The sequence below is a fragment of the Pagrus major genome, chromosome 22, assembly GCF_040436345.1.
Source record: "Pagrus major chromosome 22, Pma_NU_1.0".
Lineage (NCBI taxonomy): Eukaryota > Metazoa > Chordata > Actinopteri > Spariformes > Sparidae > Pagrus > Pagrus major.
Genome location: NC_133236.1, coordinates 2,483,568 through 2,544,515, shown reverse-complemented (window position 1 = coordinate 2,544,515; position 60,948 = coordinate 2,483,568). Strand labels below are relative to the sequence as shown.

Here is a 60,948-nt window from a genome sequence, read left to right as displayed (position 1 = left end):
CACGTAAGTTGTTGTCTTCTTCCTCTTTTAAGAGCGATTTTTTTTTTTTTTTTTTGTTGATTAATCTTTTCTAAGTTTAGTGTTCTATTTTGTTTTCTGTTGTTACAGTTTTTTGTCCTCCCGCTTGTGGAGTGATTTTTTTGTTAGAGAGTATTAGATAATAGTAGAGCCCCTGTTTAGGTGAGCCTTTTCTTTTGATCCCATTTGTTCAGATTTGGTTTTCCTCCTTCGGGAGCGTTTTATGTTTATTATCTAGTGTTTTATTTTCCTCCTTGTGAGAGTTTCATTTCTAGAATAGTCTTCTGTTTTCCTTGTTTGTATATAATCTTGTTCCCTCCCTTTAATGTGTTTTTCCCTCTTTTGGGAAGTGTTTATGCCCTGTCATTTTAGCCAGGTCTCTTAAGAATAGACAGTGTTACATAGCCCTTTCATTTCATCACTCTTCTAAGAAGAACTTGACTTCAATAAAGTGTGCTTAATCGTTATATCCTCTGCGTCTGAGTCCTCATTCCTGTCCAGGTCTGACATGATCTAAGATTGTGCATGACTGCAAAAGGGCAGCAGAATGGGTGGAAACAAACCAGCATTTGTTTTCAGGCAAGGTGGAGTTGCCCGATGCATTCCAGATGGGAGAGGAGGAACTGGCAGAGGCTGCACAGCAATATGCCAGACTTTGGGTTGAGGAGGAGAGTGTGGACATGGATGACCAGGAAAGGGAAGGCATCTTGGAGCCGTTCAAATTTCCAAAATTGAAGACGTGGACATTTTGTGAGTAGATGAGTGACAAACAAGGCTACTTGACATACTGCGAATGTCAAATTGATGATTGATGGCCTTGTAGGGCACTACTGTTACTGTGCTGAATAAAGGGCAACTGATTGTTTGATCATTTTGTCATTTTATGTGTTTTTTTAATCAAGCACCAAATAATATACCATGAAGAAAACAGGTAAGTTAATGCATTTTAAGATAATGAATAGTTTTAACTATTCTTGCCCTTCACGTATGCTGACATTGTTATATATTTAAGCATAGTAAAAAATTTGATTGGCCTATATGTCTTCTAAAGACCTTCAGGTGTATTGTGTATAAGAGTTAGGTGAAACCATATACAGAAATAGCACACAAAAAAATAATGTATTTAACATGATAAATATTGTACATAAAATATAAAAAGCAGAGGCTAATTATGTTAATATGTTGAGGTTTTAAGTAACTACTCCTGCCCTCCACATGTGCGCTGAGATTGCTTGCATAGTTTAAATATATAGCCTCATCTCTTCAAAAGATCTTCAGGTTTACAGTACAAGCAGACACATAAGCTTCTTGTGTCATGAAATACATTTTCCATATTAAATTCAGATGTCTGTACTAAACTACTGTTACACTCTTCAAAGGTCAATTATGTATGAAAAGTGTGTTTTTTGATAAAGACAGGAAAAGAGGCTTTAGGATCCAACCGTCCAATCAACAAGCTTAATGTTTTTCTATGAACTGACGTCGCTAAGCTACATGGACGGAGTTTATGCCCTATTGACAGAATTAATGTTAATGCAGTAATGTTGATGGCAGACATATTGAATCGATATGTTGCTACACTGATATAGATAGGCCTACCGATGTTACATGTTACGTAGACAGAATTTTCAAGATAAACATGTATGCCTGGTATGTATGGTTTTAACGTTACAATGTTAAAAAAAATAAAATTAATTAAATATAAATCAGCGACAATAGCGCTTCCACCATGTGTGTCTACATGATTTTATTTTGAAGTTTATTGTGTCTAAACGATTTTATTTTGAAGTTTCTTGCATGCACTTCCCGGCCTGAGACTGGAGCCGGCCTGAGACTGGAGGCTGCACCGGAAGCGACCCCACACTGGAGGTCTGCAGCCAGACTCTCTTGATATTTTTTACTATCACTGAGTGTGCAATGCATAGGTTACACCTTGTCATTTGCATTTTATATGGATTGAGTATGTTTCATTCTTAACATCATAACATTGTTTTATTCCAGACAAAAAATACAATGTTAATATAGTGAAAAAGAGTAAAAATACTCAAACTGTTGTTTTAGTGTTTAGAATCCAGGTTTATTGCAGAAACAAAGTCTAATCTTGACTTCCACTGGAAGAATACACATTTGCTTTTTATGAATAGTTCTGAAAAAAACTGACTGCCTCATGAGATGCGTCAGCTGACACTGGTGCTGTTGTTCTTCATCAGTCCATCCTGGTGCTGCCGATGGTGCCTGTTTCCCTCAGAGAAGTCTTGAAGATGACTGGCTTCACACTGCCATCCTCTTCACTGGCACACACAAAAAAAAGAGTTTGCATACAGTCTAGTATTCAATGAATATCAGGCTATCAGTGCATAACTGGTAAAACAGGTCTGGACCACTTATTCAATCTCATTTGTACCAAAGAGAGAAATACAAGATAATTGGAGAATGCCACTTAAGAATGAATCTGTTTGTACGAGTGGTTCTTGGATGAGGCCATAATCTCTTTTACTCTGCAGGTAGGTAACTAGATATGGGAACAGCAGTTCTTTTCAGTATACTGGACCACTTAAATCAGTACACTTGAAAGATAAGTACAAAAGATACATTCACTGAATCTCACAGCTTGAGTGGAGGTCCAACTGCGTAGTCCCACTCACTGAATTTAAACACAGCTTGCTAACTAGTCTCTGAAAAGCAGTTAGTTGGATGAGACGATCTGATAGGCCTAGATGCCTATCAGATGGTCTTATCAGGTCATATTACAGGTGCTCCAATATGATTCAGGGACAATATGTTTTTAATACAGGACAATAAGGTAAGATTCAGTGTGATTTGATGGCATACAATGCAATCTAATACAGCTAACAATTGTTTCACGGAGTCCTTTAGGTTCCATTATAAATTAACATAAGCTATTTCAATAAAAGAGGCAGTACTTGGGGTTCCCTGGTCTTTTATTAATAGACCTATTACTAATTCCCTGCTACTGTCAAATGAATGGGGGTGCAGTATTTTATCCCTTCTCAATGTTAAGTTCAACCAGTTTATGTTATTTATTTTATATACTTTTGTTTGTTTCTATGCAAATTTATTGTCCAAGTTGTTAAAATTGTAAAGACCTAAATAATTACTACTATGTATGTATTTATTAAGCCATACATCACCATTCCTCAGTTGCATTGTTGCATTCTTTTGTTACACAATAAGTGCTAAATAAAACTTTTAAATACAAAATCTGAGAACAGCTCATTCTATTGGTGTAACAAACACAAGTCTGTGTAAGCAGGCATTCTAAATAACCATTATTACCCTCATTTGTACAGTGCTCTGAGGGGCAAGTGATTTTTTTTTTTTCTGGTGATCCATTTTCTAAGTTCTAAAGAAAACCAGACAAACGGACATTTTTCTGTGTGGAGCCGAGTGAAAAAAAAAATTTCAAGGGGAAAGTATGGCTCATTTTTCTCAGTGTTTGTTTTTGTAATACTAATTATGAACACAAGAAGCTGAAGTGCACGTCTACTCATGTCCTAAATAAGATGAAAAGCATCCATGTTCTTCCAGGGGAGTTTTAATTTCTCTCTGCACTCTGCATCTATTATGTATTAGCAGGTTATGTAACATGACTGTCATATCTTTCTTTCGGCGAGGAATGCATCACACTTGGCGCTAATCTGCCGTTAGTGTCAAGGGTGGAATATTGTGTATTATCAGCCTTCTCAGGCCAGCCAACTTGCCTGATCTGAACCCCATAGAGAATCTGTGGGGTATAGTCAAGACGAAGATGAGAGACACCAGACCCAACAATACAGACGAGCTGAAAGCCACTATCAAAGGTATAGAAAGTATAGGTCCATTGTGTTTCATATGACTAAGCCTGCAATGAAAATATTTATTCCTATCTCATAATATATCAGACTGTGATCTTTGTCTGCCTGCTCATCCCTGTGTCCAAGGCCATTTGTTTATTTAAAATGATCTAGGCTATTTAATTGTTCTATACAGGTTATTTGGGCATTTTTTTGAAAGTAACTAAAAAGTAGTGTAATAAGTAATATATTACTCTACACAGACAGTAATATTGTAACGTAATATATAACTTTAAAATGAAGATAACTAGTAATATGTAATATATTGCATTTTAAAAGTAACTTGCCCAACGCTGATGATGACTGTGGACACTAACACCTGTCTCTCAGCAGCACCTAATTCATTGCAGACATGCTTTGCATCCTGACCAGTGTTCTCTCAGCATCAGGTGATAGTTTGCATTTTCTTCCTGATCCTGGCAGTGACATAACTAGGCCATGCACTTTATACTTAGAACCAATTGTTTGCACAGTTGATCTTGGGACCTGTAACTGCTTTGAAATAGCTCCAAGTGACTTTCCTGACTTGGTCAAATCAATAATGGACTCTTCTAGATCAATGCTGAGCTCCTTAGAATTTCCCATTGTAGTGGTTGTGGCTGAGTCTATCAGAATCGGAAATACTTTATTATCCCTGAGGGGAAATTGTCTGTGTTACAGCTGCTCTCATTCAAAGTTCAGAATATGCAGAAATAATAAAAATAATAACAATAATAACAATAATAATAATATCAATATCAACAAAAACAAAGCAAAAATACAAGAAATGTACATATATACAGAGCAATAATCCCACACTCAGAGCGAGGAATTAAACAGTTTGATAGCCAGAGGCAGGAATGATTACTATGGCGCTCTGTGGTGCATCTTGGTGGGATCAGTCTAGTGCTGAATGTACTCCTGTGGCTGACCACCACGTCATGGAGTGGATGAGAGTCATTGTCCAAGATGACATGTAACTTGGACAGCATCCTCCTCTCTGACACCACCGTCAGAGAGTCCAGCTCCACTCCCACAATGTCACTGGCCTTGCAGATCAGTCTGTTCAACCTTTTTGCGTTCGCTACCCTCAGCCTGCTGCCCCAGCACACAACAGCATAGAGTATAGCACTGGCCACCATAGACTCATAAAACATCCTGAGCATAGTCCGGCAGATGTTGAATGACCTCAATCAACATCATCCTGAGCATAGTCTGGCAGATGTTGAATGACCTCAATTGTCTCAGAAAATAGAGGCGACTCTGTCCCTTCCTGTAGAGGGCATTTGTGTTCTTAACCCAGTCCAGTTTGTTATCAATGTGGACTCCCAGATACTTATAATCCTCCACAATGTCCACACTGACCCCCTGGATGGAAACAGGGGTCAACGGCACCTTGGTCCTCCTCAGGTCCACAACCAGTTCCTTGGTCTTTGTCACATTGAGCTGTAGATGGTTCCGCTCACACCATGTGACAAAGTTGTCCACAGTAGTCCTGTACTCATCCTCAGCACTTTCACTGATACTTCCAACTATTGCTGAGTCATCTGAGAACTTCTGGAGATGACAGGTTTCTGTGCAGTAGTTGAAGTCCGTGGTGTAGAGGGTGGAGAGGAAGGGAGAGAGGACAGTCCCCTGTGGGGCCCTGGTGTTGCTGACCACTCTCAGGTAGTCAATAATCCAGGTCACAAGAGGGGAATCCACCTGCATTGCTGTCAGCTTCTCACCCAGTAGAGCTGGACAGATGGTGTTGAATGCACTGGAGAAGTCAAAAAACATGACTCTCACAGTGCTCGCCAGTTTGTCCAGGTGGGCGTAGACACGGTTAAGCAGGTATATGATGGCATCCTCAACTCCAAGTTTGGGCCTCCAGGGTCTTCATGATGTGGGAGGTCAGTGCCACAGGTCTGTAGTCCTTGAAGCCACTGGGACGCGTCGTCTTCGGCACAGGGACAAGGCAGGACGTCTTCCACATCACAGGGACCCTCTGTAGACTCAGGCTCATGCTGAAGACATGGTGAAGTACTCCACATAGCTGGGAGGCACAGGCTTTGAACAATGCGCGGTCTCAGCTGGAACAGTGGAGTCTACACAAAAATTGATATAGTCCGTGATGCACTCTGTGAGCCCATCAATGTCCTCTCCATTCGGCTCACAAAGTGACAGCCAGTCCGTGATCTCAAAACATCCCTGAAGTGAACTTCCGGTTTGGCTGAGATGGAGTAGACACGCATCGAGTCTCGCTCCTGCAACCATTGACAATCTCACGTTTTAAGACCCCGAAAGTCACAACAAAGCGGCAATATTCGAGTGATTTTGTCTCTTTTGACTGACACACCACCTAAATATGTTGACGTATGCAACCAGACAGACTGTGAAAGACCAGGGTGCTAAGGTCGGTCCCTCACACGAGGCAGGTGACGACTTTAGCATGGCGGCCATTGCTAACCTCTTGGAAGAACACCGCCAAGCCCTCTCCGCTGATTTTAAAGCTTCCATTTCAACACTCGAAGCTAAGTTGGACCATGTTCACTCCACAGTGTCAGACCACACTCAGAAAATAAGCTCTCTCAAGGCAAATGCTAACTTACAAGATGAATGCCTGTTGACATTGGAGGCATCCTGTGCTACACTAGCGGAGAGCTTAGCAACCTTGAGTCCCGGAGTCGGCGAAACAATATCAGAGCGGTCGGCATACCCAAGTCAGTGGAGGGGCCGCGGCCCACAACCTTCTTTGAAGAGCTGCTCATGGAAGTTTTTGGCAAAGGCTTCCTGGAATCACCGCGAGAATGTGACAGAGCTCACCCTACGCTATCCGAGAAACCGAAGCAGGGGCAGAGATCAGGGCCCGTCATTATCAGGCTGCACAGGTACCAGGTGAAGGAGAGGATCATACGTGAGGCCCGAACCAGGAGAGGCAAGCTACAGTACCGAGGCTCCCCCATCTCCATTTACGAGGACTACGCTCCGGAGGTGGTAGAACAACGCCACAAATACTGGGAGGTGATGTCGGAGCTTTACAACCTGGGCTTCAAACCTGCATTGCTATTCCCTGCCAGGCTTGTCATCGTGATGGAGGTAGGAAGAGACTCTCTTCGGTCTCCGAGGCTAAAGGCTTCATAACATCCATCCGCATGGAAGAGACCTGACGGCCGTGGGCGACTATTAATCCCACCGCGGATGAGCCATTGTTATGCTAACTGGATAACCGTGAGTTAATGTGACGCTAACTGTATAACTGTGTCTTTACCAGCCCTGGACGGGCTTGGAGTTAATTTGCAGACCACGTCATTAGTAGTTGCAGTCATTACTGATTAGTATGAGAGCTGGTATTTTGACGGTGCAGACTCTTGAACAAAAATCACTGGCCGGATATTTTAACACATTACCAGCACGTTGATTCGGCATCCGGTGTTTACTAATATTTTTGAATTCCCTCTCTTTCATCTCTCTTTGTTCCCGTTTACACTAATATGAGAATTCAGATTATCTTTAATCCACTCTCGTGCTCACTACAGGAAGCTTGTCTACATGCAGATTGCAGTTGGTTGTTATTGTATATTTTCTTTACCGCTTTTTTTAAAATTCTCTTTTTCCATCTCTCACTGCCGCTGGGTTATCTGAAGTATTTTTGCCTTCTGTTACTCATTTAGTCAAAGGGTAGGGTTTATCAGTGCATCAGTACAACCTAATCGTTCTAACTCATGATGGACATCATACATGCAGGCGTTTTGTAAATCTTAATTGATGTATAGCAATACTTTCATGGCCTGCCTACTTTAAGATGACTTGGTGCCCTGTGTTGGCTCATAATTACTTTCATTGTTACTTTCTACACGTGTTTACATCATTTAACTAGTTCTACCTCATAATGGATGTTATTGTTATACATGCAGGATGTTCTTCTGATTTCAAACATTTTATAGAGCCATAGATGTGTAAGTCCTAGACAGTCACCTGTTTGCCTTTGTTCACTTTTTTAAAATTATTTGCACACCTGGTCTGGAACACAGTACTTGATTTTCTGTTTACTTAAGTTTTTCTCTGTGACTTATGGGGTCAATTATTGTTACTGTAAGGGAAGAGACCCCGGAAGCTTAGTTTAGCTGTTAGCTATGAGCTGGAGAGCTCAGATGATGCTCCTTGTTTTGGGTGTAGCCCTCAGGGTGGTCACAAATGTTGTCATTGTTTTGTCTTTGTTTTTGTCCCCCCCCCCCCCCCCCACACCTTTTTTTAAAAAAAAAAATTTTCACCCTCCTTCCCCACTCTCTCGCTCCCTCCATCACAGTACAGAATACATGGGGCCATCCAATGCCAATCTAACCTGTTATTATTATTCCTATAGATGGCTAATGCTGTGAAGACAGGTAATGGAGTGCGTCTAATTTCCTGGAATACTAAGGGCATGAACAACGCGATTAAAATTGGTAAAGTCTTGACACAGTTAAAGCACCTTAAAGGGGACGTGACTCTTTGCAAAAATTCAGTCACCGCATTATCATAGGTGGGGACTTCAATCTGGTGCAGGATGTGACTCTCGACAGATCTTCCCCTACACAAATCACACTATTCAAATCAGCGAACATAGTAAAAACGTACGCATCACAGTTGGCCATTTCAGATCCCTGGAGGTTTAAAAACCCCCATGGTAGAGCTTTCTCTTTTTTTCCCATGCACACCATACATTCTCCCGAATTGATCACTTTTTACTTGATAACAATCTCCTAGACTGCGAGAATGCATGTGAGTATCACCCAATAACCACTTCTGACCATGCTCCTACCACAGTTGACATTAGTTTTCCATAAGATACAATTCCAAGTGCACTATGGAGGTTCAGTTCGCACTTGCTGTCGGATAATAAGTTTAAAGATTTTGTTGCGACTCAAATCCATTCCTACATAGAGTTTAACGACACCCCTGATGTCAGCAGTAGCATTCTGTGGGAAGCGCTTAAAGCTACTATTCGGGGACAAGTTATATCATATTTCCCAAATGAGAAGGGCTGAATGGGCTAGACTGGTGAAAATTGCAGATGAACTCCTGAAACTCAATGAAACTTACTCCACCTCTCCATCCCCCATCCTCTATAAGAAACGGCTACTACTACATTCGGAATATGACCAGTTAATGACACGCGTAGTGAAGAGACAGCTGCGACAATCGAAACAAAGCTTTTTTGAGCAGGGAGATAAGGCAGGGAGACTCTTGGCACAACAGGCCCGAGCAGCTAGCGCTTCTAGATTGATTCCTCAAATTAAGCTCCCTGATAGCCACACTTCGGCTCCAGTAGTTCTACTTAAGTTTTTTTCTGATTTCTTTTCCACACTGTATACTTCTGAATGCACCCCAACTACTGCAACGACCCCTAACCCTTTAGACCGGTTAACATATCCTCAAATTGATGTAAATATCGCCAGAGAACTGGGTAGACCCATCTCTTTGTCAGAGGTGCATGAAGCAATCAATGCTATGCTCTCTTCTTGTAACTCTCTTCTCGTTAAATGTCTTTTTGTAACTCTCTTCTTGTAAAATTTTTCGCTTCTTTTAACTTTTCAACCTTTACCTTTTGTATTTTTGCGACACGCTCTTAGGCAGAAATCTCCGCACAATTGACCACGTGCGATTTTTACCTCAATCTTATAATTTGAGGACGCACTGATTTTAAGTGCTTTCGTTTTTGTTAAGTATCATTATTTTACTCAGTAGAAGTTAATTTAACTTAATTCGTCTTGTTTTGAGTAATAACTGAGGACTCGCCCGGCCAGCGTTATTCTCTAGTTATTTTCGTCAAGAAAGTTGAATTAGTTCGATCAAAAGTTCAGTCACCACTCCATGCAAGAAGAAGATTTTTATTACGACCAACAACGTTAATAAAGACGTGCAGTAATTGCCTGCATCAACAAACCGTGTGAACGGTTTGCAACGAGAGACTTTTTGCCAAGCCGAGACCGGCCTGCCTCCAACGCTCACAAGCGGTGCCATCCCGCTGGGCAGCGGACCGGGACCTTCCTGCTGAGTACTGGACGGACTGCGCTCTCCCTCGACACCTGGACGAGAGAACCACCCACTGGGAGACCGGACGAGCTGCGACTTCCCTCCGGCTCCTGGACCGGCACTGCAAGCCGCAGACGAGCCGCGACTCAACTCCTGCTCTTGGACCGGCACCGCAAGCCCGCGGTCAAGCCATCAACTCCGGTGAAAGCTTCAAGGTGGTGGACGTCTCCAACTCTACAGGCAAAGTAGGCTAAACACCCATGCACACTGCTGGAGTCACACGCATGTTTCCTGAGTTGGTGTCTCTTTACTTTTCATTCATAGTAATCTTTAATTAATAAGAAATACGGTTAGGGTCTCGTTAGTGTCAAAATTACTCCCGTAATCTTTGAATGCTTCCCAGACTCGCGACTTTACCATCCGCTCATCTCCATATATTCATTACCATGATCATTTAGTCTCCACATTTTATGTTATTGTTGTTTGCTTGAATCATCCTTTCATTTATTCACCCTGATTTATTTAGTAAATAAACATATTTAACCGTACGTCGTTGTCTGTGCAGGTTTGTTTTAATGTGGAGAACCGATGGAAACTGTGTAGAAATCACTGCTTCATTTGTGAGATTGAATGAATTGATCTGAAATTGATTAGAATTGATACAAGTTAACCTTGTTTAGTCGAATTTGATTAATTACCTCCGGATTATTCAAATAGATAAAACATCGGAGGTGGTGCCCCATTAACGAGTGTTTTATTAATCGCCAGTGATTAATAGATTACATTTATTGGTAGTGTATCCCCTACAAGGGATTCAGGTATCTGGGTGTGTTTATTACCAGCTCCTTCAGGGAACTTTTCCTGAAGAACTTTCAGCCATTATTAGATAAGTGCAAGTCAGACTTGTCCAAATGGGCTGCCCTTCCCCTGTCCCTTGCAAGGCCGAGTTAATCTTATTAAGATGGTTATTCTTCTGAAGTTTCTGTATCTTTTTCAACACATCCCAATTTGTCTTAATAAATCCTTTTTTGCTAATCTCGATCAACAACTTAATGCTTTCATTTGGCATAATAAACCAGCCCGTATTAAAAAACATATTCTTTAACTTTCTAAACCTGAAGGGGGACTGGCATTGCCAAATTTTCATCACTACTTTTGGGCCTGCAACATTAATAAACTTCTATACTGGCTCCACGATGAAAGTACAGATGCCTGTCCACCCTGGGCTCATACTGAGATTTCATCTTCTTCCTGTTCTCTGCATTCTATGATTTGCTCACAGCTCCCCATAAGTGCCCATAAGGTCTCACCTAATCCGGTCAGATAAGGGCCTCAGAAAACTTAATGACCTATATGATGAAGGTGTTTTCATGTCCTTTGCATCTCTATCAGAGAAATACAGCTTCCCCAATAGCCACTTTTTTCTGTACCTACAAATGAGACACTTTATCCAAAAGCAGTTCGGCTTAAATCTTCTCTTCCCTGTAAGCCTCCGTTGTCTCGATCTTGCTCTTAGATTCCGCTGCTTTATTACTCCCCTGCAACCTCTGTGTGTCCTCCATATCTCTTCGGGGATGTCTGTTGATCTGGACACCATGCCGGCCGGCTTCATAGCGAACAGGTGATCCCTCATGTAAACAATACGGCCATTTAGTTGCTGTGCAACCATGGCTCCGCTGAGTGAAATAAGTACTTTCGCTGCAAAAACAAAGGCCAAAACTTTCTCCACCAGCATGTTTGGAGAGGGCACGGCTCAAGTAAGAGCTAATACAAAAAGTTAAAAACAATATATTAAAGGTATGGTCTACGATCTGAGAAAGATTTGAAAAAAGCATCCCCCCCATACACACACCCCTCCCCTCCGAGCTCATATCGCCCTCCCCTTGGAGCCTCCCGCGACACACCCCCTCCCACAACAAGCAACAAGAGCGACAAGCCGGCAGAAACCAAATACAGCGCCAGCTTTAGTAACGATGTCGGATTCACAGGTAAAGTTACTACAATGCACGTTGAAACTAACGTAAATCTTGTAAGTCATTACAATGTCCACAGCTAAGCTCCACAGCCAAGCTAGCGTAACGTCATTAGCATGTTACAGCTACGTTACGTTACAGCTAGGTAATAAGTTACTATTTATCAACAGCTAAGTTAGCCACTTCTAAAAGTTATTGAGGGCCAAGAGACTAACAGATGCTGCCGTTAGCTTTAATCATAACGATCGCTTCCACATTGTGGCTGAAAAATAAACCTACATGAGCCTCGGACCAGCTGTGTCCCAGCTGTTGTCTGAGTAGCACCAGACCGCGACACAAACGTGCCCCGTAAACCGTAATCTCTTGTTTATGACAGATAAGACACACAAATACACACATCGTAACGCGTATTTGATAATCCATCATATTGATTTAGCAAAGGCTTCGTTGAAAACAAATGGACAAGCCCGGGAGGAGGGTTAGCAAAACAATTGAGTAGTGACCGGGCAAGAGGTTGTTATGGAGAAATAAATCTGGACAGGATGAATGAAACCCCAACGTGAAGCGGAGGGTTTCATTCATCTTACTTGCATTGCTGCTTCATTTAGCTGCCACGAGCAAATAAATAGGCTGATTTGTTGAAAACATGATAGCAATGTTAGCTTACAAGATTAACATAGAGGCTAACGTCTCTAAATTGTTTCGACACCGCCTAATAACACAGACAAAAACGGCAGCTTTCACAGTCATAAGCCAGCATCGGCATGAAAGTTATCTTTGTTACAGCATCCACAATAAAGACGACGAAAGATTACCTGCTCAACAGAAACTCCGCTGTATCAGAATAGCTTTAGCCTGCATTACTTGCTGCTTCATTTAGCTGCCACGAGCAAATACATAGGCTGATTTGGTATAAACATGATAGCAACGTTAGCTTGTTGTTAGCTTACAATGCTAACATAGAGGCTAACGTCTCCGCCGAACAAATAAACAAGTGTTGACAATACTGCAGAGACAGAAATTGTCTTGACGCCGTCTAATAACACAGAAAAAAACTAAAGGCAGCTTTCACAGTCATAAGCCAGCATCGGCATGAAAGTTATCTATGTCACCACATCCACAATAAAGACGAAAGATTACCTGTTTAACAGAAACTCCGCTGTATCAGCATCGGGTCCATATCTTCACGGATCTTTCGCCACCGTTCAAATGATGACCTGATGTTTACTCGGGTTTGAGACCTCTTTGTTTCACATCTCCGCTTTGTGTCTGTCTTTTCAATGACAGACTTTCGCTTTCTTTCAGCCTTTGCCGGTGGGGCTAGCAGAGGCCGCCTGCTGTCGCTCTGCTTTCCCTCAATACCTGAACTGCTCAGGGCAAAACAAACCTCTTGTCCACTTGTAGTTTCAAATGTGGAAGTGGGTCGGGATGAGGCGTGACCAGGAGCAGGAGAGTGAGCGAGGGGAATGGATGGGAAAATTGACCAATAGGAGCCATGCGAGCCGCATGGCTCCTATTGGTCAATTTCTTTTCAGTTTTGCAGGTGCTAGAGAGAGTGGATTTAATTGGTTCCTTTTGCTCTTCACATTGTGTAGGTCGTACTATTGGGCCATAACCACCATCTAAATAATGTTAATAATAATGATCAATCTTTCAAATCATAGACCATAACTTTAAATAAGAAGCTAAAAAGTAGTAAATTATAAAAACAAACTGGAGCGACTGCAACAGGCTGCATGCATGGTGGCGCATGCGCACTACGTAAAAAGTACGTCTAAAGGGTGTATCAAACAAGCCCTATTAAAATAGGCCCAGAAAAGTCACTATTATCAATCATAATCACTCAGAAGAAGTTAAGAGGCCATGCTAATTGATTCACATACTGTAACTTTCTATAATAACCAAAATTGTTCGTTCAAGTTGCTGTATATCATGTATATATATATAAATATATATAAATATGTATATATATATATATGTATGTATATATGTATATGTATATATGTATATATATATACATATATATACATATATATATATATACATATCTATATATATATATATATATATAGATATATATACATATATATATATATATATATATATATATGACCCAGCAGATTTGGTCACATTTTCAGAAGACCTAAAATAAATTAATTATTGAACCAAACTTCAGGAATGTTTTTTGTAACAAAGTAGTATGTGTTCCACTTAATCCATCACATAGTTTAGAGTTGTAGAAATCATTGCAACTCAAGACTGCCATGATATACATGTTCTTTACAAGTGTATGTAAACTTTTGACCACGGCTGCATCTGATATATCTCATGAAAGACCAGGGAACCCCAAGCATGTTTGTTATTTCATGGCATGGGTAAAAAAATGGAAGACAAATGTCATTTTGAAACCACACTGAGGGCAGCACTGTCACTACTGTCCACATTAGTATTGTCTTCTACTCACTGCCTGCTGCCCACACACACACACACACACACACACATACACACACACACGCACACACACACACAAGACTTGCTGCATGAACAAACATTTTGACATTATGAATATAGCTAAACTGTCTCACACAGCCAGGTGTCCAATTTGACAGTACGGCTAATAAGTACGGCTTATTACATCTTATTAGTGCATACTAAAATAAAGTGCGAGAGTCTCGCTCTGAACTTTCCTTAATCAAGATTTGGAGACACTGTGCAGAAAAAGCAACTAAGCTAAGCCTAAGTCAACCGATTACTAACTTTGGAATCGGACAATCAACTGATTCTGAGTACATTTATACAGTATATTTGCAGGGCAGCACATCGATATACTCACATCTCTAATGTTAAAAACAGATTTCCATAGAGAACGGAGTGCCAATGGCAGACCTGCCAATTCTGGTGTTCTCTCACAAATGCCAATCGGGCTGCACAGTGCTGGGCTGTGAGCACAGGTCCCACTAGAGGATGTCAGGCCTCATGCCACCCTCATGGAGTCTGTTTCTGACAGTTTGGTCAGAAACATGCACACCAGTAACCTGCTGGAGGTAATTTTGTAGGGCTCTGGCAGTGCTCCTCCTGTTCCTCCTCGAACAAAGGAGCGGATACCAGTCCTGCTGCTGGGTTGATGACCCCTTATGGCCCTGTTCAGCTCTCCTTGGGTAACAGCCGGTAGTGACAAGGGCACTAGCAGAACACAAAACTCGAGAAGAATCAGTCAGGAACCCCCTTTTCGGGGGTTGTCTTGTTCTTGCCTCTCTATTGCACCTGTTGAATTCGTGAATTTCAAGATGGCGGCGCCCTGTCTGGCTGCGGCTGCAATGGCTCGTGATAGCACTGGAGATTTAATAGCAAATAACCCAGCCAGTTTGCGTAATTTCACTGTGAATCTGCAGCGTAGTTACTCCAAAACAACATACGACCGCCAGGAAATTCTAGATTTAGGTAGACCCATGAGTTCAGGACTCATAGATGTGACCACTCTGGACCTTCTACACAGCCTCGCACCGCTACGCCGGCTACATCCAGCAGCCAGCGGTGTCCGCCAGCGGAGGAGACGGAAGCGGTGTGACAGGAAGCAGAAGCGAGGGTGTCGAGCGGGGCTAACAGCTAAGCTAAAGGCTAACCCGCGGAGAACGCCTCTTCCTTCCATCCTGCTTTCTAATGTCCATTCCTTGGAGAACAAACTGGACTACCTGAAGCTGGATTTAACATCAAAACGGGAGATGAGAGACTGCGGAGCCATAATTCTCACAGAAACATGGCTAAAACCATCCGTTCCAGATGACGCTGTTAGCATAGAAGGGCTAACAACATTCTGGTCAGATAGGAGCAGCTCTCTCACCGGTAAATCCCGGGGTGGCGGTGTCTGCATATACACCTGCAACAACGGGGAGTTGGTCTCAAGTCACTGCTCTCCTGATGTAGAACTACTGACTGTAAAATGCAGGCCTTTTTATCTACCCCGTGAATTCACTGTTATCATTCTCACAGCAGTGTACATTCCCCCCAGTGCTAACACCAGAGAAGCCCTGAATATTCTATACCGCTCCATCAGTGGACTGCAATCTACACACCCAGAGGGAGTTTTCATTGTGGCAGGGGACTTTAATCAGGCCAAGATGAAAACTGTGTTTCCTCACTTCCATCAGTATGTGGATTTTGCAACCAGGGGAGAGAGCACGCTGGACCTGGCCTACAGTAACATCAAAAAGGCATTCAGGGCTGCACCCCGCCCCCACCTTGGCTCCTCAGACCATCTCTCTGTGATGCTAATTCCTACATACAAGCCCCTGCTGATCAGGAAAAAACCCACAGTGAAGCAGGTGAGGGTTTGGCCTGCAGGAACTATGGATGCATTACAGGACTGCTTCGAGCGCACGGACTGGGACATGTTCAAGGCAGCTGCTATGGACAATCAACACACATGGGTAGAGGAGTATGCTGAGTCTGTGTCTGCATACATTCAGAAGTGCATGGAGGATGTTAGTGTGGTCAAAAACATCTCCACACGGGCCAACGAGAAACCCTGGATGACCAGAGAGGTACGTGTAATGCTGAAAACACGGAATGTTGCTTTTAAATCTGGTGACATGGTGGCACTCAGAACAGCTAGAGCCAACCTGAACCGTGCCATAAGGGTTGCAAAGCATGCTCATGGTCAGAAAGTACAGGACTTTTTCCACGACCCCACGAACACCAGACAAATGTGGCAGGGTATTTAAGTCATCACAGACTATAAAGCTTCTCCTCCCCCCTGCGACGACAACATCAACTTCCTAAACAAACTCAACAACCACTTTGGGAGGTTTGAGGAACTCAACACCACTCCTGCGAGGAAATCTATTCCTCACCCGGATGAGCAGCCTCTCAGCCTGGACACAGCTGATGTCCATAGAACCCTGAGGAGAGTAAACACCCGGAAAGCAGCAGGCCCGGACAACATACCAGGACGGGTGCTCAAGGAATGTGCTGACCAGCTGGCAGGGGTTCTCACAGACATCTTTAACACCTCGCTGACCTAGGCTGTGGTACCAACATTTTTAAAGACTGCTATAATTACCCACAAACCCACAATCTCCTCCCTCAATGATTACCGCCCCGTAGCACTCACTCCCATCATGATGAAGTGCTTCGAGAGGCTGGTAAAGGACCACATTGTCTCCAGATTCCCCCCTACATTCGACCCGTACCAGTTTGCTTACCGGCCTAAACGCTCCACAGAGGACGCCATCTCCTCTGCACTCCACCTGAGCTTAGAACATCTGGAAGGGAGGAACACATGTGCGAATGTTGTTTCTGGACTTCAGCTCGGCATTCAATACCATCATCCCGCAGCATCTGGTGAGCAAACTGGCCCCCCTTGGCTTCAGCACCCCCCTGTGTAACTGGCTGCTTGACTTCCTCTCAAACAGACCCCAGTATGTGCAGGTGGGCAACAACGCGTCCAGTGTCATCTCCCTCAGCACCGGCTCCCCTCAAGGCAGCGTCCTCAGCCCGCTGTTGTTCCCCCTGATGACCCGCGACTCTTGTGCCAGGTCCACTACTAACCACATAGTGAAGTTTGCAGATGACACAACAGTAGTGGGCCTTATGAGTGATGACAACGACAAGGCCTACAGAGAGGAGGTGAAACACCTTGTGGACTGGTGCAAAATCAACAACCTCGTCCTGAACGTTGACAAAACTAAGGAGATCATCGTCGACTTCAGGAAGAGCCAGCCCAGTCACACACCACTCCTCATCAACAACACAGCAGTAGAGAGAGTCAGCAGCACCAAGTTCCTAGGGCTGCAGATAACAGACACTCTGACCTGGTCCCATCACACCGGAGCTCTTGTAAAGAGAGCTCAACAGCGCATGCACTTTCTGTGCTGGATGAAGAGAGCACACCTCCCCCCTCCAATTCTGACCACCTTCTACAGAGGCACTATAGAGAGCATACTGACCAGCTGCATCCCTGTCTGGTCAGGAGCCTGCAGTGCCTCCTCTGACTGGAAGTCCCTGCAGAGGGTGGTGAGGACAGCGGAGAAAATCATCGGGACTTCTCTTCCTCCCATCCATGACATTGCAGATGCTGTCAATATCCTGTGCTACACTGAGCCAAATGCAACGACGTTTCGTTCTGATCTGCACTGTGAGGTGTACTTTTGAATGACAATAAAGAAAAATCTAAGTCTAAGTCTAAGTTGTCACGTTCATTTGCACCAAAGCAGGCACAACTGATTCACAATCACTTGCGCTTCCTAAATGGAAGCTAGATTGATATCCCTGAAGTGTAACTGATTTGGTGAATTGGTGTTCTACTGTGACGATTAAGTGTTCCCTTAATTTTTAAAGCAGTGTAAATCTCCTGAACTCTGCATGTGACCTGCTGCTAATACAAGGTACAAGGTAAAGGTATTGTCATTTTTTAAAACACAAGGGTTTAAAAACACAAAACTCTGTTTGAGTCCATTGTGTTCCATCTATGTGTAGCATAGATGATGACTTGAGGAGTCTCTGTGCAGACACCTCACTTCACCAATATCACTGATGGTCTGTAGATGGGTACCAATGAAGTTCTGGGCAGTTTTTATCATCCTGCTGTAAGGCCTTCCTCTCCTGGACTGTGCATGTGATGTTTGTGATGTTTTCAGTAAGGATGCTTTCTACTGCTCCTCTGTAAAAGTTTAATCTTGCTCTGGAATCTAGCCTTCCTAAGTTTTCATAGGAAGTAGAGCCTTTTCAGGAGCCACCAGGGTGGTGATGTGTATTGACCAAGACAGGTTTTCAGTGATTGTAATTCCAGGGAACATAAAACTCTTCACCTGCTCCACCTCAGCTCCACTGATGTAGACAGTGGGGTGTGTCTTTGCTTCCTTTTTTTCTAAAATCAACAATCAGCTTCTTGGTTTTGCTGACATTGAGTAGCACCACTCTGCAAGATTACTGATTACCTTCAGATATGAACTCTCATTGTTGTTTATACTACTATGGCTGATGATGGTGGTGTCATCCGCATACTTCACTGTAGAGTTCTCTTGATGACTGGGAATGCAGTCATGGGTGTACAATATGAACAGGAGGGGGCTGAGAACACAGCCCTGGGGGTTCTGGTGTTGAGCACTAACATAGACGAGGTGTACCTGCCAATCCGTACTCTCTGGGGTCTCTCTTCCCTGTCGACTCTGTTTGTGGACCACTACAATGGGGGGAAATGGAATTAGTACCAAAAGAGCAATTACAAAAAGTAGCAGGCTAAGAAACCAAACTAAGTAACATGTTCTGTCTGTCTGTCTGTCTGTCTGTCTGATCGATCGCCTCCGATCCATTTCAGCACTATGTACAGCCTCGCACACCACGCACACACATCTTAAATTAAACAGAGGCCTACTTATTTCATAATTTCAACGATGGATAGACTTGTGGGGTCTACAGTGATCAAAATATTCGGAAGACTTAAAAGCATAAACCACATGCCAGCTTATTTGCGTCTCATCGTGTCTCATCGTACCCATCGTACCCATCGCTTTAATGACAGTTCAGGCATCACTGCATGACATGACCACTCCCTCTATCTCTTTTAAAATCAGATTTAAAATGCATGCAAAATAGACAAACAAGCAAAATTTGAGAAACTTCAGTAGGAAATAGAAGAAGGACCGGATATATAACATCAAATATTATACAACATTTATTTAATAGTGACAAAGGAGGTTCCAAAACCAATCAAATACGTGCTGGTCCCAATCTGGGAGGTCCTGGATGCTGTTCTGGTGGCACAAATTAAGCACTGTTGTAGGCAGAAAAAAATCAGAACTATATCTACAGGGTTGGATAACTGGAGAGGTACAGTAAGTATTTTATTTTATTTATTTTTGGTCGAAAGTGTATGTGTCAAACCTGAGGTTGATCCCTCCACGTCGTGGATGGTGTCAGGCAGGGGTCTACTGGCAGTCTCAGGTAGCAGCAGGGTGAGCACAGAGCCCAGCAGAGGGCACAGACCACAAAGAACCATGGGAGCCTGTGGACTGATGTTCTTTAAAAGGTGCATCATGGGAGCAAGGACCCCTCCAGCTCGAGCACACATGGAGCCCATACCAATCCCATTTTGCCTGTGAGTGACAGAGAAGCGAGAAGAGAGTCAGAAACACACCATTGCTGATAAGCCATTAGAGAAACCTTTGATCTATATTGATCTTTATCAACACGGTAATGAGGGGAAGTAGAGTTGAAGCAGTTGGCTTTTCGTAATAAAAAATCAATCAAAATCTGTCACGTACACTGACACATGTATGAATAGTGTTTAGATCATGTCTTTATGTTTTGCATATTCAACATATTAACATTACTACAACATTACATGACTAACATTACAACTATAAACAATGACTCATTCTTCAGAGTAACTGTTTGTCAGTAAAATTATCAAAATAATCTGCATTAGCTATACTTTTTTGTGATAAACTTTACAAAACAAACACATTCACACAGAAAATAAAATAAACAACAACAACATTAAACACTAATGTGGAAGACAAAATGGTCAGAGATGGTCAGAAAATACAGACAATTATAGAGATTAGGTAGGGTATGTGTGAATGAAGTGTGTTAAAATGTGTTTGGAGTGGCAGGGACATGCATTAGTGTGTGGACAAGGGAGTATGGCTTCTGAGTGGTGGAGAGAGTAAAGGAGAAAAGGGGAGAGAGAGAGAGAGAGAGAGAAAGAGAGAGAGAAACTAAGGAAACACTTAATCGTCACAGTATAACACCAAGTCAGTTAAACTTCAGGGATATCAATCTGTCCATTTAGGATTTAGGAGTATTTGTGAATCAATTTCATCTGCTTTGGTGCAAATGAAAGTGACAACAGATGCAATGGAGAGGCAAAAGCAAGACAACCCCAAAAAATGGAATGGTTTTGCATATGGTGGCCACAGACAATTGCACTCTCCTCATCCTACTGATTCTTCTCTAGTTTTGTGTTCTGCTAGTTTCCTTGTCACTACTGGCAGTTCAGGTTGCACAGGTAGTCCAGCTCCTCCCCCCAGGATGGCGCATCCATATGTGCTGTCACAAAAGGTTTGCTGTGTCTCTCAGCATAGTCTCAAGAGCATGGAGGAGATACCAGGAGACCAGCCGTTACACGAGGAGAGCTGGACAGGGCCGTAGAAGGGCATCAACCCAGGAGCAGGACTGGTATATGTTCCTTTGTGCGACGAGAAGCAAGAGGAGCACTGCCAGAGCCCTACAAAATGATCTCCAGCAGGCTACTAGTGTGCATGATTCTGACCAAACTGTCAAAAACACTCCACAAGGGTGGCATGAGGGCCCGACGTCCCCTAGTGGGACCTGTGCTCACAGCCCAACACTGTGCAGCTCGATTGGCATTTGCGAGAGAACACCAGAATTGGCAGGTCCACCATTAGCGTTCCGTTCTCTTCACAGATGAGAGCAGGTTCAAGCCGAGCATATGTGACAGGAGTGAATGAGTCTGGAGACGACGTGGTGACCATTGTGCATTAACATTATGCCTGTAACATAATCCAGCATTGGTCAGTGATGGTCTGGGAAGTTATATCCTTTTGCAACAGTGACTTATTACTTATTTCTCTCCTTGATTCTGTCGCAGAAACAAGAAATCTACTCCCTGATTTACTGATGGATCACAAGATCTCAAGCAGGAAAATGGAACGTGCATGGCGAAAATTAAAATTGGAAGTTTTCTATCTTGCATGACATGATAGTGTACTTAATTATAAGTGTGCTCTCAATGCTGCTAAAACAGCATATCTCTCTGGCCTAATACACAATAATAAACACAACCCTAGAGTTCTCTTTGACACTGTGGCCAAACTCACTTAGAAACCACAGTCTGCGAGCTGTGCACCCTTTACTGCAAATGATTTCTTAGATTTCTTTTGCAGTAAAATTGATGAGATTAGAGTCAAAAGTATCTCTTTATCTCTGGCTTCCTCAGCAAAGTTGATTGTAAAATATCCTTATGCTAATTCGTAATATTTTTGAAAGTATCTCTCTTGAGACATTGTCTAAACTGGTCTCAGCCTCAAAACCAACCACCTGCCTGTTGGACCCCCTACTGCCAAAACTGCTCAAGGATCTTTGGCCATCACTAGGACCATCATTGTTAAATATTGTAAATTTAGTATCACTCATGACCGGTGTTGTCCCTACTAGTTTTAAGTCTGCTGTGGTTAAGCCTCTACTTAAGAAACTAAATCTTGACGCAGGGTCTCTAAATAATTATAGACCAGTGTCCAACCTTCCTTTCTTCTCTAAAGTCTTGGAAAGAGGTGTGTCTCAGCAACTTTCAGGCTACCTACTTAATGATAATCTTCTCAAACCTTTTCAATCAGCTTTCAGAGCCTGTCATTCCACTGAAACTAGACTAACTAAAGTGGTAAATGACATTCTACTTACTATGGACTCAAACTCTAGCTCAGTGCATCTGTTACTGGATCTCAGTGCTGCATCTGATACCATAGATCATGGCATACTGTCAGACTGACTTGAAAATCAATTTGGCATCTCTGGCCAGGCTCTTGCTTGGCTAAAGTCTTACCTACCAGAAGGAACACAAAGCATTTCTTATAATTATATTACTTCAACATTTACTGATGTGAAGTATGGAGTTCCCCAGGGCTCTGTTCTTGGTCCTTTGCTTTTCTCTTTATATATTTCACCTCTTGGCCAAATTATTCACAGCTATGAAATATATTTCCACTGCTATGCTGACGATACTCAGCTGTATGTGCCCTTAAAAGTTACTCTGTGTTTGTGTGTGTGTGTTTGAATGAAATGTGACTTTACAGGGACATACAGTTGGTATTGTTAATGTTCTCACTTGCTCTGTGTGCGTACTGTATGTGTGTGAGGGGTTGCCCCTGCATTATAGTTGTGTGACAGAGTTTAAAATGGCGTGATATCTGTGCCACATTTGTGAAGGAACATAGGGAGATTTTGAGCACATATGTGCTTGCAAGATATATTTTTCTGTGCTCAAAATCTCCCATTGCTCCTTCACGAATATGGCACAAATATCACACCATAGTTTAAGTGCCAGTTCTAGTGCTGATCATTTGCACAGTGTGATTGTGGCTGACAAGTCAACAATAAATAATATTCCTATTGGGAATAACTTTGACTCCTGTTTGAACTACATTTAGCTGAATAGGGTTGCCTAATTCTACTACTGTATTTTTACATGGGTCATAATGGTGGTACTTGGAGAGCCGGATATTTTCTGAGGTGGTACAGGGTGTAAAAAGTTTGAGAACCACTTATCTATGCTGTTGTGTGCAGGGGCAGCAGGCTGAGGGTAGCGGACGCCAAAAGACTGAACAGACTGATCCGCAAGGCCAGTGACATTGTGGGAGTGGAGCTGGACTCTCTGACGGTGGTGTCAGAGAGGAGGACGCTGTCTAAGTTGCATGTCATCTTGGACAATGGCTGCAATCCACTCCATGACGTGGTGGTCAGCCACAGGAGAACATTCAGCACTAGACTGATCCCACCAAGATGCACCACAGAGCGCCACAGGAAATCATTCCTGCCTGTGGCTATCAATCTGTTTAATTCCTCACTCTGAGTGTCAGACACTCTGAGTCAAAAGGAGGACTCTGGATGCTTTGTTTCTCTCTAATGTGCAATAACCCATATTTCAACTGTAGCATTATTTATTACACTGTATATTATTATTATTACTATTATAATCATTATTATTATTATTATTATTATTATTATTACATTGTATATATGGATATATTCTAGGAGAATGTACATTTCTTGTATTTTTGTTCTGTTTTTGTTGTTTATATATCATTTTGATTCTTCTGCATATTTCTGGGACTTTGAATGGAGCAGCTGTAATGCATGCAATTTTCCCTCGGGGATCAATAAAGTATTTCTGATTCTGATTCTGATTCTGAACATAGTACTGGTAGTGATATAACAAAACTGAAAAGAGACGATGATTCTCACAGGCAAAATTATATAATATAATAACAGCTATAATGATGATTGATAAGATTTATGTAGCAATGAGTGGGGCTACACGGCCCCAGAGAGGTGGGTATCTGCTGCCATACCACCAGATTACAGAGCAGCTTCTTTCCTCAGGCTGTGAGAATCCTGAACTCATCCTCAATGCTCTACTCAGACCAATTTGTCCGTGTAGTTTTGTGTGTGTGTGTGGCTTAGGGAATCGCAAACGGACATTTTATTATAGGATCTTGTGTTGTATAACGAAAAAATTTATTTTGCATCATGAATCTGTGCTACAAAAAACTGGGAAAGTTGTGGAATGCTCCAAAAACACCTGTTTTGACCATTTTACAGGTAAACAGGTTCATTGGTGATGACAGTTGATAGTAGCATGATTGGGCATGAAAGCGGCATCCTCGAAAGGCTCAGTCACTCTCATGCAAGAATGGGGCGAGGTTCACCACTTTCTCAAACACAATAAAATAGTAAAGGATATTACTACTTACTTGTTTGTTTGCAATGATTGCTTTTCTTTTTATTTTGTGTTATATAGGTTTTAGTAAAAGCTGTTACATCATATCTAATGTGGCTAGGGTTGTTGGGTAGCAAGACCTTTCAGTCAGGAACACACAGCGGTGTATGTGAGGGAAACACTCACCTGATAACAGTGGGGAATACCTCAGCTGAGTAGATATAAATAATGGAAAGAGAGGCTGTGATCCCAAACTTCCCGATCATGGCCAGCACAGTTTTAATGACAGACAAATCTGGAGGAGAGGTCAGAGAAAAGTGAGGGCAAAGTTTCTGACGGACTGGAAACGAGGTAAAGAAAACATGGAGACAATCCATACCACTGGGAATGAAGATGGTTAGCAGGCAGGCTGTGCCACCCACAGCCAGGAAAGCTAGCTGGGAGATCTTGCGGGAGCGGTTGAGGGTGAACAGGGTGATGGTGCGTGCAGGCATCTCCACCAGGCCAAAAATCATTTGGGTCAGATAGATGTTCATTCCAAAGTCAGAGATATTGAGAGACAGGCCGTAGTAGACGAGCACGTTGGCAAACCTGAGACAGACGGAGAGAAGAAAAACAGCATCATTTTGGATGTCTTCACACACTTCTGTGACCTCTTTGTTGCCTATCGAACTAAATATTACTCAAGTACTCAAATTCCTGGAGGAACCTTTCACACCTAAAGGGGTTCCTGGACACCCCTCGTACACAGTCAACCAGCTGTCACCCTCAAAATGAAAAGACGGTCTGATCAGACTAAAGAGGCTCTTAAAGACTGTTGCGACTCAACTGTGTGGGAAGAACTTTATGATCCACATGGAGAGGACATTGACAGTCTTACACACTGTACAACAGACTACATCAACTTCTGTGTGGAGAACACTGTACCCACTAGGACTGTGCACTGTTTTCCCAACAACAAACCCTGGATAAATCTTGATATAAAAGCTCTCCTCAAGGAGAAAAGGGCATTTAAATCAGGAAATAAGGAGGAGCTGAAGGCTGTGCAGAGGGAGCTGAGGAGGAAGATCAGGGAAGGGAAAAACAGCTACAGCTACAGGTACGGCTGGAGCAGAACAACGACAACAGAGTCTGGAGAGGCCTTAAAACCATCACTGGCCACAAGGAACCTGACTACCAGGCTGTGGGGGACCAGAAGTTGGTGAATGACCTGAACTTATTCTTTAATAGATTGATCAATGATCAATACTGTTTGGGGTTTTGATGGTCTGTATGTTAAGATGAATTCTTACACTCTTTAGTTGTTAACAAACAATATTATCGATATCGTCTACCATTCCCTCAATACATGATCATGTTGTTAACTCACAACATCAGCAACTACAGCCCTGGTGTGCAAACTTAGATCTTTAGTAATTAAATGTCCTTTTCCCCGCACAAGATTTCAAGTTAGACTGACTGTCACCATCCTGATGTGGCCATGACATCAGGTTCCCTCGATGACACAGATTAACAGATGACTGAACACGCACTGAATATTGGTATCGACATTAGTTTTTCCAGGTGAAAAACCATGAAGGTGAATGTTATAAATACACACTTAAAGCTGGGGTTTGTAAGATGGAAAAACCGTCAAGCCCAGGCTAGATTTTGAAAGTATCGGTGTATTGTTTTCATCACAACTTCTAACTACAAGTAGCTACCTCATGTCTCGTTCGCCTGTAAGTAAACACCTAATATTATTATATAGACAAAAGTGAATATTGTATTGGACTTGGATAGTATGTATTTGCATGTAGAGACTCTCATGTAGAGTAACGCCAGAGCCAAGTACATAATCACATCAGAGAAGAAAACTAGAGAACGTGTCCAAGAGAGTGGAGGAAGAGCCCGTGGACGTGGTAGGGTCAAGGAGCAGATGTTCTCGGAAAAGATGACATGCCTTGAGTAAAAGATCTACAAGCTCAAAGGATTGCACATGAGCAGGTATCTAAAGTAGAACATTTCTTGTGCCTTGCTTCTGATAAACACCACCTACAACTAAGCTATGTGTTTTTACAGTATATTGAACAGGCATGTAATTTGGACACACAAGTGCACTAATCAGAATCACACTTTTTGCAAGTAGTTTTTCACAATTTTAATTTGTGTTTTGGTGCATACCAATAAACACAGTGTGTAGAAAAATAAAAATAAAAAGATAAAGGGCTGGTACTTCAAGCCAAAAGCATGAATAGATAGAAAAATGTAATATAAACTGGGACATCTATACAGTTTTCACCACTGAAAGCGTATATGTTCACAATATGCTGAGGACAGTCGAGCTCTGTTCCATAAAAATATCTAATCATGTTGCTCATCTGTTGCTTTACAGGCCAGAATTTGAGGACTACGTTTGGAGCAGTCACATCAAATGCTGGAACTCTGCCTTACACGTATTTTCTTGTTCTATATTTATTCCTTGTTTTGCATTATCTCTAACTTGTTAGTTTGAACTAAATCTGAGGTCCCGAGCGCTCTGGACCAGGTTTCCATTAAGGAAATCTCTGTACTTTGCTCCATCCAGCTTTCTCTCAACCCTGACCAAGCATGATGCTGCCACCACCATGCTTTACCATCAGGATGGTGTTGGGCACATGATGAGCAATAACAGCCCTAGGAATAGTCCTGGCTGTTCCAAAATTCTTCCATTTAAGAATTATGGAGGCCACTGTGCTCTTGGGGACCTTCAATGCAGCAGATTTTTTTTTGTAGCCTTCCCCAGATCTGTGCCTCGACACAATCCTCTCTGAGCTCTACAGGCAGTTCTTTGTACCTCATGTCTTGGTTTTTGCTCTGATATTCATTGTCAGCTGTGAGACATTATATAGACAGGTGTGTGCCTTTCCTAATCATATCCAATCAATTGAAATTACCACAGTTGGACTCCAGTCAAGGTCATGGGCGCCGATTCCATGGGTGCTTCGGGGTTGGAGCACCCACGCTGATTGCCGAGCACCCACGTGTGCCAGCCTACACTTGTCATTGATTTGCTAATGACCACTCCCCCGCTACCTATCAATGCATTGCATTGTGATGTCAGATAAACCGCCAAAAAGGCTGGACGGCAACTTGCTGATAAAACATAGTGGTTGATTTAGCCAACAAAATGGACAAATTTGTGGTAAAAATACCAAAAATATCCACCTACCTGACACTGTCCTCTAGTGAGGACTCTACCGTGTCAATGACTGAGGACAGTAGCAGCACACATGTTAGGCAGAAAAAAGGTCGGACTTTTCAAGCTAGCTGGAAAGGCAAATACGCATGGATAGTCTACGATGCTGCAAAAAACAAGGTATTTTGTGAGGTTTGCACTGCAGCCAAAAACATGGGAACCCCTCTCCCATCCAAAACACATGACCAAGAGTCTTTTAGAGCTTTTGTACGGGATGGTTTTTCCAGCTGGGCCAAAGCACTGGAGAGATTTCAAACTCACGAAAAGTCAAACCTGCATAGAGCTGCAGTTAGCACTGTTGCTGCTACTAATGCCGGTGTAAATGTTGCCGCATCAATTTCTGCCAGTAAATACAGGCAGATGCAAGAACAGCTTTGTTGGCTATTCTATCCTCAGTCCGATATCTTTCATGTCAGGGTTTGGCCATCCGAGGAAGCACGGATGAGGAGTCCAACTTGACCCAGTTACTGCATTTACGTGCTCAAGTGGCTCTCACATGATATTTTAAACGAGATGACAGAAATCATGGCCCATGACGTACTGAGAACACTGATTGAAGAAATCAAGTCTGAGTTTTTTTCTGTGATAATGGATGAAACCGCCGACATTTCAGTCAGAGAGCAGGTGTCGATTAGTTTTCGTGTGGTGGCTGAAAATCTGGAGCCAGAGGAACATTTTGTTGGATTTTATGAGACATCAACAACCACAGCAAATGCGCCGTTTCAGCTGCTGATTGATGTTTTGATGAGATTCTCACTGCCACTTCAGAAATGCAGAGGACAATGCTATGACGGTGCGTCAAATATGTCGGGCATTAAAGCTGGTTTGCAAGCACGTGTGCTGGAACAGGAGCCCCGAACACAGTATGTGCACTGCACCGCACATCTGGTGAATTTGGTTGTGCACGACGTCGCCCAAAACATCCCTGCATGTCGCAACTTTATGACTCTCATTCGTGAATTGATAACCCTGATCAGAAATTCACCAAAACGGCTTGCCTGGTTCCAAATGTTTCAAGGTAAAGAAGCACCATCTTTAAAGCCTCTGTGTCCGACGCGCTGGACTGTGAAGGCGGCCTCTTTGCAATCCATTGCCTCAAACTACAGTGCGTTGATTGACTTTCTAGAGGACCTGAGTTCAAACGAAAAAGGTGATGCAGGGGGTAAAGCCAGTGGACTGCTTGTGCACCTGCAGAAATTCAGGACTTTTTTTCTTTGAAACTCATGCTTAACTTCTTCTCTCACATGGAAACGGTCAGCGTTGCTCTCCAAAAGCGTCAGCTACACATAGAGCGCGAGGTAAATGATTGACACACTCAGAGGTGACATGAAGGCTCTTCGGGAAGGATTCACTGAATTTTGGGAAAACACTACTGCAGCAGCCGATGACTTGGGTTTGGAAAGCCCGGTTTTGCCCAGACCAAGAACAATTCCCCGCCGATTGGAAGACGCAGGTGCGCCGCCGCACAGCTTTAAGACACCAGAAGAACTGTGCCGACAACAGTACTTCCAGGTTATGGACACAGCATCAGCATCCCTGGATTGGAGATTTAGTCCTTCTGCATTCAAACACATGCAAGATGTTGAGGAATTTGTCACTGGAAAAGGCGACTGCAAGAACATCATACAGTTTCACCGGGATGATTTAGATGAAACCAGACTCACACTGCATCGTGATATGTGCATGGACATAGCAAAACAGCGAGGAGTTTGCTTGGCTACTTTTCAGGCTGTAGTGAACTTTCTCAAAGGTGATCAGGGGGAGTATTTGAGAACACTATTGCCAGAGGTCACAAAACTTGTGAAACTTGCCCTGACTGTCCCTGTAACATCATGCACTTCAGAGCGGTCATTTTCTGGACTCTGGCGCCTAAAAACCTATCTGCGGTCCACAATGGGGCAAGCAAGGCTGAACCACGTTGCAATACTGAACTATCACAAGACATTGTCAAGGAGTAGGAACCTGGAAACAATCGCGGACCAGTTTATAAAATGCACCGCTACCAGGGGCAACACATTCCTCATCAAGAATTAACAAGAATGGTGAGTGACAAAACAACAAATTAAATATTTTTTATGATATAGCCTACTGTGGTACTATGTTTTAAAGGATGTGTTGGAATGGTTTTGAATTGTGGATTTGATCCATGATTTGCTTTTATTTGAGCCTTTTTGCTATAGTTTTGGTGGTTATGACTATTTCTTTCCTGGTGTGTGTTGTTAGTAAAACTTTTGATTTAACCTATATTTGTCTCATTAAAAGCCAGTTGTGATCATTGACAGTATAATTAATATCAGGTTGTGATTAACGAATGAGTGAAGTAGCCTAGTTGCTGATGAGTTGGTAGGCTGTTATTGTTTATCTATACTGACTTTCAGCACAGCGGACAGTTCCATTCACACTTATAGGCCTATACGGTTATGGTATGCTATTCAATCCAGGCTGTGGTGTTGGATTGTGGATTTTGTTTTTCCTTTTTCTTTATCGGAGCCTTTTGCATTAGGTTGTATTGACATTAACTCCTCGTATGCATCACCAGTGTGTAGACTGTGTGTTTGTGAAAGAGAGTGTGTGCAGGTGTGTTCATTGCGGCCGCTGCTGTTAATTGATCTAATGTGTGTTTTACTGTGAGACGAATGTGCGCGCGTGTCAAAATAGCAACGAGTAATGCAAGCACTGTGAGCACCCACCAGCAGAAACATAAATCAGTACCCCTGGTCAAGGTGGAGAGACATCTCAAAGATGATCAAGAGAAATGGGAGGCACCTGAGCTAAGTGTCATAACAAAGGGTCTGAATACTTATGTCAATGTGATATTTCATTGTTTCCTTTTTCAATAAATTTGCCAACATTTCTATAATTTTGTGTCTGCTTTGTCATTATGATGTATTGAGTGTAGACTGATGGGGGGGAAAAACTATTTAAACGATTTTAGCATAAGGCTGCGAAATAACAAAAAGTGAGGGGGTCTGAATATTGTCTGAATGCACTGTATGTCTGTCCAGCCATTAACACATTTTGTCAATGTCATAGCACCATAACTGTGAAAGATGCAGTCATGAAACTTTACAGGTGTGTAGTTGAGATAAAAAATGAAGGCTAAGTTTGAAGATGGGTGTAGTCTGACCCATGATTACTGAGATAGCATGTAATAATGTAGTAATGACTACCGATTACTCATGGTTCAACATGTTAATGGGCATCATGGCTGGTTTGTTACCATAACAAGATGGTCTGTAGTTTCATTCTCACCTCGACCCTTACACAATTGAGCATCTTCACACGGTCACACTCTAGTCCTCCTATGTCACAATGAGGATCATAAATTGCCCCTTTTATTTTTTTCCCCCTTTACTATATTTCCTCACTTGCTGCTTGCCGTAATTAGGGCCCTATTCTGCCTCTGGATGGCTTACCCAGATATTAGCCCTAACTAATCATCAGTCCTCATGCCTAAATCTAACCAACCCAATGAAAGGCAACAAGTACCAACAAATCAGAGGCAGAGTAGGGCGGTTCATGCAGTCACATCTCAGGAGGAGAAAACAAACTTTAGCGCGACAGGCTGCAAACATTAAAAAAATATGGTGAGCTGAATAATGATGATCTTTCAACTGAAGTGGAAGGTCAAATGGTAGGTAACCACCTCATTTTGATATGAATTATGTTATTTTTTCTATATTAATAAAATGCATTCTTAAATAGACAATTTACAGACCATGGGAAATTATATCGATCCAGACAGTAATTTCTTCTGTAACGTAAATGATCATTGCTGCCACTACACAGAGGAACAGTATAATCAAACCATTAACACAGTTAACTGATTATCAGTAAATCACTTCAACTGCAGAAGCCTGAATGCCAACCTCAATAACATCAAGGAATACTGAAGTCAATTTACACAACTGTTCCACAAAATTGCCATATCTGAAACTTGAATCAACCCTGATAAAGGCGGAATAAGAATAAAAATAAAATAAAAGAATAAAAAATACTTTGATAAGACGGATATGAATTCAGTTATATAAAATGAAAAAATAAGAGTGGAGGAGGAGTAGCTATGAATGTAGACAAAAACCTGAATTATATGGTGTTAGAATGTATGACAACTGCGGTGGTCAACTTATTAGAGAGTATAACAATTGAAATGTGCATAGAGATAAACAACAATATATTAATTAGTTGGATATACAGTATAAGGCACCAGGGTGTAGTATTGAATCTTTCAGGGACTGGATGGAGGAAATGTTTTCAGAGATAAGTCGGAAAGTAATTTTCATTTGTGGGGATTTCAATATTGATCTGTTGATTCCAAATAAACAAAAAAATACTGTGAATTCATCAACACAATGTACAGTATGAGCCTATTTCCAAAAATTACCAGACCCAGTGGAATAACATCCCAATGTGCCACTTTGATAGAAAACATATTCACTAATGACATAGAAAACAATACAATGAGTGGACTATTAATCAATGATATCAGTGACCATCTACCAGAGTTTTTACAGTCCATGACATTAAACAAAAAAAAACTCACCGGGCAAGAAACCAGAATACAGACGTATGAGGACAGAGGAATCAATGAACGCACTAAAAGATGATTTACTGGCACACAATTGGGAAATATGATATCAGGAAAAGGATACTGACAGTGCATATGAAACATTCTTGAGAATATTCAGATCATTATATGATTCAAATTGTCCCATAAAATAATATAGCAGAAACACAAAGATGCACTATACAAAGATTTCATGAGACAGAGAGCTAAAGAGACAGAAAATAAATACATAAAATACAAGAATAAATTTACTAATATTATAAGGAGATGTAGGAAGGACTACTACAGTAGTATATTAGATGATAATAAAATAATGTTAAAGGAATATGGAATATATTAAACAGTATTATTAGAAATAGTTCTAAACAAATAAGTTATCCTCAGAAATTCATTGATAATGATGAAAATTATGATATGGACGATATGGTAAATAGCTTTAATACATTTTTTGTAAATGTTGGACCAAACTGATTCACCGGTGACAACTGAAGAAATTAATGATAATTCTATATAAAGGAATCCCAGATCTATGTTTCTTACAGCAGTGGAAGAAAAAGAAATTATAGATATTGTCAATAAATGTAAAAACAAGACGTCTACTGACTTTAATGAAACAGACATGACAGAGGTGAAAAGGGTTATTGATGGGACTTCAAAACCACTAACATACATCTGCAACTTGTCATTCAAAACTGGTAAATTTCCAAACAAAATGAAAATAGCTAAAGTAAAGGGTAAGTTATTTTTCATTTTCAGTGTCAGATTGGATTTAAAAACAGAAATCACTCATTTGCTTGTGTGCTAATTCATACTATGAACTAAGGGGATTTTTTAAAAATCTGTTTCAAAGATGTCAGGGAAGAAGCAGAAAGACCTGCTTTCATTCTGGGCAGTGATAATTTGTCTGAATTTTTCTTGTTTTTATCAGAAAATTGTAAATGTAATGTAAAATTGCAGGAAACTGGTTTTTAAGATGCAAAAATAGTTGGGCAGGAGAGGGGCTGCCTGAATAATGACAGAATAAGACTGAATAATGACATCACAACAGTCTAATCTTAATGTAGACTATGTGTACGAACATTCTTTCTAGTCACTAATTTGCTGATAATATTACTGCATGTTCACTGGTATATTCAGAGTAAAGACAGAGAGGGAGAGAGCATGCAGAGGCCAACAGGGCAGGTAGAGTAGCTGGCATGGAGTAGAGTGGGAAACTGAGCAAACATTGATGGTCACCTTTTCTGTGTTACCATGTTTGGTTCAGGAGATATGATGCAAAATAAATAATTTAGTTATGGCAGAAAGTAAAATGGCTGCCACGGCCGCCACGTGGTGTTTTTGGGATGGCTTCATCTCTGGAAATGTTCAGGGCCCCAAGTGTACAAGTGTATTAAGTCTCATGCTTTTATGAGTGAACTTTTTTTTTTTGCTTATCATCTGGACTATGTAGACCTTTTGAAAAAAGCTCACTTTTTGGTGGGTTCAGCACTGCCTTAGAAAGACCAGGATGCATTTTCCAATGCAGGTTTGAAGTCTTGAAACTGATACAAAAATAGAGGTTACATTCTGTTCATACTCACCAGAGATAAAAAACAATCAAAGACTGCTTCCTCATTTTTGGAGTTCGAACGAGGTCTATGAATGAGTGTCTTTTCTTCACCTCTGTCTGCTCTTCCATTTTACAGACCTGGTGAAACAGTTCGCAAGACAGTGACCTTAGAGTTAGGGTTATAAAGTGACAAAACACAGAACTGTTTAAATAGTTTGCATGTTTAAATGATACTGATTGATGGCAACATTTATGCGAAATATAATGGTTGGTTCAGACTGAGCCAGAGCCAACAGTTTGATAGTGGAGTACCCACAGTGTGTCACTGTATATTCTTAGAAACTACAGCTACAGGACAGGTGTTGGAGGGGTGCGGCTCTGGGTGAAGATCTGAAGGGAAGGGGTGGGATTTTAATGGTTGGATACTTTCAAAATTTAGCTTCCTCTTGCTGTTTTCTACAATCTTTACAAGCCCGGCTTTAAAGACTCTTGAGGGGCATGTCTTTTTTGTAGCCTTTCTGAACCAAAAACACAGGACAGAAAGTGTAAAGGAGGGCTTAGACAATGTGTTTATCTGCTCCAGGTAAGTCGAAAATGTTAGTATGTTTGGCTGACAAGCTACTACAGCAGTACAACCATGTCTTACTTCCGAAAGAGGAGCACAACAATTACTAACTACATTAGCTTGGGGGCTTAGAAGTTATACTGAAAAATTAAACAAACGTTCATGACTAGCACATGCACTGTGTAGTATTTCCGTGTGGAAACACACTAAAATTTGGGGTAACGTTAGCAGCTCTGGCCTTTTTTCTCTGTTCTTTTTATTTGAATTGGGGAAGTCTAAACTCCAGTAACCTTATGTTTGCCAAACATATTGGTTAGTCCTCATCCTCAAGGTGAAAACATACCATTTGAAAATATGTAAGCTAAGCAGCCAAAATGATTAATGTATTAAATAAAATAAGAGTCATACATCACATTTTTCCATCCCTTCTGAATGGATCATAGGATCATAGCAACTGGTGAGTATGTTTTGCCTACATGTAGCTTCTGCCTCAGTCTTATAACGCAGTATCATGTGCAGTAGCTACTGAGTGCTTAATTTAGACCCTTACTACAAAAATAAAATAACTCATGGAGCCTAACAAGAACTGATGAATCTAATTTGTCATTTCAACAGGCAAAATTGACAGTTGCCACCTAGAAACAAGATGCTACTTTTGCCCACCTGTCTGAGATCAAGTACTCATTGTTTAAAAAATCACTAGGAATTTAGAGAGAAACTAAACCCCAGAGGTTTGGCAAAAGTGCCTCTACCCTGTTCACGTTCAAAAAATGCATCAACATGGGCAGGGCTGGCAGTTGGTAGTGGACACGCCCATTCCTGAAACCTGGCTGTGTAATGACAAATATGTCAGCCTTAATGAATCTGCTCCTCCCAATCATAGCAATACTGACATTCCTCCTCGAGGCGGTGGAGTTGCAGCCATATTTGACCCAACCCTAATAATCAATCCTAAACCTAAACTCAATCATAACTCATTCGGATGCCAATCTTAGACCGACCTGGAAAACAATACAGCCAATCCTGTTTGTTATAGTATTCTGAATTTGTATTTGAATTCTCAGAGTTTTTATCGTGTTTAATCATTATAGTATATATATCCATATCCGTATCCATATATATATAGACATTATAGTATATAATGTAGCATAGTTTATAGTTATAGTATAGTTTTCCCACAGAATCCTCTTTTATCAGACCATTATTTAATAACTTTTGAATTCCTATTACTGGAGCACACGCCACAAGGCAAACATTTCTAGATGTCTGTCTGACAGTGCTGTAGCTAAATTTAAGGAAATTATTCCATTTTTTTTTCAGTGTCATGTCCCAACACAACAGTTGACTCCTGTGCTAATCCCAATCCCTCCCAGATTGATCATTTTGTTGATAGTGTTGCAGGCTCTCTGCGAATGACATTTGACTATATTGCCCCTCTAAAAAAGAAAACAATAAAGCACAAGAGATGAGCTCCATGGTACAACCCCCAAACTTGTACAGAGCTCATGAAAATTTGAGAGGAAATGGCGTTCTACCAAATTGGAGGAAGCTCAACTAGTCTGGCTAGAAAGCTTTAAAACTTATAACAAAGCTCTCCGTAATGCCAGAGCAGCTTATCATTCAGCGCTGTTAGAGGAAAATAAGAACAACCCCAGGTTTCTTTTCAACACTGTAGTCAGGTTGACATGGAGTCATACCTCTATTGATCCTTGTATTCCTATAACACAAAGTTTGACAGAATTCATCACCTTCTGACCTCAGATGGTATCAATTTAGCCTCTAACACAGAAACCTCAGAAACAGCCGTAAATCCAGATATATATCTAGAATTATTTTCTACCATTAACCTTCACCAGCTAACTTCAAAATTTTCTTCATCTAAACCATCAACGTGTCTGTTAGACCCAATCCCAACTAAATTGCTTAGGCTCTACCTTTACCTAGCACTTCTATACTTGACATGATCAATCTGTCCCTATTAACAGGATATGTACCACAGTCATTTAAAATAACTGTAATTGAACCGCTTCTGAAAAAGCAGATACAGCCAATCAGCTGTGTGACTTTCTACATGACAATAGTTTATATGAGAATTTCCAGGTTTGCAGGAGTGCATTATAGCACCGAAACAGCATTGGTTAAAGTTGCAAATGATCTCTTAATTGCATCTGACGAGGGTCTTGTCTCTGTGCTAGTCTTGTTAGATCTTAGTGCAGCTTTTGACACTATTGACCACTACATCCCATTACAAAGACTGGAACATTTAATTGGTATTAAAGGACCTGCTTTGAGCTGGTTTGAGTCCTATTTATTGGACCGATCTCAGTTTGTTAACAACACTACTAAACACAGATATACATTGTTTTTCAGCTGAATATAGTAGTTTTTTGGGGTTTAGTTCCTCTTAAAATCTACCACCCTTGTCACTGTAAACTGGCATGTGCAATGCGAGAACAGAGACCTTGACAGGTGTAGTAGCAGTTAGTAAGGTGGGTGAGGCTAAGCTTTAATTTTACACATCTGTTTTGGCTTAAATGGTTATTTGATTTTATTTTTGCCATTTTGAAAAGATTAAACAACTGGCCTGTAAATATAAAATAGACTGGTAAATAACTGTATTGTATCTCTACCTGACACATCTTCAAATCTTTGGTCAGGGGCCTCCCATTCATCTGTGCTGCTTTCCAGATCAGTTCCCATGCTTCCTCTTTTCCGTCATTGGCCATTAACCAGCGAGCCGACTTTGGCAACACCCTTGAAATGTAAAGACAAATTGCTCAGGTGGCCAACTTACAAATTTCTTTACTTGACCCACTGTGCTACAAAGGAACACTTTGATAGATATTTCACACTGTAAAAAAAAATGTTGTGTATATATATATATATATAGCAAAAAAAAGGCAGATGTTAATAATGTTATGTCTATTTTCATGAAGTGAAAATACGTCATAAATAAGATCTATAGCAAGACACAAACATAGAAATAATCCTCAAAGTACGTCAATACATTTTCCTGTACTGCTACACCACACTCTCACAAACATAAGCACAACTCAACCCAGACAGTCTGTGGTTGATTTTCTAAAGATACTGTTAACTTATCATATCTGGGTCACTCTGTAGCAGGCTCACCAGATGTAGAAAATGAATAGGAAACCAGGTGCAGAGATAGCCAGCTGTAGTTTACGCCAGTCTCTTATTAGGTACGCCACTCCAGCAAGCAGAATGTAGCCAAAGCCAAAGAAGTAGTCAGTGATTATACCAGCTAACATCCGCTGCTTCGATCCTGTCCACTCTGTGCCTGTATGAGACACAAAAAGGAAAGGGACGCATCTTAAAGGTTTCATCAGACAAAGAGTTGCAAATTAAATCTATTCTAAGCGAAGTCTGTGATTAATGTTGATTACCCGTAATATTCATTCTGAAAAGACATGTTGCTTTCGAGTTTCACAAATTTTATTTTGCAATGCTGTAAATACCACCAAAGTATTCACCTCCATTCACCTCCTTTGTTCTAGGGTGGCAGCATACAGTTAAGCCTGACATATGGCAGGGCCCTTGACACTTTTGATGGGGGTTGCTCAACAAAAAAAAGTATTGCTCTTCACTTTTCTTTCATATCACACACCTGGAGAATTTTGTTGTGCCAACCAATTGCCAAAATAAATGTTAGCAATGTGTGTTTTCTGCACACAACAGATGTGTTGAAACTTTATGTTTCTTTAGGTTCAGTTTTCAGTCTGCAGGACTGTGCGGGAAATTTGGACCACGAATTGCAGTACATTATGCAGCACACAGCCTGTTCAAGGCAATGGATAGATACGTGGGTGGGCTCATTCTTTTTAGTTTTGAAGGCTTCATCACCCATTAGCATTAAAAAACTTAAAATGCATGTTTATTTTTTCACAAATCCTGCCCCAAGTTCCTTTAATTGTAAAAAGAAATTATTGTGGTCAGCTGTCTGTGATGAGTAAATTTAGCTGGTGTGTGGCCTGGGTGTTTTGTTTTTGATTTAAAGGTCATACATAAGTGTTAATAGGCAGTTTTGCAGTTTGGTTAATGTCTTATTTGTGCCAGTTAACTATAACTCTGTAGGGTTAGGGTTGAGGCAGAGAAGACTGACTTTCAAACTTGAAATAAGGAAGCATACGATTTATATTTGCAGTGATTGAGTTTATTAATTGTTGAAACCACAAGAGTAATCAAAGGTATTAAATGATTCACTGTGCATCCCTCAAGTCTTCTTGAGGACTGACACGATTTTTACCATCTTGTTAAAATGTCGTGTTAGATTGGACTTTCCCTGTCTTATTTTATGAACGCTTATATATTTTTTCTTTTTCTTTAGGAACCTGTCATTGAATTTTATGTTTTATCTCCAACTGCCAACTTAAGATAAGCAGAGAAAAATGAAAGATATCTTTTACACTGACCTAGGACAAAGGCATTCATGATGACACCAGAGATGGATGTTCCAACCACAAAGCGAAGGGCAGTGTAGACATAGAAATTAGGGGCGTAAGCAGCACCAACCCCAAAGACAGCCTGGATAGCTAGGTTGATAAGAATGATGATCCTCCGACCGTACCTGGAACAAAATATTTCCAAAATGAATCCTTCCATGTAGACAAAACTTAAAGATTGTACTAAGAGCACAATTAATAAAAAAGTAACAATTCTAATGCATCAGTCTTGTATTCAGTAGCGTGTTGAGGATGTTAACTTACTTATCAGCTAAGCTCCCAAACACCATAGCTCCAACTAGGAGGCCAAACATGTAGATGGAGGAGCCCATGTTGTTCAAACTGGCATTATCACAAACCAGGTCCCACTGCAAGAAGCACAGAAAAGCATTTCAATGAAAACATTTCTCATTTTGTCATTTTTACCTCCCAGACAGCAAAATTGCTGTGGCCCAGATCTGGCCCACATATCACATGGACCTCTTTTGCTATACTATTGCCTGCCACAAGCAATATGTCAGCGAAGAGGGCACCAAATAAACCAGAACTGACCCTTGCCTTGGCAACAGCTTATTCTATTCTGGTGGGTTGGATCTGGCCCAGACTTGGGCGGCTTGTGGCAGACCATAACCTGGCCTGGAGTGAACTGCTCAAGTGCCATCATTGCACGTGGTATGTGGGCCAGATTCAAGATTCAAAGTGTTTATTGTCATATGCACAGTAAGGAAACATGTTTCTCTGTACAATGAAATTCTGCCTTTGCTGTCCACAGAATGCCAACAATGTAAAAAAGAATGATGAGGGTGTCTGTTAAATTTTGCTACCTGGTCTGTTTGGTCTGAGAGGTAATAGTAACTAGCCCCATTCACACTGCCGTTTGTATGCGGGGATCCTGCGCCAATTCTCCGCATCCGCCTCTGTGTGAAAGTTTCAGATGCGGCGAGGGGTGACATTTCCCTCCGCCTCTGATGCGCCTCCGGAGGTAGTATCAGAGGCGTAGTATTGGCGAACCGAACCAGTGTGAACGGATAAGCCAGCGGCGCGGAGCGAGGGCGTGTCAATCTGATGGTGTTCACTGTCTGATAACTGTACAGGTCCATCACTCAACAAAATATAGAGAAATGTCCCACAAAGCAACGTTACAGGACCAAACAAAAGTAACGTAGTAACTGGTCGTGTCTTTGGCAACTTATATGAGGAAAAAAATACCGCAGTTAAACGTCTGTCAGCCTGTCAGTCCTACCGACTCTTCGTCACATTTCTGCCCGAAAAACAGCGCCTGTCCCCGGCAAAAAACTTTAATTCACCAACTGTCGCGGTGAAAAAAATCACTGTGACGGTCAGCCCTCCCAACCGAGACTTCAGTGAACTTTCCCCCAGAAAACAGCATCCCTCCCCGCGAGTGAAATAGTCAGACAACGTAAACGTAACTTTGTCACTTCCCAGGATGTTTGGTGGGTCAGGATCCCAATCACAACACATTATAACTGCATCCATATGATTATAAACAGTCCGCAGGTACATGTTTAGATTAACAGGTAAACACCGGGAAGAAACATGTTGACACGTCATCACCATGACGCGTATCGTCACGCCTCTTTTGGAGCCGCTGCGCCGGCTTGCTGTGTGAATTATACTCTGGTTCGTCTTTTACGCCGGAGCTGCTCGGCTCTGTGTGAACAACCAATGGCGGAGAATTGGCGAACTGCCGCTGCGGCGATAATGCGGCGTCTCTGTGTGAAAAGGGCTTCTGATAGATGCCTTAGAATTGTGGGTGAGACTCTAAACTACTATCCATATTGCTATGAATGTTGGTCTTGTATTCTTGTTACTCAGAGGGAGACTTCTATTATATACGTATATGGATGATGAAATCGCCCTTTTCTCAGTCAAGGATCAAAATGATCTCAGTGACTTTGTCTGAGTATTTCAAAACATTGCCAGATTGGATCATGGTGATCCCGATCTGACCAGATAGCGATTTCCAAATGTCAACTCCACCCCCTGGATCTGAACAGGAAATAAAGGCATTGCAGAACATCTCCCAAAAGGAGAAAGCAGTAGCACAACTCTCACATCCAAATCTAAGTATACTGTTGACTAACATGTAGCATGTGTAATACTGAATGAATGGCAACCATGATGTCATGCGAGCCAATGACTTGAATTCACATACTTCAAATGAGGGTGTAGTGATCGCTAATTAAGCTTAGGTCATGCTAACATGAGCTTACTCGGCTCGGTTGACTTCTGTGTCAAGCAACTATCGGGCTAGCGAGCTTGCTGACTTAGGTATGTGGTGGTCCACGATTCAACTTTTAAAAGGGAATTAGGAATTACTCATAAATTGATTCTTGAAACAAACACCAACACGTTGACAGCGTTTGGTCATATGATATTGCTGTACCGAATTTAATGTCGGCAAGCTCACTACCTAATGCTATTATTTGCCAGCAGACAGTGAATTTATTTCAGTAAGCTACATGTGTGCAGACTGCAGCATCTTGCTTTTTCTGTATATGTCACATTTTACAGCAGTTTTTCTAGGTATTTTTTCAGGAAGATGTGTGACTTAACCATATTTTACAGTGCTTTCTTTAATCATGGTACTTGGTTCTCTTAAAACTAAAACACTTTCACATTTGTAAGGCACATTAAACGTAGAATTTAAGTGTGATGAACACCTTGGGTAACTATATCTGTGAGAAGTGAAGCCTTGGATATTTGTTTATCTGCCTCAAATCTACCTCTGAGTTGGGATCCAAATGATCCTGGATTTTGGCATCAAATTGATCTAGATCTCTGCCTTAAAGCTTGAAAGACCCAAAAGCAGCATTTTATCTGGATTTAAGGTCAGATTGGATTACCAAATTTTGAATCTTTAGGATCAGAAATCTTTGGATCTGCTTTGAAATACCCAATTTCCGGACCAGATCAGCATTTAATCTAATTCTACCAATATAATCCTGTGAGATCATTTTGAAATACTGGCCCCAGGTGTCCAAACTTCTCTTTGAAAAACAGTTAAGGTCTCCAGAGGATAAATCTTTATGATTTTGGTTCTCCCTGATGTTTCAAGTTGCACCACCATTAGGGCCATAATTTCTAATTCATTTTCCATTAAAAAGGGCAGATTCTTGAACACCATTTCTATTCTAGATGCTCCATGTGCACTTTCTTTATGTAAGATATCTTCAAAAATAAAATATTGGTGTTGTAAATATGATATATTTTATTGAGACTTTTGTATGAGTCAACATCGCTAAAGAGGACATCAGCACCTATGTTTGTCAGTATGTTTAAGGTAAAATGATGGGTTTTAACGTGTAATTTGGAGCCAAATATGTTATATAAGTGTTTAATGAATTGTAAATGTGACCCAATGTTAATTCAGATGGATTTTAAGATTCCGTGTTTCTATCATTAATCAAATAGATTCCAACGATATCGTTCACCACTGTTGTTGTTTTTATAGTTGCGGTATGAACTTTATCATCCTAGTTAGAATGAGGGACGTCAGCTCAGTTTGTTTGGCTTTCAATAGCCTGACACATTACCTGGCAAATAAGTGGTTATTTATTTATAAAAGAAAAGCAAAATTATGTGAAATAGAAGCGGTTTCCTTTTAGTCTGAGTGAGGAGCACACTGATCTCACATAACTGGACATATTTCCACACTTGGTTTTGTTGCTGTGCCAGCACTGGAGAAAGGAGCACACTGGACTGTATCTCCCAGTCCGCACTAATGATGTTACAGGTAGCTGTCAAGTAAACTTTGTTTGTGAGAGCTGTCCAGCAGTCACAGAGCTAATATTAGCTTGTCTGTCCCGGCTAACTTGACTTTCAGCTCATTCTTTTTCTTCACAAAGTGCTTTTTCATGTGTTTAGTCAAAGTAGCTCTTGTCTATCTTTGAATCCCTCGCCCTCTACCACACCAATTGGCAGCATATCTCCTCAGACCATCCCTAGTTAGTAAGACTTTTAAAGTGATCTGTTTATGGTTAATTATTAAAGATATTGTTTTTGGAGTGGACGATGTACAAATGATTTTGACTCTCTGTTCTCCACAGCTGGAACTATCTTTCTATTAAGGTTCACAGTGGACTGGACAACTTCAAGATACTTCTAAATCAACTGCGGATCTCCTGTCTGCTGCACATTGACTATGGTTGCCAATTGACACCTCATGTTACCACATGTGAAATTGCTTTGGCCAAATGCAGGATTTTGGTCATGTAACTGCTCCTGCTGCCCACCCCTCAGGTTCATGTGTTACAAAACCTGGCAAGATAGAAGGGCGTGGGGGAAGGCTTAGAGGATGTCTGCACTGCAGGAGTCCATCTTTTAACCGTCACTCTGTTTAAGCCTGTCTCAGATATCACCAGGGCACACTGTAATAAAACTGCTCAGCCCCTCCACATTCCTTAGCTGCATGGAGTCCTCATGTTAAACACATCAGGTGAAAATGTCGTTATTCAGGAAATTCAAATCCTGGCTTGAGAGTCTGTTTTTCACTCACCTCAGTCACTATGGTGCTTTGGAAGATCTCTGTGCTGTACTTCCAGCCCCCCTGGCAGCTTCCAGTAGAGGGTCCATTGCCAAGAGCTCCAGCAATGCTCTGATTCAACACGTTGGTACAGGACTGCTCCGGCTGAAGGCTGAGGTTCAAGTTTGAAAAGGCCGGAGTGCCTGATGAGGGCCATGTGGAGCCACATAAATGTGGAGGAACAGCCCCAGTGAAGACAGAGACCAGCATGTGGAATGCCAGAAAGATCTGAGGCACACAGATCCATACATACAAGATCTTCTGGAACTTCCCAAAGCCCCCGATGAGACAGAGAATATCATCAAAATTCATTTCTTTCGCTTTCTGTAGATGCACACCAAAAATGTGATACTCTGTAAATGATCAAGTCTGACTCAGAAGCTCCAAAAGTGCTCCTACTATGGAGCAATCAAAAATGCACAGGCAGATGAAGGAAGAGACTGAAGCGTCAGTCAAGTGAGATGAAACTGAAACTTATGTATGCCAGGCAGATGGTTACGGTAGAGAAAGAATCCACATTCAGATGCAGTCACACTTATGTTGTGCTCCAGTCTGAGAGAAACCTGTGGCTATGTGTAGTGGTCTGCGGAACTGTCTGGGTGATTTAACCTCAGTGTGGTGGGAGTGAACGAAAGCTGGAGGGAGGTGTTAGCCCTTTGTGGGAGGAGCTGCTGTATGATGATGGCTGAGCAGCTGCTTTAGTTTCACCTCCTTCTCTTGCTCAAACAGTTTGATAACATAAGATTTATCTTAAGTAACCCATTTTGACTTTGACTCTCCTGGTTGAGAGAAACAAGTCTACTAAGAGGAATTTCATGGACTGCAGTAACAAAGGAGTACAGAAACATCTATACGTTGATTTAAACTTCTCATGTTAACATTGCTTTTGAGAAAATGCAAAAGATATCAAATGGCCTTTGTAATTCAGCTGTCAGACTTGCTTAATTGTTCTCAGTGGGACATAAACTAAAATAATGTACATTCCAGCTGGTATTCAGCAATGCATAGGACATGGGATTCCATGTGAGCGTAGTGAGTGTCTAAGATGGTGACAAAAATTCGGACAAAAACAGTAGATCAGGGCTGCTCTGGCTACTCACTCCCACCATCACTAGCTCCTAATTTCTCTGTCCTATCTGGTAATCTCTCTACTTGAGCCACAATGGATGCACAAATTAAAAACAATTGATCCATCAGGATTGAATGATAAATTTTATTGAATTTTATGGTTTTAAAGGCACAGGAACAACCTGATAACATTTTTCCCTTTGAAACACTTTTTATTTACATACCAAGTGTGTTTTAATTCGATTCCCATTTGTGGTTTTTATTATAAAATTGCATGCTTATTTATTTATTTATTTATTTTTTACATATTTTACTCTTTTATGACTATATTTATTATTCCTCTCTCTGCTCTTCTGATGAAGCTGATCCAGGCGAAACGTCAAGGACAGAACACTTCCAAGCTCCTCAGGAGGACTTTTTCTAAGACTAACAAAAAGAGCTTTTGCATTTTTAACTACTACAAGGATACCAACACTTGTTTTCCGGGAATACGAGTGAATTTTCTTACAAAATTGCCTCGCAGCCATGCAGTAAGGTCTGGTGACTGACAAACATTTCAGCCAGGAGGCCTTCCATGGTGGCCACTCACTGACCACAGCACTTGCTAAAGAGATGTTTGTACTGCATTGTTACACCGTATTATTATTGTTGTTATTTTTATTTGCACAAGTTGACATCGAGATGGTCTGCATGAAGTTTTAACGTTTGATTGGCACTTTTGCTTTTTTATTGCAGTTACATTTTTACCTTTTTATATTTATTTTTATTTATTTATTTATTTACCGTCTCAATTTTAGCTTTTGCGAATACCTACTGACCCAATTCCCTGTCTACAAGTGTTACCTACAATCAAAAGGGTTTTTTAACTCCACTCAACGTTACCTTTTATAACCGAGTGCGTGCTTCCTTGTTTCTATGAGGAGACACGTATTTGTTTGGTTGTGCACAGCCGGATTACGTGAATTTTATCTGTGTTGTTGTAAATATGCCCTTTTTCTCCTTTTCCCCTTCCCTTTTACAAAAGGAGATTGCCTATATGTTTTAACAGTTCAAACGGACTATTTTGTTTTATTTGTTTTTATTGTTTTAGCATCAGGCAACTATAGGGCTGACACACGTCATAAAGGACGGAAAAACCTTCCCCCACTTCCCCTTTTTACAAATATCCTTTGACGGAAATATCTTACCGTTCAGAGAGATTTTCCTGCAAAATCAGTAGAAACATAGTCCATCCCAGGAGTTTCCTTTTTCCTTTTTAACTCCTTTAAAATTGTATACACAATTGATTATTATCCCTACGATTTTATTATTTTTTTTATCGTGAATTTTAGTTTTATTTTAAATTTAATTATTTTCTTTCACCTTCTTTTTCTTATTTTACCAACTTTTAGCTTCAAAAAGTATTCTCCACCAAACTTATCTTCCTAATTGATTACATTTGTTCTAATCTCCTGTTATAAAACAAGCATAAAATCAGCACACCACCGCCTCTCACCCATGGTGCTTCCGCTCGGAAATCGCTTTGCCATTTTGGCAGAGCAACCTGACATCAGCGAGCAGCCGTTCAATCCTCCACGCCATGCTACAAAAAATTGCGCCATAATAAAAATGCACATCCTCAAGATGCGGCGCATAAACCTGAGAGCACAAAAAAATCTTCTAGGCGGTCCACCTCACAGAAATACTCACTGATATGGCTAACAGGGACACTCTCCCTCAAAGGATGCTGAAACAGGTACACCGACTCAGCTCCTCAATCAAGCCGTCATCCCCAAATGACACAGTTAAAGAGCGAATCAGACTGAACACACTGCAGTGGATGACTAACAAGATGATGATCCTCAGGGAACACTACGATACAGTGCTGGCCAAGGAGCTCGACACAATTGGCCCATTCAACACAATAAGCTTCGAAAAAGCTATGGTTTGGGCCAAAAACAGATACAGGCGCCAGTGGCGAGGCTAGCCCTTTTTTGGGGGGGCTCAAGCCCATCCAAAACTTGCCTTAGCCCATCCTATTGTTTAGTCCTCAAATTTTTCACAAACCTGTTTTGTTTGCTGTGGAAGAAAATGGTAACAGGTTCAAATGGGCCAGTAAAATCAAGCACAACCTCCCTGCATGAATCTCTTGCCTCTGATTGGTGGGTGGGCGCCTCCTGTTTTACAAAACAAAAAATACAGCCCGAGCACACCAAACGTGGTTCCTAGAGGCAGAGCAGAATCAGATAACTTGCGGTGCAGCTACCATACAAAATTGACAGTGTGTTGTAACACTAATGACCAGGTAATGCTTCATTTTAGAACCTTGACATAATCTGTAAGATGTCTATTAAACGGCAGTTGACCACAAGACGATTTTATCAATGCCTCTTCTTGAATTGCGTTATGTTTAAGTTCGCAGAATAGGCTTGTAATGATGCGTAGCATGATAAGCTAGGGCGCTAGGAGCTAGCGCTAGCTATTCAATTGCAAAGAGTTAACTTGTTGTCCAGCGGCAAGATATGAAAGATATGAAATGTCACTGTGAAGCTATATCTTATGCCAAGATAGAAAGTCTATCAGTAAGTTATGTGGCACAAAATAAGCTATAGCCTAGTCTCTAGTCAGGTTGGTGAAGCATCGTGGCAATAGGAGTAGCAGCTATAGTGCTAGTAGACTAGCGTTTGAATGACACAAATCTTCTTTTTTTTACACTACTTACAGAGGAGGATTAAGGTAGTCATGGGCCCCTAGGCTATTTTTTAGGTGGGCCCCCCCTTATGCATCATGCTCTCCCAGAAAAAATGTAATTTTGCACCATGTGTAACAGTGCAGGAGAATATTTGGCAAACATGATCCACACACACTCCAGTTAGCACACAGGTAGGTCAAATCAAATCGATGAGCTTGATTGGATGAGGTGACCCATGTCTGCCCAATCAGTGCTGTTTTGTTTGTTTATTACCCCATGGACCAATAGAGGTCAATGAATTTTTCCATTATTGTACAAGTACCATAATTATACAAGTGTATTTAAATTTCTAAAAAATAATCTGACCAATTCAAGGACCCTCCACAGGGGTGGAGCAGCAATTTTAAATGTGGGGGGGTTCTGGGGTAGCACATGAGCACCGCAACCACCTTTGGCCCCTCTTTCAGTCTCCAAAACTAATGCGATGCATTTCTAGATTTTCTTCACTAGGATATGCCAATAATATTGCATTCAAAATGTACATTATAGCACAACGCTCTTTAACCTAAGATATTATATATAATATCTTAGGTTAAAGAGCGTTGTGCTATAATGTAGCACAACGCACAACAATATTCACAAGCAAATGTGATTGCTTGTGAATATATATATTCACAAGCAATCACATACCATGGTATTAAGAAATTAATGTATATGTCTTATTAAAGAACAAGTGTGAGTGAGTGAAATTGGCAAGAACACTGTGTTCCTCTGTCTTCTCTTATGTTATCTCCCTCTCCTCCTCTCATGTTCTCCCCTTCTCCTTCTTTTGTGTTCTCCCTCTCTTCTCCTGTGTTCTCCCCCTCTTGTCTTCTCTCCAACTTCTCTCCTGTTCTCTCCCTCATCTTCTCCATGCTCTCCTTTGTCCTGACTCCTGAACTTCCCTTCCTCAGAAACATCCTACATAAAGAACTCAGTGTTAATATTCCTGAACATGGAAGTGTTGAAATATTTTATGTAAACTTAGAACAAACAGCCTTGATTTTGATTAGGAAACATTCAATTCTTTTGTTGTTCTTTTATCTGTTTTTTTATTAATTATTTTACATATATTTTGTTGTTCTAATCTATTTTAACTAATCTTTCATCCTAGCCTTTATTGTACTCTATATTATTTTATTCCTCTTATTATTTAAGATTTTAATAGTTTTATTGCATTTCATTGTCTTCATTTCTATTCTTTTCTAGTTTCTGAGAGCAGTAACAGGGATGAGTTGATGTAGGAGATTTTCTTCATTGAAAAGAAGGTTTTAAGCTCCAACAAATAGCTTTAAGTTACGTAAATGAACACCTACATGGCATCAATGCAAGAATATGAATGTACTACCATAAAATTGAACTAGTGCATTTATGGATTGAAAGCTAGCTTTCTGTTTCCCTCCTGTCACATAACTCCAATTAGATGACAACTTGACTTGAAAAAGAAGTCAATCTTCTGCTGCCTCTTCCTGTTTGGCATTCCTAACAAAAAGAATAATGATAATGTTGAATAATATCAAAATCAGTGGCTGTCTCTAGAAAACTATCTGTCAGTTACCATTAACTTTACCTGGCTTGCATTAACTTTTTTTTGCCACCTGGCTTGCTTAATATTAGCGGACATGCCACAAAGCAAGACACAGTTTAGTTATTTACAGACACAATCCTACATTATTAACGAGTTAAATAACCGTTTCATACCTCTGCTCTGTTCGCTGTCTGCGGCAGCGAGTGAGGCAGCTCCGTGTTAGCATGTACGTGTTTACTTTCCCGGGGGGCGGGACTAGTGGGTTTGGTCAAATGGCTGTGATTGGCTTGATGGCTGTCAATCAATCTAACTTGGCCAATGGGCTTTCATGTATAGGGGACTGAGGTGCGCTCCATTTTAGTACGCTGGTACACCGCGAGTGCGGGCAAGCGGTTTAATACCTTAGGAGAAAGTCGGGGGGATGAAATCACCTTGTTTTAAAAGTCCCCCACGGCTGTGACGCCAGGGCCCCTCCACACGTGGGGCCCCTAGGCTGCAGCCTAGGGAAGCCTGTGCATTAATCCGCGTCTGACTACATACGCCTGCTTTTCATACTGGCTGTTGATAGAAAGGGGATTCATGGTCGCTATACTGTAGGATAGTGATACCGTCTTAAACACTGGAACATTAAACCCTTTGCAAATGTCTGCTTTTCCATAGATGGACATGCATTCTTTTTTTAAAGAAAACAGCCAGGTGCAGGTGAGAGAATGTAAATCCATGCCATTGAGTAGTATAGCAACAAAGTATTTAATAGATGAATACATGTTAATGAGTTAGCATTTATTTCTTTGTTGTTTAGTTGTTATACTGTGTTACTTTGTCTTTTTGGTGGACAGTACAAAGAGAGGGGTAGAGAGATAGAGAGATGAGGATAGAGAGAGAGAAAAGGAGAGAGAGTAAGATGAAACGAGTGAGAACATGAACAGGTAGTCAAGAAGACAATAACAATAAGCATCTTTTTGGCCACATTAATTGCATTTGCCCATATTTATTTACTCAATCTTTTAAAACTGCTCTGTTCCACTGCACAATGACATGTTATAATGTAGGCCTACATTTGCCTCAGAAATTGGCCCACTGGGCTTGTTTGCTTTATGTATTATTTTAAAGGTTTATAACTACTTCCTTACAAAACGTTTGTATGTATGTAAAGAGAGAGAGAGGAGGATGGAGAGAGGGCAAGAGCAGGATGGAGATAGAGAGGACACACAGAGAGTGCAAGACCTGAAAGAAGCAGGTGAGAAAAGGGCATTGATTGTTATAGGGGCAAACCACCTCACTAATTACATATAAAAAGAAAGAACATTATATTTAGAGTAATTTTATGGATGACTTTTTAATCTCCCTTTAAATATTTATATATTTTTTCTGAAAATGTAAGTTTATACAAACAATATTCCAATATCAATAAAACAATTTGTTTTGAAGTTCATATTTTACTGTCTTCAAATTTTTACCATCCATTTTCCATATTTACCATGTGTATTTTACATTGAAAACCAATGTGTTTCAGTACTGTGTAAATATGATACAGAAATACTGTACTGTCCATGGCATGGAGGAAGGTGGTTCATGTCTCAATGCATATTAAATCCCAGTTAGAGGGCATAGGCTTTTAAAAATAGTCCAAAATAGGCTATAGTTCAAGATGATCTTTTATCTCTTAATAGGCCAAAAAAGCTGAGACACAATGTTATAGACAGACAGCTGTGGTCAATTGAGCCTTCTCCTCAGTTTACATTAACTATTTTTTGGAGAAAAGTTGATCATTGTTCATCCTTAATCATTACTGTTATCATAGGTTTAGGAAGATATTAGACTCTCATCTGGTGAAATGACTGATTTAGTGGGGGGATTGTATGTCAGTGGAACATGTACTAGAGATGGGATTTATGGCTCTTTGAGGGGAGCCGGATCTTGGTGAGCCATTCCTTTCAAAGAGCCGTTCAAAAAGCTGGCTCATTTGACTGATTTTTATATTTATTAAGTTTTAAGAAGCCAGCCTGGTGGTAACTCATTTTATCTTGGAAGTAATCACTGGGAGGTATGATGGGGTGAGATATGGAACAAAATAATACAAAATTAGATATCCCACCAGTATCTGAGTTTGAATTATTCTGAAATATTGATTATAACCTCATTTGACATGTGTGGACTAGATTTTAAAGTCTGATCTGGATTCATTGTAAATATTCCACAAGGTTGCACCATATCACTTTGCTTTGACAGTGACATCACTATTTTGGATTTACCCTTTGTACAAATTGTTTGTATGTGTGTAAAGCTACCATGACTTGTTATTCATGCAACACTGTGACCTTAACACTTACAAATAAACATTAAAAAACAAAGCAGGCTACAATGAATTTCCGTGCAAAAGAGCTTTTAGTGCAAAAATTTCCACACAATTTTACACTACTGTAATAAAGGCTTATTATAAGATTAAACATTTCACAAGAATATTTTGATAGAAAAACAAAACACATTTTACAAAAAAATATTTCAAGTATTAGAAAAATAGATAAAACTACAACAAATAAGAGGAAAATATTAACATACAGCCCACTATTACTACTAATATAAAATCTGCATATACTGGTGGACTGTCCTGGGGTGCATTTTGCTGCTTTGTAAAAAGAAGTTAAACCCTGAGGAGGACTCCTGAACTGTCCTTGGGTGAATAGCAGCCTATACCTGAGCATCAGTGCAAATTCTATACAGTTATTATTTTTGTTCGAAAAACTTAGAAAACAACTTGCAACACGGTACTTCAATTACAAAAAATATTTCAAGTATTAAAAAAATAGATAAAACTAGAATAAATAAGAGGAAAATATGAACATAAAGCCCACTATTACTACTAATATTAACTCTGCAATGGACTGGTGGACTGTCCTACAAGTGTGTGCAAATGAGCTCCTTTTAGAAAAACAGGAGATGAGCCCCTTCAAGTCTTAATTGAACAATAACAAAATGCAGTGTAAACAAATACAAAGCAGTTCCATACTTTATGGTTTCTTCTACCTGTCCCTCTTGTCCTTGGGCAAATTAGCGTTAAGGAAGACAAGTGATCTGACCTTTGCAGGCTTGAGGCAACTTCTCTTCTCTGAGATAATTTGCCCGGTTTTCGAGAATATTCTCTCAGAGGGAACTGATGTCACCACAACACACAGCTTCTTGGCCATCAGCTTGCTAAGCCTGGGGTACACAGGGACCCAATTTTCCCACCACTTGAGGGGATCCTCATTTTTTGCAACAAGAGGCTCCTGTAGGTAGGCTCGCACCTCCATGACAGCATCTGCCGTGGGATTCCTGGCTGATACTGTTCCCTCTACCTGCTCATAGGGGTGGGAGATATAACAATGGGAGATACAACAATTTATGAGATTGTGATATTAGACTGATGTCATCCTAGATTTCGAGAAAAAATTGTGATCAATTTTGCCACACTTACATCCTCATGGAAATAGCTCCAAACAATTGATTCAGCAGCAGCCGCACTGCCTGCTCCTTCCACTTCGACTGGTTGCTGGATGGGTTCGCTGCTGCTAGGACTGAGTCTTCCTGCTGCAGTTGATATCCTCTGGAAGGTCTCATCTGCAGTTTTGGCATCAGCGAAAGCCATCCTCTTAAATCGAGGGTCAAGAGCAGCAGCATCTGCAAGCATGTGGTTTGATTCGATTCGATGGAATCTAGCCGACATGCTTGCACAAAGACAGTTGACCATGTCTTTTGCTGCCTGTGTTGTTGCCCTCCTCCGGAAATCGTTTGTGGCTCTTTGCAGTCCCCTGGCCAGCAGTATGACTTTGGAAGCCGTCACGTAGCTAGTGAGAAAAAAATAAATATTACTTTAATGATACAATTATAAAGTTGATAAACAATGATAAATACTACAATGTACTACACATATCTATTATGGTACCAAATCTTATAATTTAGTATCAGGTAATTTGCATGCATGCTATAGAAATCTACTGCTGACCAGCTGAACAACATACCTTTCTGCACTGAGTTCAACAGTAACCTCCTCAAATGGCTTCAAGATGGTTCACATTTCCTGCACTGTAGTCCATTCTTCTTGGGATAAAAGGCGGACTGGTGCATTGGTGACGGCCAGGGTGGACACGATGGGATTTTTGTTGGTCAGAAAACTCTGCAACATGTAATATGTTGAGTTCCATCTTGTGACACAGTCTTGTTTGGGTCGTAGTTCACCCATCTTCATTTGGAGCTGTGTTTCCTTCAGTTTTTGCGCAGCCACTGTGCTTCTGTGAAAGTATTCCACTGCCTCTTTAACTTTATCGATGATAGATTGTGGACCTTTGAGGGCATCTCTGACCACAAGATTAATGGTATGTCCCAGGCATGGAAGGTGGGTCCATCCTGTTATTTGAATGGCCTTTGTAATGTTTGCAGCATTGTCACTTAAGCAGCACACCACTTCCTTATCAATCCCCCACTCTGCTGCAACACTACGAAGCTTTTCTGCCAGGTTGTCTGCTGTGTGCCGTTCATTGAATTCAAAAGTCCAGTCCAGTAGGCAGGAGGACATGTGAAAATCTTCAATAAAGTGGCATGTTACAGACATGAATGAGGTAGTAACCCTTGATGTCCAACAATCCGTTGTTAGGCATACTGCTGACACTTTGGACACCCTTCTCCTAAGTAGAGCCCGACCGATAAAGGATTTTTAAGGCTGATACCGATACAAATATTTGGTGATTTAAAAATCTGATATTCCGATATATCGGCCGATATATATATATAAAAAATTATTTATAGTTATTTATGAGTCCTCACTGAAATAATATGATAATGATAAATAAACTTGTTTGTTTTATTGTCACAACAGAACAGAGGAACATCAAAATTACTAGCTAATTCCGTTTCACTCTCGGCTTACACGTAACAGCAGCAAAACTGGACATGGTAGTCACAAATTTTGTCATGCTTATTTGAGTTAAGAGAACTGATGGGGATGTTCTTTTAATTGTTAATCAAGCAATGTATTTCTCGTGACAGTTGCCAACTTACCAAGAACACACTTCACCGATGATCTCAGTTGTGGATAACTGGTTAGCTCTGCCCGACTCTGGCTGGATCAGCTGGTTGTCGGGTTTGTGGCGTTCTAAACACGAGTGTTGCCAACAGGGACGTTGTAGAGTGTCCTCTGGTGGACAAACTATGCAACGCCAACACTCATAACATGGTTGAAGGGTGTTTCGTCCGTTTTTATTTTATTTTTTAAATATTCATTTATCGGCCATTATAAATGCCGATACCGATAGTTTGGAAAATGCCTAATATCGGCCGATAATATCGGCCAGCCGATAATATCGGCCAGCCGATATGTCGGCCAGGCTCTACTCCTAAGTGATGCTGCTTCTCTCTCATACATTTCAGACACTCTCTGGGTTAGTACCCTCCTACATAGAGGAATGTAGGAGGGGTTGAGAGCATAGCAGAAGTTTTTAAATCCCCTGTCTTCCACAATTTTAAATGGCTGAAAATCAGTGGCTATCATCTTTGCCAGCTCTTCATCTATCTTCCCCTGTCTCAATGGGGTCAAGGCAGGAGCTGTATAATACTGACTGAGCGATGTCTGCTTTGTTTTTGTGGTAGCAGCAGGAATGCTTTTTCCAGGTGCCTGGTCAGGCAAAGATGTGGGCCCAGTGGTGTCAGAGGCTGCTGTAGCTGTGGCTAGAGTAATAGTAGCACTGGTATGACGTCTAGCACTACTTGATGTGGAGGCAGGGGAAGCACTAGCATTTTCAGTTCAATGGAGACTTCATTGTCACTATTGCCTGGGTCAGTTGGCTCTCTTCTCACCTCTGCCACTTTCACTGTTGGGTGTTGTGTTTTCAAGTGTCTATGCAAATTATTTGTCGAACCGGACTTAAAAGAAATATTTTTCTGACAAATATTGCATTTTGCCTTACTGTCAAGGTCCACAAGAGAAAAGTGCATCCAAATGCTGCTCCGTTTCCTCTGGCTCATTTTGTCCAAACGACGTCACAACACATGATCAGACTGACTGTCCTCCTCCTAATTGAGACCGTCCACTGCAGCTGCTCTGCTCTCCGAGGCAGGGGCAGTCACGTGTTTCTGTTTTTTTGGGGTTTTTTTTACGTAAAGGTAGCGTGCACAACTCAGGTGGCGTCATGCTACATTTGCATATCTAATAAGCACCGTGCAGCTAAGCTGTGCTCCTCCCCATGTAACTTTTTTTCCCCTCCTGTTCTCTGTCCCACTCAGGAGAGGGGCAAAGGAGGAGCTTTTGTGTGCATCTGCGTGAAACACACACTAATATATATATATGTGTATATATATATATATATATATATATATATATATATATATATATATATGTATATATATATATATATATATACATATATATATATATATATATATATATATATATATATATATATAAAAGAACGGTTCCCAGCTGCGACTCGGTTCCCATCGTTCATGTTAACGAGCCGTTCAAAAGAATCGGTTTGTTCGTGAACGTCACAACACTAACATGTACATAGATCATGGTTGGATAATCAAAGATTCTTGCTTTTATGAAAAATCTTTGCCTTTTTCTAAGAAATTTAAAAACTGGATTAAATTCGGTAGCCTCATAATTCCTCGTCAAGAGCGGATGTCAGCTGCTTCCTGGGGGCTGAGCCCCCCCAAAGGTCAGATCCTAGAATCGCCCCTGACAGGCGCGAGTGTACGAGCTCCTCGCTAGAAACCTGTTCGCCACACGGACACAGTCATCCACTGCACCTGCGAACACATCGATAACTTTGTCTGATTTCCCTCCTCTTCCTGTGGCAGGTGATCCTGACGGCCTGAACGCATTTAACTCACCAGAACACACCCATGTGCAAAACATAACAGGTACTTACCCGACAGAAGCGCAGGGCGCAAAGGTCTCCACAACATTCTCTCCCTTGACGGACGCACAGACATTCCTCTGGCAACAATTCTGGTCCCGCTCATTCATTTTTCAGAATGACTACCCATCAACCAGGTAAATCTAATAAAAGAACTTAACATAACAATCTGTGCTAAATTTGAATACCTGCAATGCATCAAGAAGCCAGACTACGAGGCTAATCCCAGGGATCCGGTCCATTGGACAAAGGAGACGGCAGACAAAATCCTGCAACATTGATTGGTTCAGTTAAACATGTAAAGGGGGATTACAGTCCGGATACACTCCCCCCGTTAACAAACCTCATTAACTTAAGCACATTGTTTAAATTAGACAGAGCTGAAACCAACATACTGGAAAAGGGCCTCACCTCAATTCCAACGCCAAAAATCCCTCGCCACAGTGTCCTTCGCCGTGACATGCACATGTACCACTGGAGGTTAAAGTTATTAGATCATTTTGGTTATGATAGACAGCAGGCACCTCTGCCATTTATCATATCCTCCAACTGGGAACCTAATTTAAAGGCTGTGCCAATTGAAATCCAGAACCTAATCAAGGGAGACATACAATCATTCCACAGCTTTAAATTAAAACCGAACAATAAAAGTAACATCAGCGGGGATGAAAGAACGGCACTTACAAATTTGACAAGGAATCATAATCAAGAGCGCAGATAAAGGGGGCCAGATATGCATCCAGGATAAAGATAATTACCTACAGGAGGCATATTGACAACTTGAGGACCCCAAATACTACAAACCGTTGCCCCACCTGCTCCAACCTGAAACTCAAAAAATAGTTAGAGCAAAGGTGGAAGAGCTACATAATAGACGGTTTATTACCAACAGACAAAAAACTTACCTGATGGGTCCTGACTCCCCGCGTCCGCGTCTCTTTTACCTACTGCCAAAAATCCATAAATCTCCCGCCACGTGACCTGTCCCCTCTTTGATCCCAAGCGGTCGCCCCATAGTCAGCGACTGTGGGTCTGAGTCTTATAATGTCACGGAGTACATCAATTATTTTTTAAATCCGCTATCTAAAATCATAACAGTTATGTCAAGGACACCTACGTCTTTGTCAACAAATTAAAAAACATACGAGTACCTACCAAATCATACATTTTCTCCAAAGACATCGACTCACTATATACCAACATTGACACTGCGCTGGGCATCAAACAGGGTTCGTACACATTTTTCAAGGTCAAATTCAAGCACTTTTCAAGCACTTTTAAGGGTCTTTTTCAAAATTTTCCAGCACCTGGGGTAAAATACATATCTACAGGAATATATATACTCATGATTATTTTTTTTTCACTTTTTATCACAATTATGTACATTGTATTATGCTGTAAACATCTAAAATTATGTTTCATAATAGCAAAAAGTTTAGAAATTAAAGGAGAACACAAAGTTTTATCCATAAAAAGGGAAACCACTTGACGTTCTTCAGGCACACTCGCACCGAGACAAAGAGAGACCTGAGAGCACCCTGTAATTTTGTTTTTTGACATACATTTTTATGTTTCAAAATGTGTCACCTATCTGTAAGAAGTCTTGGCTTGCCATCTAATCTGGCAGAGTCAATATTAAAAATAAATAAATAACTTTATTAGAAACTTTACTAGAAGTAAGTAATGAAAAGTGTAGAAAAGTGAACATTTTCACTTTTCACACTTAAAGCTCTTACAGATGTCAGTGCCTGGTGTGACGTTACAGAGACAAACTGAACAGTCCCGTTTCTGACTCTGGCACTTTCAGCTCTGGTGTTAACCAGTGTGAGTGACTCGTCTGCTGACAGCCTGTCAGCAGCAGGAGAGATGCTCTGTGCTGCACAGAGCGCTGTTCGCTTATTCATCAAAGTTTATTAATATTGAACGTGTCATCAGTCCAAATTGCATCAAATTCGACCTTCTCCTCAGCCATCCTTCTCTATTGCTACCAGGCTGCATGTGTGACAATACACACACAGGACATAGACTGCATACACAGACAGTCAGGCGCTAACTTAACTAGGTCACGTAACGTGATTAATGGTGCGTTAATTATTCTTTAGCGTGTTATGGTTTCCATATTAATCACATGCGTTAACGGGTACGTTTTTTCTACAGTCTATGGTTAACACGTTAACTTTTACAACCCTACATTTTATATAATTTAGTCTGTAAAACCGCTAATTTAGCTAACGTTAGCGGTTAGCATAAACAAAGTGTTAAGGTGCAGCGTTGGCCTAAGTTACTCAAAAAGTCTTAACTTCCTTTCATGTGACTGGAGAGCGCAGACTCTCCCATTGCACAAATCTGCAAATCTTTTTTGCGGACCTTGCATGACACCACTCTTTGATTCGGTCCTCGTCTTAACCATTGTTTGTAGTTATCATTTTCAAGCCAACGCTCGTTAAAACGGCAGCCTCCTGGCATTTTCTCATCTCCTGCTGTCTCTCTTCGAAGGGGGCGGGGTTACACACAGACTGGCAGGTCGCAGAGAGGCTCAGCGGAGCCCAGGCGAAAAAATCTCCACATACGGTTCTCTTACTGATTTTATTTCTCCTTGTAATAAGCAAACTATCCAGTCTGATCCCAATTTTGTGAAAGACACAGAGTTATAATGTCAAGCATTTTCAAGCACTTAAACTAAAATCCAAGCACTTTTCAGACCTTGAAAACACAACATTGAAATTCAAGCACTTTCAAGGATTTCAAGCACCCATACGAACCCTGATCAAAGCAGTAGTGCAGAGCTTCCTCAAACATCCTGACCCGTCCCGCCCTGATGACGTCCTTGACCTCCTGGACATTACTCTGAGGAAAAATGATTTCGAGTTCAACGGCAAGTTATTTTTGCAAAAAATCGCAAATATTCCCCTGCCTATGCTGATATATATATGGCAGACTGGGAAAATACAGTATTTGAAAAGTGCAAGAAATTACCATGTCTCTATCTGTCTCTAGATATCTCAATGACATCTTCGGCCTTTGGCCCCACACATTGGCTGAATTTGAGGATTTTATGGTAATCTTAAATAACCATCACCCCCAGATTACCTTAAAACACAACATCCAACAACAGAAGGTCGAGTTTTTAGACACACAAGCCTTTTTTACAAATTATAAAGATAATTCAAAAGGCTTGGGAACAAAAGTGTATTTAAAGAGACAGACAGACACGCACTTCTGTATAAGACCAGCTATCATCCCAGTCATACCTACAGAGGCCTGATCAAATCCCAGTTGATCAGGTTCCACAGAATCTGCACCTACAAAGAGGACATAGAAGCTGCCACCCATACACTCTACACAGCCCTAAAACCCAGAGGGTACTCCACTATGTTTTTGAGGCAAATCAAGAGCGAGGTGAAGGAACTCTTTCAATCATCCGGGTCATACGCTGGCAACCACAGTAATGAGCCCATCATCCCGCTAATTGTAACATATTCCCATCAACTCATGCCGTTGAACTCCCAAATCAAGACCCACTTCCAGGAGGCACAGGCCAACGTCGCAGGCTTACATAACTATAAGTGATAACTGCCTATAGGAGAAACAAAAACCTCCTTATTAAAACAGCATTTGGAGAAACTCAGAAATCAAAGGTCAGAAACTCAAAATTTATTAACACATCCTATTTGGAGAACCAATTTTCCCAGGTGTGGCAATCCTTCTCAGAGGACTCATACAACCTTATCTATGCCATCCAGTGCAGCACCTGCAAAAAAATATACATAGGGGAAACTGGTAACACTCTAAGATGTAGGATGTACCAACATAAACACCACATAAATAAACAAAACAAATCGACAGTACTGTATGATCATTTTAAGACTCATGGCCCACAAAAGTACACATACATGGGCCTTGAAAATAATAACGCCTGGTCCAGACCCGAAAGGCAAAAACACGAACGAAAATGGATTCACAAATTAAAAACAATTGATCCATTAGGATTAAATGAGATATTTTATTGAATTTTAAGGTTTTAAAGGCACTGTAACAACCTGATAACATTTTTTCCTTTTTAAACACTTTTTATTTACATACAAAGTGTGTTTTTATTCTATTCCCATCTGTGTTTTTTTTAATTATGAAATTGCATGTTTATTTTATGCACATATTTTATTCCTTTATGAATATATATTTATTATTTTATAATTCTACTGGCGTGATCGAATTTTAACCAGTTTTTTTAATTTCAAGGGAATGAAAATATCTCCAGATTGTTCATGAGGGCCTACCTTTTATTCATTTTAATTTGTCATTTTAATCCTCGGGAAAGATCTGCCTTTCGGTTACGAACCACTGGCGCACGCCCACGCAGGTCAACTGGTCACCGCTATGGTCGACGCCATCCCTCACTGGGGTCCACACGCCACCTAGAAGGAAAACAATCCAAATACTTTACATATTTTTTTATCTTCCCTCCCAATTTTACCTCACCCTTTTCCTCACCCTAACCTCTCCCCCTCCCCCCCAGCCCTAACCCTAACCCTCCTTATTCTGATGCCTCATCTTAACCTTTCCCTAAACCTAACCTCTCCTCCCCCCCAGCCCTAACCCTAACCTCTCCTGTTTTTCCAACAGGTTGGAGACCAGGAAAAAGGACCTCCTCACCAAACTCAATAACATTATAACCAATAGTTATATTAAAGACACCTATGAATTTGTTAACAAAATAAAACACTTCCAAGTACCCAGCCACACTCTTCTCTTTACAATAGATATAGAATCACTTTATACTAATATAAAAACACCACTCAGCCTTGCTGCCATTCAAAATATCTTCAATAACCACCCAGACTCTTCCAGACCCGACACCGAAATATTACAGTTACTGCAAATTACACTCACCTGGAATGACTTCACCTTCGACAATAACCACTATCTCCAGCTGTGCGGTTATGCCATGGGCCGCAAATACTCGTCATCTTATGCCGATATTTACTTAGCTAACTGGGAGCAAACAGCCTTTTCCAAAACTGTAAAAAAAAAAACAACCCTACTCTACCTCTGCTATCTGGATGACATCATCGGTCTCTGGGACGGGTCTGAAACCGAATTCCTCACATTCCTCCACACCCTCAACACTCATCACCCCAAAATAAAACTTAAACATAACTTACAACCACAGACAATAGAATTTTTAGACACACGGGTCTGCTTCTGTAACTCCAATGACCTTAGCAAAACCTTGGCAACTAAAGTCTATTTCAAAGACACTGACCGCCATGCACTCCTCCACAAGTCCAGCTTTCACCCCAAACACACGTACAGGGGTCTGATCAAGTCCCAGCTGATCTGCTTCCATAGGATCTGCAGCTTCCTGGAGCATGTGGAGGAGTCCACCCGCACTCTTTTTAGTGCGCTGAGATTTAGGGGCTACTCGAAGCGCTTCCTTAGGAGTATCAAGGCGGAGGTCAGCGGCACCCTTACGCAAAATTATGAAAACATTGCGGCGCAGCCGTCCAGTCCGTCCCTCAATAAAATCAATAAGGACAAACTTTGAGGGGGCGAGGGATGGTTGTGAT

At 41.1% G+C, this 60,948-nt stretch overlaps 1 protein-coding gene across 1 annotated transcript; it reads right to left on the bottom strand.

The window, feature by feature from the left end:
- Positions 1–2,177: 2,177 nt before the first annotated feature.
- On the bottom strand, positions 2,178–43,494 carry LOC141018287 (organic cation transporter protein). Its single transcript, XM_073493218.1, has 10 exons — positions 43,156–43,494; positions 38,901–39,004; positions 38,607–38,761; positions 37,306–37,474; positions 36,804–36,927; positions 33,640–33,746; positions 24,655–24,866; positions 24,462–24,570; positions 19,703–19,914; positions 2,178–2,309 (listed from the first exon to the last, which is right to left on the bottom strand). Exons 1-10 carry the CDS (start codon positions 43,492–43,494, stop codon positions 2,290–2,292), a joined length of 1,551 nt encoding a protein of 516 aa, XP_073349319.1. The 3' UTR covers positions 2,178–2,289.
- Positions 43,495–60,948: the final 17,454 nt, after the last annotated feature.

Bases quoted from the DNA above. Each gene is read 5' to 3' on its own strand.
- LOC141018287 (XM_073493218.1), bottom strand. From the start codon at position 43,494: ATGAATTTTGATGATATTCTCTGTCTCATCGGGGGCTTTGGGAAGTTC. The intron at 19,915-24,461 runs GTGAGTGTTTCC...TGTCACTCACAG, and splicing joins GTATTCCCCACTGTTATCAG to GCAAAATGGGATTGGTATGG. The intron at 2,310-19,702 runs GTTTGACACATA...TGTGTGTGCCAG, and splicing joins CGTGGAGGGATCAACCTCAG to TGAAGAGGATGGCAGTGTGA.